Source organism: Mus caroli, chromosome 5, assembly GCF_900094665.2.
Source record: "Mus caroli chromosome 5, CAROLI_EIJ_v1.1, whole genome shotgun sequence".
NCBI lineage: Eukaryota > Metazoa > Chordata > Mammalia > Rodentia > Muridae > Mus > Mus caroli.
In genome coordinates this window covers 121,434,764-121,506,174 of record NC_034574.1, presented here as the reverse complement: position 1 = coordinate 121,506,174, position 71,411 = coordinate 121,434,764, and the positions used below count along the sequence as shown (strand labels likewise).

General features: G+C 49.0%; 1 protein-coding gene and 1 long non-coding RNA gene across 2 annotated transcripts; one reads left to right on the top strand and one right to left on the bottom strand.

Moving 5' to 3' along the window:
• Positions 1–23,309: 23,309 nt before the first annotated feature.
• Fzd10 (frizzled class receptor 10) lies at positions 23,310–26,531 on the bottom strand. The gene has a single exon (XM_021163674.1). It carries the CDS (start codon positions 26,161–26,163, stop codon positions 24,415–24,417), a length of 1,749 nt encoding a protein of 582 aa, XP_021019333.1. The 5' UTR covers positions 26,164–26,531; the 3' UTR covers positions 23,310–24,414.
• A 13,662-nt stretch (positions 26,532–40,193) lies between these two features.
• LOC115031095 lies at positions 40,194–48,402 on the top strand. Its single transcript, XR_003836677.1, has 3 exons — positions 40,194–40,261; positions 42,017–42,152; positions 48,296–48,402. It is a non-coding gene; the product is annotated as an uncharacterized LOC115031095 (long non-coding RNA).
• Positions 48,403–71,411: the final 23,009 nt, after the last annotated feature.

Below are 71,411 nucleotides of genomic sequence, written 5' to 3'. Positions count from 1 at the left end.
GGCCCTGATGCTGAGGTGCATGGAGAAGCTGCTTACAGTGCTCTCTGTCATGAGGACACAGACCAGTCCCTACCCCTGCAAAGAATTCCAAGGGAAAGCATTCTCTACCCTGCAGTATAAACTTAGTGTGCAGTTGTCCGTTGGATGTCGGCATTTGCTGTGATAACTCCTCTTGGATGCTCATATGGAAAAGACTCATTCCATAAAAATAGATTTCTGGCACCTGGGCCCTTCCGGCATCCTAAGCGCGTTATTAGCTGGCTATTAGGTAACACCGCTCTGGTCAGGGAGGAAATTGCTGCTGCAAAAAGCCTGAGACCTAAGCCCCAGGCTCTGCGCTTGGCCTGAAGCTGGAGTCAGGTTCTGGAGTCTTGCTCTCTGCACTTGTAAAAGTCGTCTGAAGGTCAAAGCCCTCAGTGGACGCCTGTTTGGTTGCAATCCACGCTGGCCCTGAGAACGCTCCACCCTCAAATGCCATCCACTCCAGCATAAGGACCACCCCCCACCTACCCATTCCCAAGAGCAGAAGGGCTGCATCCCCTGTCCCACCCACTGCAGCAGAGGGCCTGCCTTCCCAGGAGATAGGCTTGCCTGCATTCTGATGTCTCAAGGACGAGAGATCTTCAACCTGATTTTTATAGAGTCACCTGCATCCCCCAGCTTCACCCGGCTTTCTTTTCCAGCTCCTTCAACTTGACCACCCTCTGCAGAGGCCCAGGAGTACAGACCAGCTATGGGACACGGAAGGACAATGGCAGATGACATAGAGACCTCCCCGTGGTCCCCAGAGGGGCATGTAACCTGTAGGATACCAGTGGTCAGAACCAGTTTGAGCTGACTCAACCATTCCCAGAGTTTCCTAGGGTTCCCAGTGTGACCCTGACATTATTGCTACCAGTCAACTAGGTGTTTGTATTCCTAAGAAAATATCAATCTCCCTTTGGAAGTCATCCTTTATTCTTGCTCTGAGAAAGAGACCATATCTCTAAAGACTGAAGGAAGAACCAGAACTCAGATGAACTGTTGGTGACTGTCGCTCCTCGGAACCTAGGAACAAAAAAAAAAAAAAAAAAAAAAAAAAAAGGAACCACCACAGAGCTTCTGCTAGCCAGTGCCATGCTCTGGCCTCCCATTGGTATCCAGAGCCCACAGAAAAAGCTGGGTGTGCGGCACACCCTTGTAATCTTATAATCCCATTGATGGTAAGATGGCAGGTGGAGATAAGTCATGGCTGGATCCCCACGGCCAGCCAGCCTAGCCTACTTGGCCAAGTTCCAGGCCAATGCAAGACCTTGTCTTAAATAAAAGGTGAAAGGTGCCTGAGGAATGATGTCCAAGGTTGCCCTCCGACCCCCACATTCTGTGTGCAGGACTGTGGATGAGCACAAGCATGCTTGGGTGTGTGCATGCACACCCGAGCAGCACCCCCCCACACCCACACACATATACACACATGCAGGCATTCACACACCTCTGTTGAGGATGTCTGGCCTGCATCTATTGCTTAACACCGTAAAACCTGTCCTATATCCCTGGGTCAGAACTGTGCTCAGAGGGAAGCCCAAGGTATGTAATTATTTCTTTCTTGATGGTTATGGTCAAAAGAGACTTCTAAAGACCCCAGGACAGGTGCTGACATCCTTGTTTCTGACTGACTGGACACTGGACGGTCAGTACCCTCCTGTGCCTTGGCCATGGGTGGTAAAAGGGGTGGAGACTAAAGTTCAGGGGGCTTGATGGCAGCCACATTCCAGAAACAGTTGGCAAACTTTGGAAGTTGCGATTTTGTTACAGGCCAGGAGCAGCTGTTTCAGTCCACCCATCCCCCGCTCCTCTTGCTGGAGTTTAGCGCTGGGAGAAAAGAGGGGTGAGGCTTCAATGGTAGAGTTTAATTGGTTTTCAACTATATATATATATATATATATATATATATATATATATATATATAGAGAGAGAGAGAGAGAGAGAGAGAGAGAGAGTTTTTCTTGTAAGCTTTGAGTGCAGTTCCCTGTAGAAGCTCAGAAATGGTTTCCTTTGGAGCTGGGGTTCCAAGCATTTGTGAGCTGCCCAACATAAGTGCTGGGAACCAAATTTAGGACCTCTGAAAGAGCAGTACCAGCTCTTAACCGCTGAACCATTTCTCCAAGTCCATCCTGTGTCTTTTGTATCTGTTCCTCCCTCATGCCAAGCCCTCTGAGACCCGGCAGCCCGTTTTCCTCTTGGCTTTGCTGATGAAGGTCTGCCTTCATGACTGGCACACTTCTCCTTGTCATCATAGGGCTTTGTGGTCCCTGAACTCATCAGCCAGCTGCCCACATCCAAGGGAAGAAGGGAGGAAAAATGACAACTCACAGGGCCTCCCAGTGTTGGCGTGTGCCTACTGGAGACAAATATAGTCTATTCCCAGACAATACATAACCCCAAGGCTGTGAAGTTCCATTTTGCTTTAGACCTGGTGCCACACTGTCCATCTCAGCTTTTCTAGAACGCATATAAATAGCCACTGAAAATCTAAAAGGACCCCGTTTCCAAACAGCAAAATTTTCATCTATTAGGTTAGGGCAAAGAGTTTGGATGTGTGCCCATTTACTGTGATTTATTCATTAAATTGAGAAAAAGAGAGAGAGAGAGAGAGAGAGAGAGAGAGGAGATAAAGTCAGGGCTCAAGTCTTTGGGGGTGATGAGTTTAAACTTTAACATCATTTAAGAAGAAAGACAGAAAGACAGACAGACAGACAGACAGACAGAAAGAAAGAAAGAAAGAAAGAGGAGAAAGGAGGAAGGTCAAGGCCCTGATTTAGATCAGAACATGGGAGAATTGAAGTTTAGGGTGAAGAGTAAGAAGTCCTGATGATGAAGATATATTCTAGGCTGGCAAGATGACTCACCAGGCAGAGGCACTTGCCACCAAGCCTTACCACCTGACCTCTGACCTCCACATTGTCAATGTGTTGAGTCTGTGTGTGTGTGTGTGTGTGTGTGTGAGAGAGAGAGAGAGAGAGAGAGAGAGAGAGAGAGAGAGAATGCAGAAGCACAGCAAAGAAATAAATGTGATCTTTAAAAGAAATTTAGCCAGGCATACTGGCACATATCTTTCATCCCAGGGTTGGAGGTGGCAGAGGCAAGTAGATCTTTGTGAATTCCAGGCCAGTTTGGTCTATATAATAAGGTTCAGGCCAGGCAGGATCACTCAGTGAGACTCCCTTTCAAAAAAATCTAAATAAATAAATAAATAAATAAATAAATAAATGTATTCCAGGCACAGGAAGAGGAAGAGCTGACGAAGTAGTCCAAAGCTGAGGGGACGGGGAGAATGGGACATGTGAGGTTCACTCTCTTGAGACAAGGAGCCTGCTAGGGCTCGGGGCCCCTGAAAGCAGGCCAGTGTAGAAATGAGATGGTCCACCCCCAAGTGGGCAGGGAGGAGCCACAGAAGCAAAAAACTGTTCAAATGGGTAGAAGCCCACAGCTTCTATCTGTGTGCAGCCGGTCTATCCCAGGGGAGAATGAATTCGTTTCTCCTGCTAGTTCTATTTGGGAAATTCCCTACTTGGAACAATCCATTCTCCACATCAAACGAACCTACCATCCGAGCGGATTAAAGCATCAACCTAGAGAGAACTGGAAACACGTGTCCGCACGCAAACACACACACACAGATGTTACCAGTGGCTCTGCTTCCACAGTCCAAACAGGAAGATGGCTAAATGCCTCTGCGGCTGAGTAGACACAACGGGGTCCCTCTACCCAACGAGTGGGATTTGGCCATAATTAATAAGCAGTGGTGCTCTGACACTTACTGCAGTGTAGATGACTTTTGGAAATGTCGTTTTACACGGACAAAGCCAGCTACAGAGAAACTTCGGCCTAGCAGTGCAGATCCACAAAGATTAGAGGTTAAAGGGGGGGGGGGTACTGGGGTGGTGACATATAAGAAGGGGGACTTAGAAGTCAAGTATGGAAAGCTTTGGGTGGGTGCCTCTGTCTGTCTGTCTTTCTGTCTCTGTCTGTCTCTGTCTCTCTCTTTCTCTCTGTCTCTCACTCACTCTCTGTCTTTATCTCTCTCTCTCTGTCTTTCACTCACTCTCTGGCACTATAAAAGTCTGACAGTGGGTACTTGGAGGATGGCTCAGTGGGTTAAGTGCTTGTTTGAGGACCAGAGTACCACCAAAAAAAAAATCATGTTACAGGGCATGAAGAGATGGCTCAGCAGTTATAAGCGTTTGGTGCTCTTGCAGAGGGCCTGAGGTCAGCTCCCAGCATGCACATCAGGTGGCTCACAACCACCTCTAACTCCAGCTCCAGGGGATCTGATATTCTCTTCTGCCTTCCAAGAGTATTTGCACTCATATGCACATCACCACATACAAACACATACATGTCATTGAAAAATAAATAAAAATAATAAACCTTTAAAAAGCGGTGCATGGTGATATATGTAATCTTCATGCTCAGGAAGCAGATGGGTGGATGGATCCAGGGGACCTTCTGGCCAGTTGGTCTAGCCAAACTGGTGGGCTCCAGGCCGAGTGAGAGAGACTCTGCTTCAGAAAATAAGGTAATACACACCTTTAATCTCAGCACTTGGGAGGCAGAGGCAGAGGCAGGCAGATCTCTGTATATTCAAGACCAGCTTGGTCTACCTAGAAAGTTCCAGGAATGCCAGGACTACAAAGTGCGATCCTGTTTCAGAAAAACAAAAACAAAAACAAAAATCAGGGCGGAGATTGAGGAAGATATTCATGGCTGACTACTCGCACATATGTGGGCATGTGAACACATGTGTCCTTACACAGACACCATACCCTACAGTGGACTGTGGCTACCGTTGCATGATTCTGTGAGTATATCATAAGCCGTCAAACTTCAGTGTGGTCCTGTAACCAGGTAGCCAGGTTAAACATCCTTTCTCCTTATAAGGTCACACCTGGCAGTGCCTGAAATTCCTCCTCACACAAATGAGGTATCCCCAGTGCCCCGGCCCTGGCCCATGAAATACACTCACACCAATACCCCTCAAAGGTTTAAATAGCCTTGGTTACTCCCATTAAACTGAACCAGTTCTCTGAGGCTGTTCCCTGGTGTTTGTGTGTTTTTCACCTGTATTCACTGCTGACCAACATCCTGCCTGCACCCACCTTGCCCAGCTAAGCTTCTCTCCCTCCAGTCCAGCAGGGTGAACAACCAGCCTGGCTACCCTGAGGAGAAGCGGACATGGATGGCATGACTGGGAGGGATAGGGTTGTGTGTGGTGTGTTTGCCCTGGAATACACTCTCCTGTGTCCCACTGCTGAGATCACCCAGAGAGGAAGAGCTCTTGGAGATGGAGTTTGTGGAGCCAGGCTGCTGAAGTAGGGCAGAGGAAGGAAGAGAACGGATCTGAGGATGCACAGGGAAGGAGCTACACAGAGATCCTAAGACCCTCCTGATGTTTAAAGAGGAGTTGTTGATGGTGGAGTATTCCCTTCTTCATGTACTTGCAGCACAACACAGACCAACTGCAAAGGTGGTACTCAGTCACAGGTGGTACTCAGTCACAGGTGATGGTACTCAGTCACAGGTGGTACTTAGTCATAGGTGGTACTCAGTCATAGGTGGTACTCAGTCACAGGGGATACTCAGTCACAGGTGGTACTCAGTCACAGGTGGTACTCAGTCATAGGTGGTACTCAGTCACAGGGGGTACTCAAACACAGGTGGCACTCAGTCACAGGGGTACTCAGTCACAGGAGGTACTCAGTCACAGGAGGTACTCAGTCACAGGAGGTACTCAGTCACAGGGGGTACTCAGTCACAGGGGGTACTTAGTCACAGGGGGTACTCAGTCACAGGAGGTACTCAGTCACAGGTGGTACTCAGCAACTACCATTTTAATCATTGCATTTCAAACTGCACTGGAGCTCCATTTCACTGCCACCCAGTATCTTAGTCAGCAGGCTGCTGCTGTAACACAATACCAGAGGTTGGCCTTCTTACTATGCCATCTCAGGGTTTTGCGAGGTGAAAGAGAAAGAGGGGGCCCATCTTGCTTTGGTGGCAAATCTATTCCTGTGATAACAAACTCCCATTCCCATGAGAGCCACCATCATCCACCCTTAAGAGCAGCTCCCTCAGACCTGGTAGATCACCCCTGACAGCTGAGACCTCTTAGAGAACGTCCCTGACAACAGGGCCCTCCGAGCCTCATCCTTCCTATAGGTCCCAGTTGTCAACAGGGCCCACCCTGTGAGCACCGGCAGACATATTTGGACCACAGCAATGACATTTCTGTGGGCAGAAGCTGGACTGTTATTCCAGGACCCTGAGCATGCCACTCTCTGATCTGCTCCACATGGGAGAACCCAGATGGACAAGGTGTCAACAATTTTTCCTATCCTGTCCCCTGTCCACTCAGGAGGGAAAAGTGGCCTAAGACAGAGCCCGCTGCAGGATGGGGGTGAAGGGTCTCCTGGGGCAGCTGCTGCATTCTTACAGCTCTGCCACCAGCTCAGATCCTGCCACACTTTCTCAGCAACCCCAGGAGCAAGAAAAGCAACATGGATGTCCATGCCCAAGTCTCCGCTATTTCAGCTGCCATCTGTGTTTAATGCTTGTTTCCAGGAGAATCCAGAAAGGGAGTTGGGCTGAGAAGCAGGGAGGGGAGAGGAAGGGAGAGAGGAAGAAATGCAAACAGTGAGAGAAGAGGAAAGGGACGGTGGAGAGAAGGGAGGGGGGAGAGGAAAGGGGGGAAGAAAAGAGAGAGGGTAAAATGAAAGGGAGGGAGGAAGAGAGGAGAGGCAGGGGAAGGGGTGGGGTGAATGGCAATGAGGAAGAGAGGGAGAAGACAGAGGAAGAGAGGGATGGAGGGAAGAAGAGAAGACAGGAGAGAGGGAAGAAGGGAGGATGGTGGAGGAGAAGATGATGGGGAAAGGATGGGGGAGGAAGAGGGAGGGAGAGAAGAAGGGAAGGAGAGGGACGAGGGACAGGGATGGGATTGGATGGGGAGACAAGGAGGAGGAAGGGACAGGGTGTGAAGAAGAGATGGAATAGCACAGAGAAAAAGGAGGGAGGGGAACAGAAAGGAGAAGAAAGATGGAGACGGGGAGGGAAAGCAGGAAGAGGGAGGACAGAAGGAGGAGGTAGGCAGAGTAAGATGTCCTTGGCAGCACCTGGCCCTGGTAAGGGTGGTCCTCACCAAGTCTGGTTTGAAGTCTGCTTCCTTCCCCAATGCTTAGCTTTCTCCCAGTTCCTCGGGCTAAGGAACCCACTTCAGTCCAATGTGGAGCCTGCTGCCTGCTGCCCCCTGCCCCTGACCCCTGTGTCCACCCCTGCCCCAACTCCCTGCCCCCTGGCCCCTGACAACTCTCTGGATGTATAAATCTCCGGGAGCAGGTGAAAGGCAGGCTGCCAGACCCCCTCCACTCAGCTCAGTGCTGGATTTAATGAGCTCTGTACTTCCTGGAGCCTTCATCTATGCCAGAAACATCCGAACACCAGAGAAGCTCTGGTCTTTCTTTGTCATTGCAAATGAAAGCCCAACAGAAAACAAGAGTGTTCCCATTTAGGGCCATCTCCCAGGAAGAAAACAACAATAGCAAAACAAACAAAACAAAACAATCTTTGGGACTTATTAAATTAGAATGAACTAGGACTACAATTTGCCTGTCCCTTATTTAAAAAGCAAATACGTTCCGCAAAAGCCGGAGTTGCTACTGACATAGGACACACAGGTATGACCAATGTGCGGACTCAGTTTTTCAAAGGATTTCAGGCCTGGCTCCCTGCCAAGACGTGTTCTGACAGGATCCCTCCCCAGAAGTGACAGTGTGTAGATCTGCTGGGGAAATTCAATCCTTATGTTCTGGTTCCTCCCGGCTTAACTCGTGCAGGGTTGCCTGGCAAGAGTCATTTGATGTTGGGGCCTCTGAGCCCCTTTTATGAGGCCTTTTAAACCTCCCCCCGCCCTGTGGAAACAGGAAGCCAGGTTCTCCCAGGAATAAACACACTGGGCCACAGAGAGCGCCTCCTTCCATATCTGCTGGCCTAGTGGCCAGACCCTCAGCTCTTCAGTTTTCAGTGGCTGCCAGTGACAGCACACAGGACAGCTTTCCTGGGAAAAGGGTCAGCAACAAGCAGGCTGTCCATTTGGAGGGAAAGCCCAGCATCTTTGCTGAGGGGACTGAGCTGGGACATCGGCCAGGAGAGGAGGAGGTTAGCAGTTTTGTCTCCTCTCTGGAGATGGGACTACCCATCCTGGTCAGCTCTTCTCAGGGAGATCAGTGATGAGCGCCCGGGACAAAAGTGCAGGCCAAGGGAGGCTCAGTCAGTCCTTAAGATAGATGCAAGGAGTCTGTGTAGCCAGGGGCCTGGCCCCCAAGGGTGGCTTTCTGTGGTGAGAGAGAGGGAGAGAGAGGGGAAAGGAAGAGGAAGGGAAAGGGGAGGGGAAGAGAACATGCAGGGGAGAGGGTGAGGGGAAAGGGGAGAGGGACAAGGACAGGGGCAGGGGCAGGGAGAGGCAAAGAGAGAACATACAGAGAATAGTAGATCCTGGGCCACAGCTGTTACCAGGACAGTCAGAAGCAAGTGACAAGGGCAGTTCATGCCAGACCCTGTGAGTCACTAGCTCCTGAACAGATGAAAGGGTCCCTTTTAGAACCCTGGGACAGATCTGCAAGGTGCCCTGAGGAGCTGGCTCCCCAGTTGCTCCTCTCCCCAGGACAGCACAGCACTGGGGACTATGGTCACTCAGCCACGTCATGTCTCCTCCTAGATAGGAATTTAGAGGCCCATCTCAGCAGCTTGCAATGATGTCATCCAAGGCAGTGTTCCTATAAGCACATGGTGTCCCCATGGCTTTGGCTGCAGAACTTCTGAAAGTAAGTGCCAGGCTCCACACACATGTCACGAGCTCTCCCTAAGCAAGGGGACAGACTATGGGCAGTCAACACTGCAGTCCTCGGGACCCCAAAGAAGACTGTGTCACTGCCCACTAGACAGGTCTAGGGTGATACATGGTGGATGGAGGTAGAGGGGACTTCAGCATGCCCTAACCTACAGAGACCCTACACAGCAAGAGCAATGTCACTGGGTCAGCACCCAGCTCTTGTCACAGGGCCAGAGCTGTGTACCACAGGTGCCATTTAACGAACTCCAAAGTTGAGGAGCCTGTAACATAGGGTCTCCTTCCAATTCAGGCAGCCATACATCTGAACTCAAAAATAACTAGAATTCTAAAAGTTGCAAAGACAGATCATGTCTGTTATCGCTGGCTGGAGTGTTTCAAAGAACACACTTGAAAGGGGAAACGTGCCATCGTCCTCCACAGTGAGACTCAAATCCTTTGGTCAAACCTTTCTCAAATGGTAGACAGCAGATACTTGGAAAGTGGGGTACTCCATGGGGGTGTGAGGGACCCAGCAGGGGTCAACACACCCTGTACATCACCATGTTAAGCAAAACAAGCCAGAGTCAAGGGGGTAAGTACCTCCCACATCTTCTCCCTTGCAGAATTCAGATCTAAACCTTTATTCTTTTACTCTCTTTCCGTTTTACTTCCCCTCCCCCCCGCAAAGATTACTAGTATATATTAGTTGTATACAATAACGGTTTTCAGTATGACACTTTCATACACGTATATAATATATTTTGATCAGACTCTCCTTCAAGTACCTTTTCCTACCCCCCTCTTCCTGTGGCTCTCCTTTCTAACAACCCCTCCCCTTTCTGCCAAGGCTACTTCTCTCTCTCTCTCTCTCTCTCTCTCTCCCTGTTTCTCTCTTCCTCCTCCTCCTCCTTCATTCCTTCCCTCTACTCTCTTTCTTTCTTCCTTCTTCCCTTCTCCCCTCCCTCTTCTCTCTCTCTCCCTCCATTCCTTCCCTCCCTCTACTCTCTTTCTTTCTTCCTTCTTCCCTTCTCCCCTTCTCCCCTCCCTCTTCTCTCTCTCTCTCTCCCTCCATTCCTCCCTCCCTCCCTCTACTCTCTCTCTCTCTTTCCGTTTTCTTTCTATCTTCCTTTCATCCTCTCTTCTGTTTCATTTGTAGCTCAGTGAGTTTAATTAGGTTTGCTCACAGGACCATGGTGCGCTGGGGGTGGAGGACTGATGGACGACAGACTCCGGAGGCTCCACCCCTTCCCCAGTATCCACATCTAAGCACAGGCACACACTTGCACACACTCACAGTCGGAGATGAAAGTAGAAAAGGGAACTGGCAGAGAGGAGAGAGGTCTGAGTGAGGGGGAGGGGGACAGAAGAGGTAATGGGAGACATATGGCCCGAAAGCAGAAGGAGTAACTTCCGAGGGAAGGGAGGGGACCAGCGAGGGGTGAGCATGAGAAAGCAGCTGAAGAATGGATAAAAAGCAGAGGACAATAGCAAGTAGGTATGAAGATGCCACATGGGGACTCAAGGCAGCATATGCTAAGTTAAAACTCAGGTATGAGAGAAAAAGAAAGCGAGCAGGGCCCACTGCCTTACTAAACAGGACCGGTCCAGGAGCCAAACAAGAAGCAGCAGAGGAAGTTCAAGGCCAGCTGTGTTCTTGCACCTAGCAAGAGGAGTCAGTCTCTGAGGACAAGATCCCACTGGGCAGTGGGGGAGGGAGATGGAGGTGGCAGAGCGGGCTGGGACTCCTAGCCCAGGCACCCACAAGAAGCTGGGAAACCCTATGCACGTTAAGAGAAACTGCAGCCCTGAAGCAAGATGGCAGGAGGCAGGCCAGGAGACATGGAATACATGTGCTCTGTAGATTCTAGTCACTAGTCTTGCCAAGTCAGATGTAGATAAAGACTAGGAGCCTCCATTTTCAATGGGAAAAGCTGCAGAATAAGGTTCTAAGGATCCTACACTGTGGGACCAGTGGGTCTCCTGACGTACTGCCCCCTTCACTCAGCCGGGTATTTGATTGGCAGAAAGTGAAGTAGGTGATATATGTAATATCTTATTGTTTCTATAGCTGGACATTGCATCAATCAATCCATTGATCACCCATAAATGCATCTATCAATCATCTATGCATCCATCTATTATCTACAAGCTATTTGTCATCTAACTGTTGTCTGTCAATCAAAATATTGCCATTTAATTACTTATTTAAATATCTATTCTCGCTCATCTATCAATTTTCAGCCATCTATCAACCTGTCATCTATCAAATAATAGCAATCAATCATCTATCTATCAATCTACCAATCATCTACATATCTATCTATCTAACTGGTAACTTACCCACCCATCACCTGTCTTAGATCACATATTATCAACTGCCTATATATCTGTGATCTCTATCAATCACCTCTATATGTATCACATCATCTATCACCTCTTGCCTAGTGATCAATCTCCCTTCCTACCCTCTTTCTTCACAATTATTGTCCAAACTTGGAACTGAGAAAATATCCAGCAGCCGTGAATGAGTTCTGTAAACAGCCTCAGTCCCAGGCTATGGCTACATTGTATAAAAACCCAGAGCTAAGCCACACCCTGTCCTGTGTAACTTGCTTTGCTCCCAGAACAGCAGAGGTGATTTTCAGAATGTTTAACCACTGACGAGGCTGGGGCGTGGATCAGGAGAACACACACTCGTAAGCAAGAAGAGCCCACGCTGGTCTGTCTCAGCCAAGGCAGGCATACTCTGCAATGTGGTGTGGCCCATTTACCCAGGTGGTGCCAATATCTTGGATTGCCTTTTGGCCACGTGGCATTTTCTATTCTTAACCTTCACCTCCCCCGACCCCTCACTGATATGACCAGCCTGTGCACATACATCCAGACTGTTCCCAGTTTTTGATGCTGACATTTATTTGATCTTGGGGCAGGGACCTGCATCCTGCCAGGATGTAGTTAACAGACATCTACTGACGCCTCTGCATGGGATGGGTGACTTACGCCTTTACCTGAATGAGATAGGGAACCCATCTCTTGGCACATGAACTGGATCCCGGTGTCACCAGCCTGCAGTCGGCCAAGTGCTGCTGTATTTAGGGAAAAAACACAGGTTCCTTGAGGAATAAGTAAAACTGAGGGTTAGATGTTACACTGACTTACCAGCCCCAGATGTGAAACCAGTTTCCACCTCTAGTTTTCCTTTAGAGGTTTGTCTTTTTAATCTTTTTTTTTCCTTTTGCCTTACAGAATTCTACATTTTTATGTAATCATATGATAATTTTGAAAAAATAGCTTTGGTTCCAATTCTGTAGTACCAACAGTTTCTTGGTAAGCTCCTAAGAATATTGACTGCCAGCTGGGCCTGTCATCACAGCTACCCAAGAGCCTGAGGCAGGGGGATGGCAAGTTCAAGACCTTTCCCTGGCTATGGAGCTCAAGATGCACTTGGGCAACCTGTCTCAAAATAAAGAGAGCCAGCTAGATGGGTCTGCTAAAGGCACCTGCCGCCAAGCCTGGCTAGCTTAGTCCCACCTCTGGAATACACATGGTGGAAGGAGAGAACTGTGCTCATGAGTCGTGGTACATGTGTGTGCACATACATACATTATATGCGTGTGTGTAGAAAGAAAGAGAGGAAGAAAGAAAGAAAAAAAGAAAGAAAGAAAGAAAGAAAGAGAGAGAGAAAGAAGGAAAGAAAGTGATTCAAATACTTCAAAAGCCACCATAGTGCTGGGAACTGAACTCTGGTCACCTGCAAGAGCACCAAGCTCTCTTAACTGTTGAACCTTCTTTCTAGACCTCAGTAGGTCTTATGTGTTACTCCTTTGGTGTCCTATCTTTGTGTGTCTGTGTGTGTGTGTGTGTGGCGCGCACACACGTGCGTGTAGACAAGGTTTCTCTGTGCAGCTCTGACTGCTCTGGAACTCACTCTGGCTGGCCTTGAACTCAGAGATCTGCCTTCCTCTGCCTCCCGAGTGCTGGGATTAAAGGCGTGCACCTCTGCCTCCGACGCTGCTGCCACCACCACCACCAGCCATCTTGATGTCCTGTTTTGATGTTTATCCTGTGACAACTTGATTACTATAGGTGACTACTTGGCATCCTCTCTTGCAGACCCTGTCCTTTCTCATCCTACAGGAATTTTCTATTTTTGGGCTGTTTACTCAAATGGGATGGATTTAATATCAGTCTGTGAACTTTCTAAAGAATTTGTGTTTGTATCTTATTCACATATGCGTGTTCCCGGTGACAGGTGCACAACATGTGTGTGCATGTGTGTAGAGGCCTAAAGTTGAATCAGGTGTCCTCGGTCTCTCTGCCCACTATTTGTCCAGAGGGGTGTATTTCACTGAGCCCAGGGTTTGCTGACTCTGACTGTTCTAGCTAGCCAGCTTGCCCTAGCTTTGGTCTTTGAGTTTTGCACAGGTTCTGAAGATCCAAATCTGATCCCCACACTTAGAGGACAAGTATTTTATCTATTGAGTCTTCACCTTAACCCCAACTCCTTTTTTTTTTTCATTTTTTTCTTTTTTTCTTTTTTCTTTTTTTTTTTTTTTGAGACAGGGTCTTAGGGTCTCTTGTAGCCTAGGCTGGCCTTTATGTAGCTGTGGCTTGACTCTGAACTTCTGATCCTAATCCTCTTACTTCCACTTCCTAGGTGCTGGGATTACAGGTGTGCACCACCACACCCCTATGTGGTCCTGGGGCTGGACCCTAGAGCTTTGTGCCTGCTAAGCAAACACTCCAGCGACTGAGTCACATCTCCCAGGATTCTCTGCTGTTCGTGGCTATTGAGAATTTCATCTTATATTTTCTTTATATTCATCAGGCTCCTGCTGGGGTGAACAGTGACCATTCCCTGTTGAGGGAGCCTGTTTCAGGAATTCTTTCCCTGGAGCAGATGTCAACAGTACCACCCCTATTTTTATAAGGATCCAGTGACAAACCAAACTCTAGTTGCACCGAAGTTCCCCCTAGGGAATCAATGAACATATTGGGCTTTTCTTATAGAGTCTAGGTAAAGGATCCGAAGACAGTCCTCCCCCAGCATGGGTGACGTCATCCCTATGGCCACCCAGGTGGAGCCCCTTCATTTAACTTTCCCCAGCCTGTATACTATATTGCCTTCTGAGACCTGAGACCTGATACAATTAAGGACATAATTGCATACAAATGGCTGAGAGGAGCGTGATGGAGCAGCAGGGATCTTAGGTAAGACTCCTGTGACCTTCTCTGAGGTTACACGAAATTAGGGCAGAATTGCTTACAAATGGGAGGAAGGAGTAGCTAGAACCTCAGGCGAGAGTCCAGCAACTCAACTCTTTCTGAGGGAGAGTCAGTAGTCAACAAGGCCTGACCCTGATGGCTTCTTGCATGTGGGCATGGCTGATCTGATTAAAAAAAAAAAAAAAAAAGGAGGCTGTTTTGCTCAGAGAACTACTTAACAAGCTATCTTCAAGGTATGTGTCTTAGGGTTTTACTGCTGTGAAGAGACACCATGACCAAGGCAACTCTTACAAGGACATTTAATTGGGGCTGGCTTACAGGTTCAGAGGTTCAGTCCATTGTCATCAAGGTAGGAGCATGGCAGCATCCAGGCAGGCATGGAACTGGAGGAGCTGAGAGTTCTACATCTTCATTGAAGGCTGCTAGCAGAAGACTGACTTCCAGGCAGCTAGGATGAGGGTCTTAAAGCCCACGCCCACAGTGAGCTATTTCCCCCATCAAGGCCACACCTACTCCAACAAGGCCACACCTCCTAATAGTGCCACTCCCTGTGCCAAATGTATTCAAACTGCCATATTATGTAAATTGTAAACAACTGGGGGGATGGAGGGATTTTCCACAGTGTGGTTGCCTGGATGTCGCACATTGGGACTTTTCCCTGATTTCCTTGGATCATCTACAATATGGTAGGATTCTTCAGTAGTATAGCCATCCTTAAGTTACACAGATCCCCACTGTCGTTGCCTGGATCTCAGTTGTGTGACTGAGAACCACACACTCACTGGCTCACCAAGCCACACTTGGATGGGGTCCTTGTTTTTGTTAATGTCCCTCTTTTTGTTTCTATCCCATGATGCTCAGTTACTTGGACAACAGGTGTAACAATCAGGAAAGACCCCAAAAGGCTCATTAACACTCAATACCAAATCTGTGTGCAGGTTTTCATACAGAAAGCCAATCAGACCTAGGAGGAGTCATAGACTCAGAACTCACAGGAAATAGCCATGAGGATGCAGGTTGAAAGTGATACAGGGTTTGGGTTCGAATTGGCAGCCAGTAACAATTAAGTAGGAAACTGTCCAGTGACAGAACAACACAGAGAGGGTTGGAATTTCAGGAAGAAATTCAGCTATATTCTCTTTGCTCCAGAGGGGCCAGAATAGCCATAGCTCAGCATCCCTATCTTTCTCCCTCCCCCTCTTTTTTGAGACAGGGTCTCATTTCGTCTAGGCTGGCCTTGTACTCTCTATGTAGCTGTGATTGACACAGAACCTGTGATCCTCCTGCCTCCGTTTACTATCTGGGATTACAGGTGTGCATCACCACACCCCTGTGTGGCCCTGGGGATGGAACCCAGAGCTTTGTGCCTGCTAGCACTCCAGGAACTAAGTCACATCTCCCAGGATTCTTTGCTGCTGTGACTGGAGAGATGGTTCAGCGGTTAAGAGCACTGACTGCTCTTCCAGAGGTCCTGAGTTCAATTCCCAGCAACCACATGGTGGCTCACAACCATCTGTCATGGGATTTGATGCCTTCTTCTGGTGTGTCTGAAGACAGCTACGGGGTACTCCCATACATAAAATAAATAAATAAATCTAAAAAAGAAGTTTGATCTTGAGCTGGGTGGCTCTCAGCTCTGCAGAGGCAGAGGCAGATGGAGCGCTGTGAGTTCAAAGCCAGCCTGGTTTGCAGATAGAGTTCCAGGACAGCTAACACTACAGGGAGAAACCCTGTCTTGAGTAACCTAAATAATGAATCAATTAATTTTTAAAGAGAAGTTTGATCTTATATTTTCTTTTTTTTTTAAGATTTATTTATTATATATAAGTACACTGTAGCTGTCTTCAGACACTCCAGAAGAGGGCGCCAGATCTCGTTGTGGATGGTTGTGAGCCACCATGTGGTTGCTGGGATTTGAACTCTGGACCTTCAGAAGAGCAGTCGGGTGCTCTTACCCACTGAGCCATCTCACCAGCCCCTTATATTTTCTTTACACTCATCAGGCTGCTGCTTGGATGATCAGTGACCATTCGCTGTACAGGGAATGAAGCACCTGCAGGCTTCACGAATTCTAAACCTCATTGCAACCATGCCTCAGGTCCACTAAGAATCAGCACCTGAACTCCAGCAAAAGTTCTGCTTGATTTGTATCCATGATAAACTTTGAGGAGCCCTAAACTGGTTGACTCTACCAGATCTACTTTTCTAAGAGTAGGACACCCAACGTGCTGACATTCAAAAAAACAAAAAAAAAAAAAAAACAAAAAAAAAAAAAAAACAGGCACTTAATTACCTTGCCTAACAAGAAGCCTGGAGGCACAAACGTTTAATGAAGTCATAACAAGGCTGGCTGCTTCTTGATTAGTACCTGTCAGAGTTTTTGGCTTTAATATTGGGCCTATTGCCTCATGGCCACAAAATGATTGCAGCAGCCACGTAGATGACTTTCACATTCTGTGCAGGAAAGACAGGCTTCCTCTCTTCTGTCTTTTCCTAGAGGAATGAAACTAATAGAATGAGTGTGTGTGTGTGTGTGTGTGTGTGTGTGTGTGTGTGTGTGTGTAAGAGGAGTTTATTAGGTTGACTTCCATGATACCATCTGGACAATGCAATGATGGCTACCTTCACACCGGAGAGGCGAGCTGTCAATCAGGCACTGAGGGCATGTAGAATTCCTGGAGAGCCACTGGCTCATCAGTCTGTGTTAAGAAAGCCCAAGAGGCTAGATGTCAGCACAGTTATGTCCACAACATCGAAATGCCAACTGTGTCGTCCGCACTCAGTGAAGTTTTCAGAAAGTGCCACCGGTATTCCAAGCGAGTCTTCTCATTTCAACTAATCAAGAAAATTCCTCCCAGGAATGTCCAATGGCTTGCCTATTGGCCTGATCCAAGATCTAGTAAAGTTGACAACTAAGATAAGTTGACCCCCTCTTGCCATCCAATCGCATCTCCTTTGACCTTGCTAACTTTCGAAATGAAAGTGATAACAGGATTACAATTCTGCATAGCATGATATAGCTGCTCCACCTCTAACTGCAGGTGTACCCCTCAGCATAGGAGGCAAAGTCTCTTGAATGCTTCATCTTTTAGTGTCTTATCACTTAAATATGATAATGTAGATTTACACCACTTTAACCGTGGATACCGTCCCTATCAGTATTCCATCACACAATAAATAAATAAACGCAAAGAAAACATGGTGTTTGGCTTAATATATGTGTATATATGGTTAAGCGTGTTCTGAACAAAATACATCTAAGTCTAAACATGCTTGTAACAAAATAAGACAGAAGCACTTAGGCCAATTACAGCGCTCACTTCTGTAGCAGATCCCTGTGGCCTTGGCTGGTTGCTATGACTACTTTTCTCTACCACCCATCCCATACTTCCTCCACCCACTGCAAGCACCTCAGCAGGTCTCAGCTCTCTCCTATAGGGATCACAGAAATCAATGTCACCATCAAGGACTTGAAAGATACAGAGGTGGTCATTTCTACCGCATCTCCCTTGAACTCTCCTGTATGGCCTGTGAAGAAGACAGATGGCTCGTGGAGAATGACAGTTGGCTGTCACAGAACTGATCAAATAGTGATTCTGATTGCAGCTGCTGTACCAGATGTGGTGTCCTTAGTTGAGCAGATTAACACAACTCCTGGCACATGGTATGTAGCTATTGATCTAGCAAATGCCTTTTTTTTCCCTCAGCCCAAGGACCACCAAAAGCAGTTTGCTTTCAGCTGGCCAGACCAGCTATATGTGTTCGTAGTTTTACCTTAAAAGTATGGTAACACTCCCGCCCTGTGTCATAACTTAGTTTGAAGAGGTCTGACCACCTGCCTCTTCTACTATTATCACATTGATCCACTATATTGGATAGCATTATGCTGACTGGACCAAGTAAACTGGAGGTTGCAACCACTCTGAACTTGGTAACACGTACGTGCATCAAAGGATGGGAATTAAGTCCACCCAAAATGCAAGGGCCTTCTACCTCAGGGAAATGTATAGGAGTTCAGTGACATGAGGCGTGCAGAGATATTCCTTCTAAAGGGAGGGCTAAGTTGTTGTACCTGGTCCCTCCCACCATCAAGAAAGAAGCACAATGCCTAGTGGGCCTATTTGGATTCTGGAGACAGCACATTCCTCACCTGGGTGTGTCGCTTGGGCTGATATCTACGAAGTGACTTGGCAAGCTGCTAGCTTCGAGTGGGACCTGGAACAGGCAAAGGCTCTTCAACAGGTCTAGGCTGCTTTACCACTTGGTCCATATGATCCAGCAAACTCAATGGTTCTTGAGGTGGCAGTGGCAGTCAGAGGTGCTGCTTGGAGCCTGTGGCAAGCCTCTATAGGTGAACCACAAGAGAAACCCTCGAGGAAACCATCATCTGTAGACAACTATTCTCCCTTTGAGAGACAGCTCTTGACCTGCTACTGGGCTGTGGTGGGAACTGAACACTTGACAATAGGCGACCAGGCTTACCATGCAACCTGAATTCCCTATCCTGAGCTTGTGTCATCTGTGTCATCTGAGCCATCAAGCCATAAAGTAGGATATGCACACCAGCAATCTACCATCAAATGGAAGTGATCGATAGATAGATAGATAGATAGATAGATAGATAGATAGATAGATAGATCGGGTCCCAGCAGGTTCTAAAGTTACCCAAAGTTACCCAAATGTCTATTGTCCCTACTCCCTTAAGAATGCCTTCTGTCTCCACGAATGCATGTATTCATGTCTCTCTGCTCTTGACTCTGGGTGTCACATGACTAGCTGCTTTTTGTGCCTGCCTTGATTTCTCTGCAATGATGGACAGTAACCTGGCATTGTGAGCCAAATAAAGCCATCTCCTTTATATTGCTTACGTCAGGACATTTTAACACAGCAACAGGAAACAAAACTAAGACTTCTCCTGTTTTCTCCCAGGTGCACAGCCTCTCTCTTGTGTTCCACAAGGACACATTTCATACCCCAGATGGAAAGATGTGATTTCATTAAGCTATATGGGTATCTTACTCGGGTGTTGGTTTAACACCTAGGATATAGGCAGTATCTTTTCTTTTCTTTGTGTGTGTGTGTGTGTGTGTGTGTGTGTACACTTGTGTATGTATGTGATGCTCATGCTGGTATGAGTACACATGGAAGCCAGAGGTTGACAGAGCATATTCCTCAATTCCATCTTCATGTGGCTTTCTTTTTGAGATAGAGTCTGTCATTGAACCCAGAGATCTCCATTTTGGATAGACTGGCTTCTCAGCGAACCCCAGGATCTTCCTGTCTCCACCTCCTAGAACCAGGATTACAGACAGGCACAGCCACACTTGGGGCAGTACCGGGATCTGAACTCAAGCTCTCTCCTCATACCTACCGAGCAAGCACTTCATCCACTGAGCCATTTCCCCAGCTCCTGGGACATTTTTTCCATTGGAAAAAAAAAAAAAGCCCTCTGAAGGGTAAGTCAGAATAAACAACACATCCCCTTGGTCCCTGTGGGGAATGCCTTCTTTAGTGTCCTCTGCTTAGCTGGGAGATGGGCTAAGGCTAAACATGGAAGAGCTCTGGACTTCACTGATGAAAAACACTCAGCTTTCAGCCACTGTGGGAGAACGGCAAGTTTTCCAGCCCACCCTTCTCCACCCTTTCAACAAACCATTTTATCCATGTAGACATATTTCTCCAAGAGAGAAAAATCTAATGATAGACTCATTGCTCCAGGCCAAACAAAGAAAAGCAAGTAACCTGAATTTTGCCTCTGAGTTTAGTCCAGGCCAGACTTCATGGGACCCTGGTGACAGACGGGACCTTGGCAGATTGATAATAGCCTCAGAAGAGTCATAGAGGGGGCAATGTGGGGTGTGGAGTATGGGGATCTAAGGGTGGCTGGGCAGGCAGGTTGCCAGCGGAGGATGGTGCACATAGCTAACAGTGTGTGTGTTTGGGACTCTGAGGGTAGGGATGGGGCAAATGCAGAGGTTCTCAGGATACCATGAGAGGGTGTTTTCCTTGTTTTGAGTAAGGCTCTCCCTATGTAGCTCAGACTGACTTTGAGCTGGCAACTGACCTACCTCAACTTCACAAACGCTAGAATTTCAGGCATGCACCACCCTGCTTTTACAGGTCCTTATAAAAGGTAAGAATAGCCTTTAAGATATAGTCTAGTGCTCAGGCTGAGAACTCTCCCTCCAAGGCCCCCAGAAGCCACGACCTTCTAGACGGAGGCAGGTGCCAGGCAAAGAATGGCTTTGAATCCTTTCATTGACACTAAAGCCCCTGGAGGAGAGGCTAGGAATCCCCATTTTTTAATTAAAAATGTCTTCTAATAATACGATGCCTTCCGAAGGTTCCCACAGGCTGCCGAGGACCTGCCAGCGCTCCAACCGTGTCATTTTCCTAGGGGTGTCCCCAATTACAACAGCTCACCTACCTGATAGCAACTCATTCTTTTTGGATTTCAAACGCCTTAGTCCCTCCTCCCCCCAGCTTGGCCTTACGCACTCTTAATAAAACATGAAAACCCCCAGCCCCGTGTCATCCCGGGGCTCCCCTGCAGCCTGTCTGCGTTTCTCATCTTCCAGCTGTTGCTGCTGGCCCATCCGTTTGCGTGGGGGAGGAGTCAGCACAGAGCCCTTGTCCCTGGGAGGTGACTGTGATGTGAGGGTGTTCAAAGACACAGAGCTAGGGTCTCCCTCACCGGGGCGAAGCCACTGCGCCGCCTTTTACACTTGCAAGATCAGAGGGTATTCTCTGGAATCCTGTGCCTGGCGTCGGAAAGTGTTCCCGTAAGGAAAGCTCAAAAGCTCGTTCTCTTTGGAGACCATTAGCGAGGCATGTTTGACTCTCCGAGGGGAGGGGCAATGGATGTATAAGTAGACCTGGTTTCTCCATTGTGGCTCTGGACTGTTCAGGGCTTAGTGCTCATCTCATATCCTGGCTTAGTCTAGGAATTATCAAAGGAACCTTGAATTTGAACCCCTAGCTCCCTGTCAACACTGGGGTAAACAGGAGGATTACCAGAGCTTACTGGCCAGTCTAGCCAGGGTGACCTACTAGCTTAGTGAGAGACCCTGAGTTCAAAAAATAAGCTGAGACCTTAGGCTGGGACTCCGGAGCCCTTTGAACCTTGAATTTCCTCGTCAGAGGGCTGGACATACAGACACCTGGTGCTTCTTGGATCTCCCCACCCCCAACGCCATTTACTGAAAAGATCACTTCCTGAACCACTGGTCCAGAGAGGCTCTCATATCTGCCCCATTCTTTCCCTGTGGTCTGTACTGCCTGGACAAGACACTGTGCTTGGGGTGGGGTATATAAGGGGCACCAGCTAGACCCTGCCTATCACTTTCTCAAGGGGGTGTTCTCTTCCCTACCTTAGCCCTTTGCATGACCCCAGCAGCTTCACTTTTCTTGCAGGCACTTGTGCTGGGTCTCCCAACCACAGGGGGGGGGACCCCTGACTCAGGATATCTCCCCAATATTTGGAACTCATGAGACGTGAGCCGCTGTCTCCTCTATGAGGCTATGGTTTCCCTAAGTCAGGGCTCCCTTAACGTGTGAGCAACAGCTGGTGGTAGGAGATCAAGAACTGAGTGCTGTGTGACCTTGACATTCACCTTTTCCGGGGAACTTCTTTTTTGTTTGTTTGGTTGGTTGTTTTTTTGTTTTTGTTTTTTTTTTGTTTTTGTTTTTTTCAAGACATGGTTTCTCTGTATAGCCCTGGCTGTCCTGGAAGTCACTTTGTAGACCAGGCTGGCCTCGAACTCAGACATCTGCCTGTCTCTCCATCAGCATGGCTGTGGTCCTGGAGTGAAGCCTACAGTCTCCAAATTAAGGAAACAGCAGTTTCCTTTCGAGGTCTGGACAGAGCTGAGGGGGCAGGGGATTGGGGGGGGGGTGCCCAAAGATAAGTGGTGTGTTTGTGTGTCTGGGTGTAAGCTTTCTAACTTTTAAGCTTTGATGTTTTTCTTTAAATCTACCATCTGGTTTAGAACTAGAGTTCAACTGCAAGAGACAGACAGATGCAGGTAGAGACAGAGAGACGGATGAAACAAGAGAAGGTGCAGGAAACAAATATGTTAGAAGCTCAGGCTGTTCTCACTGTGACCCAAGGAGCACATGTTAAAAGCACACTTCTCCTGGCCACTTGTTAGTCTCTTGATATTTGTAAACAGGATCCCTGTCACAGTTGGGGATGGGGCTACTGTCAAGCAGGTTCACACCTGAACAAGGCCTTATCCATGTTCTTGACTGAGGCATTCCTCTGTATGAACTTTCAAAACCTTATACAACTAACCACTACAGCTCAGGGGAGCAGATGCGCCTAGGTCTGGCCAGTTGGCACTCCAGTGTGTGATACACACACACACACACACTTTAGTGTCTCTTCTGGTGGTAAGGACAACAATAGTCAATATAGAGGTTTATTTCCATGATTCTGGGTTCTGGGTTTTATGCTCACCGATGGCCCGGCTGCCTAGCACTGATTTCTAGAACGCATTCCCCAGACTACCCAATTCACCTGTCCTTCCTGCTCAAGGACCCATGGCCCTGTGAAACTTCCCCAATACTTGCTTCAGAAAGCCACAATCGAGCTGGTATCTCTGCTTCAGAAGGACTCAAATAGTTTAAAGTGCTTCTGAGCTATGAAGGTCAGAGTTGGGTAGGTCTACACTGACCCCTCCCCCCAACCCTCCCAGTTCCTCAGAGCTGAACTGTGTCCTTGGGTCCTTCTAGCTAGAACTTTAGCTTAGTCAAGCCTCAGTGGATCCTAGGTCTGCTCCAGGGCCTATAGCTTGCCTTAGTGATGAGAAGAAAGGATACCAGGAACTTCAAGGTGGCCAAGCTTCGGAATTTGTTGCTGATGACACCCCCCCCCCCAGCAACTTAGCCCCACTTTCACCTATCCAGCTCTGAAATGTATCCCATGGCCCCAGAGCTGCAGTAGAGTGGTCCACTCAGACTGGTGCACACAGTAGGTCAGGTAAAGACTGCTGCATCCTGGGTGAGTGTGGTCTTGGCATTCCGTGTATCCATGGAGCCTTGGGGGCAGAATCACCGCCAGCTTTTCCCACTGCCGGCACACACGCCTCTGAGCCCCAGGATGTTTTACTTTGCCAGCCTGTCTCCAGGTTCATGGTCCATGTCCAGCCAGCCTCACACACTCAAGAATCTGCTCAGAAATGGAGAACGCTCCCCTCACCAATGTACAGTGACTAGCAGCAAACTAAAGAATGTCTTTTATTTTTAATAAAATAGTGAAGCATGAAAAATATCCTATATTACAGATATACAGAGGCAGGCATGGCCCTCCCTGGCTGGAGACAAAGTTTGTCTTCCCAAGTGCTTCAAGACCACTCATGGAAATCATTTGTTTAACAATTCAGAGAGTCAATAAGCCCTCTGGTGCTCTCCACTGGCTTTCCCCCCTCCCCCTTCCTCTCCACAAATCAGTCCCAGTGTGTAGAACACACTGGCTTGGTTTCCATTAAAAAGCCACAAAATGTATCAGGCTGAAGGCGCCCCCCCCAACCCCCAACCCTGAGGCTTGAGCCTCTAAATTCTTTTGTTAGATGATCTCTTTTGTTGCCTTTTATTTACAACAAAATACTTTTTTTCTCTCTCTCATTTGTTTTGCTAGGGAGAGGGGGAAAATGTAAAAAAAAAAAAAAAAAGTATTGCACACCATTTGAATTCTCCAGTGTTAGATCTGCAGTGGGGTGAGAGGGTAGGGTGGGTTCTGTGTTGGAGAAACAGCTATGAAGGCTGGGGAAGTGACTCTCTTTTAAGGGACCTGCAGGCAGACCTTGGGCTTGGGGGTCACCTCTTTCATCCCCTTTCCTCCTCACCTTCCCTCCCACCCATACAGCAGCCCCGCTGGGGGAGGGAGGGAGGGAGAGCAGGCCCTTGGGTGGCTCACTGGCTGGCCCCTAGGAAAGCTCTTTAGCTTACAAAGGCGCTCTCCAGCCTCAAGTTTATGCACAGGCAGCAAAGCCTTCCGAATACACAGCTGTGTGTTTGAGGCCCAAACAAAAGTTTTCTGGAGGGCGGTTGAATCAACTACTTTACCACAAATTAGTTACACAAGAGGCTCCTTCCTTAATGAGCGACCCTTCAGGGAGGCAACAAACTGAACAGAACCCTTTACATTCAGTTGTTCTGAACCTCAAGGTAGACTTCATATATGTGTAAATATATGCATATATATGCATATACATACACATACATGTATATATATTCTTTTTACTTTGATTTACCAACAACCAGCCAACCAAGAAAAGCTGCCCATTTGGGCTCCGACTGTCCTGTTCTTGCAGCCAGCTCTGCCTTCACACGCAGGCTGAAGGCTGGGCCGGCAGCTCATACTTCCCAAGGTGAGGTTTTTGGGGGTGCTGGGCTTTTTTGTAGATCCCTGCACTGGTGACCACACTGGCTGGTTTCCTCCGGCTTTTTCTCTTTAGCCCCCGGCTGCATACGTGTTGCCAGGACTGCAGGGTCTTGGAAGTCCAGACCCACACCCCACTGGTGATGCCCACCACCAGCAGCATGGACACTTTGACCATGAAGACCTCCACGGCAGGGATGGAGGTGGTCATCAGGCAGTCGGGTGTCTTGGTCTGATTGTTCATCTTACACTTGTGCTGGGTGGCCAGCATCTTCCAGTAGTCCATGTTGAGGCGTTCATAAAAATAGCAAGCAATCACACAGGTGGCCGGCACAGTGTAGAGGAGGGAGAAGACCCCTATGCGTACCATGAGCTTCTCCAGCTTGTCCGTGTTCTCCCCACCCGTTTTCATCACCCTCCGGATGTGGAATAAAGCCACAAAGCCGGACAGGATGAAGGAAGTGCCGATGACTAGGTAGCAAGCCAGCGGGACCAGCACGAAGCCGGTCAGAGCATTGACATCCATGCTGCCCACATAACACACACCAGTGAGCTCATCCCCTGCCACCCTGCGCATCACCAAGATCAAGATAGTCTTCACAGCCGGGATGGCCCAAGCTGCCAGGTGAAAGTAGCTGCTGTTGGCTTCAATGGCCTCATGGCCCCACTTCTTTCCAGCAGCCAGGAACCAAGTGAGGGTGAGGACCACCCACCATAAAGAGCTGGCCATGCCGAAGTAGTAAAGTACCAAGAAGACTAAGGTACAGCCCGTGCTTTCCAGTCCTTCCTGGATAACATACAGCTGCCCGCTGTCCCGGTCACAAGCGATGCTCTCCGCGCCCGCGAAGAGGCGGATGATATAGCCCACCGAATAAACGCAGTAGCACATGGAGAGGAAGATGATAGGACGTTCGGGGTACCTGAAGCGCGATGGGTCGATGAGGAAGGTGAGCACGGTGAAGGCGCTGGAGAAGAAGCACAGCACGGACCAGATGGCCAGCCAGACCACAGCGAAGCGCTTGTCGTCGCGGCTCCAATACACATCCACCCCCGGAGTGCAAAGCGGTGCGCAAGATTCGCTCTTCTCCACGTGGTGGAACTTGCCTGGGTTGTCACAACCTGCGCGCCCCGGAACCCCGTCCTTTAGTGGGTGCTCCTGCGCGCTGTGGGGCCTCTGGGGCCTGAAGAGCGGAGGAAACATGCCAGAGCCCCGGCTGGGCTCATCCGAGCCGTTGTTGGGTGCCTCCATGCACAGGTAGTTGGGATCGTTCTTGTTGGGGAGCTTGCTGCAATCCAGGGAGTCCGGCCACCTGAATTTGAACTGCTCCATGATCGGCGAGCACTTGAGCCGGGCCTGCTCGCACATGACTCGGCAAGCAGGGATGGGTGTGGAGACCTGCTCGGTGCACATGGGCGCGTACAGCGAACACAGGAAGAAGCGGAGGTGGCTGTGGCAGCCGTACTCCACGAGCGGCGCGAACTCGTGCAGTTGGATGGCCGCCTCGCGCTGGTTCTCGTGACCCATCAGGTTGGGCATGCGGGTGGTGTTGTAGCCGATGTCCTTGCACATGGGAATCTCCACCGGCTGGCACTTGCCGTCTCCAGGGCGCTCTAAGTCCATGGAGCTGATGGCCGCGCACGAGCCTATCATCACCTGCAGCACCAGCCACAGGCGCGGGCCCGGGAGTTGCATGGTGGCGCCCGCAATGTCCCAGCGCCGCTCAGGGCCGCCGCTCCCGGGCACGGGCTGTTGCTGCTGCCCGCGGCTCCGCGCCCCGGCTCGGGCCCCCGCGCATGCCCATCCAGTCTGGCGGGAGCGCTCGCGGCGCCCGGGGCCACCGCGGTGGGCGCGCGGCCTCAGCGGAGTCGGGGGGCGGCGGGGGAGGGGAGCGAAGTTTGCAAACAATACGGCGGAGCGAGCGCCGCTCAGCGCGCAAACTTTGGCCTCTTCTTCCGGGCGCGGGCGATCGCGGACCGCAGTAGGGCAGCGCGGGCACACCGTGGCCCCCGGCCCTGGAGCTCCTCCCTCCCGGCGCCCGCAGCTGCTTCCAGCTCGGCGTCCCGGGATGAGAAGACTTGCAAAGAGGCAAAGGGTAGCAAAGAGGGGGAAAAAAAAAGCAAAGCCGATTGGTGACAGGCCCCGCCTCCGCCCGCCGCCCCGCCCCGCTGCTGCTTTGCATCAGAAAGCCTTGCGCCCCGGGCAGCCTCCGCCCTCAGCCCCAGCTCGGGGCTGGACCCCAGCCTCCAGCCTCACCTCCTGCCGGCCTCTCTGCTTGCCCTCCCCGCCCCAGGGGGGGTGTGGGGGTGGGAGGCCTTGAGATTGTCCCCGGTACCCCAAGGACGCCGAGGTTACGGGAAGTTTGGGGACCTGGGTAAGGGTGGTCCTCACCCGGGGTTGGGGGCTGGGGACGCATCTTCTACTTTTACGACGGAGCCTTGGCGGAGGGCACTTTCAAAGAGACACGGGATTTGCGTTTTATGACCGTGCTCATAAAAAAGTGGCCCCTCGGCTTGTAAAGCTGCCCGCATCTTCCCGGGGGTTTGCTGCCCGGGGCGCGGAGCTAGGACTCCGAGGAGGGGCTGCCTTTGAAATTTCAAAAGGGCCGAATGCAGGGGAGGGGGAGGGGACTTGGGAAGCCGGAGTTTAGGGCCTCTTCTGCAAGGTCTACTCAAAGAAAGAAGGGAGGGGGCGGGGAGGAGACTTTCCGGGCCGCTGACACCCCGCATCCCGGGAAGAGGGGCTTGGCTTGAATCGTGGTGACCCTTGCTCCGCCAAAGCCACCATGTTGGGGACCATCGCGCCAAGCCGGCTGGTGGTTTCTCCAAGCGGCTGGATTTATTTATTATAGGAAGTTGTGTATTTATATTATTTGGCGAAAGATGTGCTCGGCCTGCGCCCTCCTGGAAGGCGGAGGCTGAGCCCTGGCCTACACGCGCACAGCTGGTTCCCACGCAGAGTAGTGGGGCCTCTCCGTGCCTTGCTATGCTGACTCCTGCCCCTTGGTTGGTTTTGGGCCAATCTGTGATAAGGACACAGAGCTTCAACCTCCTTCCCCCGCAAAGGGAGTGAGTGCACCATGGGAGCTCACCCACCGCAGTCCTTGGATGTCCAAGGGATCTGGGGTGCGGCACCTGTCGCGGACTCTTGGCTTTGGATAAACAGTCCTCAGGGCGGTGGCCCACTCTCTCCTTAGACCCCACCCCACCCCACCCCCATTCGGGTCTGCGTTTTAAGTGTCTGGGAAACTACTAGGACCTCCAGTGCGGACTCCCCCAACTGCATTGGTGCAGCTAAGTCCCCTGCTCATCTTTCGGACAGTCCTGCGCACCCCAGGGCCGAGTTAGGTGCACAGATGCCTGGAAGCCCTCAGTGGCTCCAGCCAAGCCAGGAGCGAGGCTACCCAGGACCCCTCCTCCCCGCCCTGCCTTGCGCTTCCTGCAGAGGATCGACTTCTAATTAAAACAAGGCTTCAGCGTCCCATCTGCAGGGAGTTCTTCCTCTTTACCCGGGTCCCTTTCATTTGTCAGACATAGCGGACAGACCGGAGGCTGGGACACTCCCAGGACCTGCTGAGTCCTGGGGGTGGGGGGCGCAGGGGTGTGCGCAGGCTCACGCCTCACCTTTAGACCCCCTGGTTCCCCTCTGCCTTTCACGGGGGGAAGTTGGATCCGTGGAAACAGCGGTCCGGAAGGCTGAGGTTAGCACGGTCAGAATCACCACCCACAACCGTGTTAGTGACCCAAGAAAAACCTGCGGTGTCCTGAGCGCTTGCGGCTTGGATAAGGATGGTTTACTTGGATATTTATAGTCTAGCACGCTGTTTTCAAAACCTTTTAAGTTAGGTAAGATTCCTGGGCCATCGCTTCGCTTTAAGACAGACTAGTTTGCAAGGGGTCCTTCCTGACACTTTTGCCTTCCTTCTCTCTCTCTCTCTTCCACNCTCCCCCCCCCCGCCCCGCCCTGGAAGTAACCTGGGTGAGCTCAGCCCCTGAGCAGGGTGTGAGCTATTTGAGACTGCCCCACGTAATTGGTCTTTTATGCTCTGGTTACTTCTACAGCGTTCCGACCTTTTATTTTAGCCATGATCACTTTCACGTTCCTTTCTTCTCTCCACCCCCCCCCACTCCCTTTAAATATATTAAGAGAAGAAAGAGCTAACAGAATTTCTTCCATCTGCTCAACCTAGTATAGAAAAAGAAAGAAAGGAAAGCAACAAATACACGTTAGTATCTAAAAATAAGGGCCCCGAGATATCGAGAGTGGAAGGCAACTCTAATAAATGAAAGGACCCCTTTGATGGCTCCAGCTGAAAAGATATTTTATTTTTCTCTCTCCTGTGTGTGGGATTTGAGACGAGTGACTCCAGAGCAGCCGGGTCCCCTGCTGCTCAGCCCTGGCTCGGAAACCGGCCCCCCTCTGGCAAGCGTTATGGAGAGCTGGGAGGAATTTTATGGCTGTCTCTCTCCCCTCGGCTCTTTTTTTTCTTTTGTCTTCTTTGAAGAACGACTTTAGACATTTTATTTACATATTTAACCAGGGATAAAAGAGGGAAGAGAAAGCTTTGGGGTGGGGTGGGGGGGACTGGCCTGGGAATAGAGCTATGTTTAAATTAATGGAAATCTTATTAGGTTTCTCAAAATTTGAGCAAGGGTTTTTAATGAAACTTGATAATTAAACATGATTTTAAATAACATCCTAGAGCAAAGGGTACTTTGGACCCCAAATCTCCTAATATATCTATCTACGTGAGATTTCAAAATACTGTCTGTAGATATTAGCATAGAGTTCTTGCAAATGTCTACCAAGGAGAGTGCAGGGTATTCTGGAAGGAATACTCTTAAGAGTCAGATGGTGTCCTGAGCTAAATAATTTTGGAGGTGGTGGGGAGTTGAAAGGAAGGCCCTGTTTAATTGGTAAAGTCAGAAGTTAAAAAAAAGAAAAGATTCTCTGCCATGGGTCTCAGTAGTAATCAAAGCTGCCTCCTTCCTCAGTATGGGTGAAGGAACCATAAAGTCTTGAGAGGGTTTCCTGAAATAGGATTAGAGAGAATCCAAATAATCTCTTTAAGATAAAAAAAAAAAAGTACTGCGTCTCCTACAATAAAGAAAAATTAAGCCAGAAGCTTAGCCTGTTACAAGCTAATTGCAAGAGTAAACATGTGGGGTATGGGCAGAGATTATAGAAAGACATGAACATCCTGTCTCCCAGCTTGAAGATGAACCAGGGATCTGGCTCCTTAACGTTTGTCTTGGTAGCTTCAAGGCCATTTCTAGAACTTTCCTATTTGCGGATCCAGTTGGAAAGCTCTTAAGATCTCTGCATTTTCCAAACTGTCCCTTACAGCAAGGAAAGTGGTCTACTTACTGGTAATGGTCTCTTTAAAAGGCACACATTGAGAATTCAGTTTTCCAACCCACTAGGCTTGGTCCCACGACTGTCTCACAATCCCACCCCCCCCCCTCTTCGGAGGAGATATATTAAAGTCATCCAAAGTGATATTTAGTTAACACACACAAACATATGCTCCAAGCATAAAACACACACACCTCATACCACAAAGCAGTGTAGGTTGCCCCAAACTTAAGAACAAGTTTTAATTACACTTCAGCACATGTAAGATACTGGGTGGATGGGGGTGGTGAGGCGCAGAGAGAAAAGGCCCTTGGCCTCTGCGTTATAAAATGCATGAAGGAGTGTCCGGGCCGCGGCAGAACAATTTAGGCCGCTATTTTAAGGCCACTTCCCTTGAAATGTGGATTGAAATATTACCAGAGGTTCGCGGGGCGCTTTCGTGTGAATTGCAAATCAAGCATCGCTTTAATCCTCTTTCAAGGCCGGGCCTTGGATCGCTGGCGTCGCGCGGCTCCCCACTGCTTCTGGCGCAGAAGGGACCATTCAAGGGGGCAGCTCCCCTCCTCTGTTCCCACACTCCAAAAAACAACACCGCAGACAGACACCCTCCAACTAAATTAGATTAAACTCCTACTCTTCCACAGCGCATTAGCCTTTTTACAGCCCAGGCTTCTGCTGATCGCTCCTCCCTGTTTAAAGACACAGCGCAGCTTTTTCGGTCTCTGCCACCTCCACACAAACGTGTCGTGGGTGGGGATGGGGAGGGCAGTGGGGAATAATCTTTAAAAAGGTGTAAAGTGCACCAGGCTAAGTGACTTCGGATTGCAGGAGATACCTCTGTTTAAAACACGGAAGTGTGCCCCCTCCAGGGCTTTCAGGAACCCACCGTGTGTGCAGTATTTAAACCCTAGTATATAGAGTTTAATTAAAAAAAAATAAATGAGTAAATAAATAAATAAATAAACAAACAAACAAGTAAGTAAAATTTACAGAATTACCTCACAAAATGAAGCAGGCAAATGTGATTCTGTTTTGCATTAGTGTCCCAGAGGACACCGGAAGACAGTTTGCTGAAATTAACAGCCACTTCTACAGTTGTTCCATGGGCTCATGCGACTGAGGCCTCTGCCCCTCAGCTGCTAGGCCAGTGCCTTTCTTTGTCCACCACCCCAGTTACCGCTGCTTCTTTCAGCTTTATTCATTTCTTCAGTACCTGGGTTTTCCTAGTCTGGAAACTGGTCCATCATCCTCCCTGCATGGGTGAGGGAGCCCACCAGGATGACACAGTAAACTGGGGGCAACCTTGGACACAAAGCTGGGGCAACCTTAAGCTCTACCTACCATCACCGGGTCTGAAAAATCCCTCTACCACTTTCTAAAGCATTGGTTCTCAACTTGTGGATTGAACCCTCCCCTTAAGGCCCAAGGGTCCTTTCCCAGAGATTGAGTATCAGCTATCCTACATAGAAGATGATGTTACAATTCATAACAGTAACAAAATTACAGTTATGAAGTAGCAACAAAATAATTTTATGGGGCGAAGGTCACCACAGCATGTATTTACAGGATTGCAGCATTAGGAAGGTTGAGAACTGCTGGTCTAGAGCCACCTGACTAGGGCTGAGCTATTCCAGATTCTGGGCTTCGGTTTTCTTACCTGAAAAATAAGATCCAATCTAGTAAGGCCAGGCACAAGACTGTTTCCAAGATGATATAAAATGTCAGTGTATCGTGGGACATGACATTTTTCTTGGCTAGGGCATTGGGAAGGTGACAGTTTGTAAAGCACAGTAAATATAACCCAAGCATCACCCTGGTTGATCGTGATTGTTAATTCTCTAGGCCCCAGGATCATGTAGGAGACGCTCCTCAGGCCGCTGTTGTTGTGAGGGAGTTTCCACATTAGGTTAATGAAGTTGGAAGACTCACCCTAGCTGTGAGCAGCACCATCCATAGGACAGAAGAAAAAGGAGAAAGTGAGCCAAACACCAGCATCCATCTCTCTCTCTCTCTGCTTCCTGACCCGATGCAACTGTGAGCAGCTACCTCACAAACGGTTACTGTGGCTCCCCACCATGAAGGCCTGTGCCCTTAAACCGTGAGCTGAATTAAGCCCTTACATCGTTGCTTCTTGTTGGTTAGTCTGTCACAGCAAACTAATAGTAAGACAGAATCCCAGAAATCGATCATTTAAAAGCCAAGGTGAGTCACTTGGACAACGAGCCTTTGGTACATCCGGCTACTTACTGAGCTCCTGGGATAAACTAAGATACTTGATTGTACAGGAGCTGCTGAAGCAAGATGAGGAAGGAGCCTCTTCATCTCACAGATGGGAAACTGAGTCCCGAGAGTCACGTTATAGCTGTGATCTGAGAAGTCCCATCTGGTTCAGGGGTCCTGGGTGACATCTGCCTCGGAACAGCATGCACCCAGGAAATGTCAGCAACCAGCTGGGGTTTCCAGGAACAGACCCTGTGTAGCTGTCATCGTTCCTCCTGGACGGAGAAGAATCTGTGTTCTAGTCTCTTAAGAGGGCTGTTCAAAGTCAGAGATTGAAGGGGAGAGATGTTTATTTATGACCTCAGCTGTGGGATCTCAGGCTGGTTACTTAACCTCTCTGATCTGATTTCCCTCTGCATTAAAATGAAGGTAATAACATCGATTTTATTTATTTTTCTTAAGATGGAGTGAATATCAGACAGCTACAAGGAAGGATTTAGAAGCAGGCCACTTGGGATTTACTAGCCAGCAGACTCCCTGGCTAGTTGAGTGTGTGAGTGTTTGCCTGTAAGTGTACCTGTACACATGCCTACTTGGTGGCCGAGGAGGCCAGAAGAGGGTGGTCAGATCTCCTGGAACTGGAGTTATAGGCGGTTGTGGGCCACCATTTGGGTCCCGGGAAACTGAACCTGTGTCCTCTGCAAGAGCAGCAAGTGTTCTTAACGGCTGAGCCATTTCTTCGGCCCCCTTTCTTCAACTCTCCATTGTCCTGCTAGAAGGCAGGATGACTTCACCGACAACCTCATGCAGGAGTGGAACCAATCTCCTTCCCCGTGGGTGGCTGGGCATGTAGCTCCCTCTTTCTGTCTTGAGTGTTGCCAAGGAAAAGGGGCTGCAGATCTTCCCTGGATTGCAGAGTGGGAGACAAAGCAAGGGCCCCAGAACAGCTCTCTGGATGCTCCTGGCTACTGAATCAACTGCAGAGCGCCCTCTGTGGCTGGGGTCTGACACTGATACCCCTCCTGGCCTTATGGACACAGATCCAGCTCGGCCTCACAGTGAATTCAATGGTTCCTGAAGCTTGTGCTCTGCCCGCCCATCTTCATCCACAGGACAACTTGAGAGCCAGACTTCTCTCTGTGGTATGAGGTGAGGTAGAGATACCCTCCAAGGCCTGGTCTTGCACCCAAGGCTGCTGGCTTGTCCCTCTATCAGCAGACCCTTGGGACCCACAGCCTCACCCCTGTATTCCTTTGTCACATTCTTGCCATTGGTTTGCTGATGGGTCATTCTCTGTTCTTCTCAGGGATGGGGGTGGGGCGGGCAGGAAGGATCCCGGGAAGATGCTTTAGGAAAGAAAGCTCTGTAGTCTCACACTACGGCCTCCAGAAGGAGGTAGAGGGTGGGCCTAGGCATGTCAGCATGGAGAACAGCCGAGTGGATCTCCCATGCTGGGAGAGTGGGGAAAGTGGAAAGATCCAAGGGGCTAAAGGAGATGGATGGAGGTAGCTGCATCCTAGGCAGGACGGTTAGGAAGAGCATCGGAGCCAAAGGAGCAACTGAGAGAGCATCATGTGAGAGAGAACCACACGGGCTTCGGAAAAAGAATCAGCCTGCTGGTCAGGGCTCTGTCTAGAGCAGCGGTTCTCGACCTTCCAAATGCTGTGGCCCTTTAAAACAGTTTCTTGCAGTGTGACCTCCCCAGACCATAAAATTATCTCATCCTATTTCAGAGCGGTGACTTGGCTACTGTTTTGAATGATAATGGAAACATCTGATGGACAGAGTAGCTGATACAGGACCCCCTGAAGGTGTCACGACCCACAGGTTGAGAATGGCTGGTCTAGAGCCCAGCAGTGTCTGGGTGGTCAAAGAAATCAGACTGGAAACTAATCAAGGAAAGAGTGAATCCCAACAGGCCGCAGAGCAGAGGCCGTTCGGGGGATATTCTGGCTTACTTTGTCATCCGTGGCTGGGATAAACACAGCGACCAAAAGCAACCTGGGGAAGAAAACAGGTTTCTTTCATCTTACAGCCTGTCATGAAGGGAAGGCAGGAACCTGAGGCAGGGGTTGAAACAGAGACCGTGAAGAAATAATGCTTGCTAGCTTGAACCCCACGCCCTGCTCAATTTGCTCTCCACATCCCCCACCCAGACAGGGTTTCTCTATGTAGCCCTGGCTATCCAGGAAGCCTTTGCAGATCAGGCTGGCCTCGAACTCATGGAGATCTGCCTGTCTCTACCTCCCCGAGTGCTGAGACCAAAGGTATGTGCCACCTCGCCCAGCTCTGGCTAGGGATAGCACTGCCTACAATGGGCTGGGCCCTCCCACATCAATCATGAAGAAAACGCTCCCTAGACGACGGTCCAATGTGATGGGGGCATCTTTTCAAGGGAGTGTCACTCTTCCTAGATGACCCTAGCTTGTATCTAATTGACAAAAATCCAAACAGCACAGAAGAGAGACTCTTAGGCCTCATTGGCAGGTTTGGTGGGCCTGTGATGACTTTCTGAGTGAAAGGCAGAGCTCTCTGGGCTCTGGAGTAATGTATACTTCTATCTGGCTCCAGTCTTTCCAAATCAATGGCTGCTAAATCATGCCTGGGTCGGTGTAGGGGTGACAGAGGAAGAGCTCAGCTGAGAATAAGGCTGGGTGAGCTCTGGACCTGAGGTCAAAACATCAACTGTTGTAGGTTGGGCTATTCTGATAGCCAGGAAGTCAGCCTTGCGTATATGGAGATCAGAGGTCTTTGTCTTCCACTTAATATTAGATGGCTTGGGGTAGAATGGGGCGGTCTCTTGTTTTGCCTCTGTGTATGCTAGGCTCACTGCCCCTCGAGCTTCTGGGAATTCTACTTCTGCCTCCTATCTCACTGTGGGACAGCTGGATGGTAGATACTCTACCATGCTCAGCTTAAGTCCTGGGGATTTAAACCCAGGTCCTCGTGCTTGCATAGCAAGCTGTTTTACCCATGGACCCATCTCCCAGACCCCTCTACCTCTCTGCCCCCAATGCTTTTGTTACCCTGTCCCCCAGATCAGATCGGGAAGCTGAAACTCTGGAGCTAAAGGTAGCCCTGCCACACAGATGGCCAACACACTGGGCAGACCTTTGAAGCTGCCTCTCCATTGTAGTTGTTCAGGGCCCAGCACAGAAGCCCAATGGGCACCAGAGCCAAAGGGCAGAGGATGGGGAAGGGCAAGCTCTGTGAAGTCTGCAGCTGCTGTCTTCAGAGTGAGGGAGTCATGCCAGATTCCTCTCCAGCCCAGAGAGGCAGCTGAGTTTGCTGGGACTGAGACAAGTGAGCCAGGACTTGCCTAGCAAGTCTGGGCAGTCAGCTGTCACCTAACACTGGAGATGGGGGCCAAGATGCCTACTTGTCCGGGGAGAAGAACCTCAGGTATGACAGCCAGCTGCACTAGGTATCAGTTGGCTAGCTGTCATCCCCAGTCAGCCAGTCAAGTAAACACCTGGGGCTAGGCTAATGGGCACCGGCCTGCTCATCACCCTTAGGTAGAGGCCACTGTCATAGGCATGGGACCTCAAGCAGTGAGTACTAAGAAGGCCCCATGAGTGGATCTGGGTTTCATGGTGAAAGAGGAAAGTTACTCGGGGATTTTATCCTCCTATGGGGGGGGGGGGGGTTCAACCTCACCCAAGGATCCAGAGACCTGAGATATGGCTTCTCGCCCCACCCACCCACCGGGAGCATGGCAGCCATATTTGTATTTTTGGTGCTGGAAACAGGACCGTGATCATGCTGTTGTTCTAGTTGTGCCACTTGCTCTTCCTGATGCTGCGACAGAACACCCGACTCAAGGAGAAAGGGTTCGTTCTGCCTCACAGCTCTGGGACACCGTCCACTGTGGAGGGAAAGGCACAGCGTCTGGAAGTTGAGGCTGTTGCTCACAGGGTACTCAGACAGGAGACAGAGAGGGAAGGGTGCTGATGCCAGCTGGTGTCCCCCAACCTCCTCCTGGGGACACTGTTCCGAGAGGGCATAGAGTCTTCAGGAGGTGAAACGTCATTGGAGGAACTGAGTCTCATGGGCATGGCCTTAAGGGATACATGGGGTTGAGGAGGGAGGGTTCTGTTTGGCTCCCTGGGGTGGTGGCAGGGGTTAGGAGGTGGGTGGGATGAGGTGGGGAGGGTTAGAGTATGGAGAGGTGGGTGGGGTGGAGTGGGATGGGGAATGGGGAGGTCGGGTGGGGGTGGGGTGTGCTTCGGTTGGCGCTCTACTGTTCCTAAATAAATGTCAGTATGTGAGCACTGTGTGGATCCCACCAACACGATAGCCGGTGTGCTCAGAACCTGAGCCAAGAGAAATCCTACCTCTCTAATTCACTTCTTGTCTGGTTTTCAATCACAGTAATAAGAAATGAAACCCTGCTGCGACAGGGGTGTCAGCAGGTGGCTCTCCGTCGACCATAATAACTTTGTCTGATTATAATAACCTGTCCATCATCCTAGTCGCTATGATAAAACATGGACCAAGACCAAGCTGGGAAGGAAGGGTTCACTCCACTCTACCATATTAACTCACAGCAAACAATCCAATGGGGTTGGGCTTTTTTTGTTTGTTTGTTTGTTTTTATTTTGCTTGGTTTGGGTTGGGTTTTTTTGGTTTTTCAAGACAGGATCTCACTGTGCAATTCTGGCTGTCCTGGAACTAACTCTGTAGACCAGGCTGCCCTCGAACTCACAGAAATCCTCCTGCTTCTGCCTCCCAAGTGCTGGGGTTAAAGGCATGCACCGCCGCCACCACCACCCGGCCTGATGATCTTAACATTAGTGGGAGTCTGGTGCTCTGATCAGCGCCATTCAGAGGCACTAGCTAAGGATCGATTATGGAAGGAGCTGGGTCACTGGCTCATGTTTTCAAAATCCATGGATATCGAGGTGTTCTCCAGGTTTCAGCTATGCTTCCCATATGGACTTTTTGTGCTGCAAAGGTGACACTTCCTGCTGTGTAGATGGTTCAGAGAGAGGCAGGCTGAGTTCAGTCTCTGGACTCCCAATGCCTCATTCATGGCCCTGGTTGCTCACCTCGAATACTTCTTTGCCTCTCTTTCCTCTGCCCCTTTGCTGAAGCAGTCTGGTGTGAGCCTGGGAGGCCGAGGGCTGGAACTCTTCCTGTGTTCATGTTTTCAGAGATCTCTGGGTGGACCTTATCTGTGCCATTGGGTCCAAGCAATTCTTAGACACACTGCATTCAGGAAGATGGGGTGGGGTGAAGATTCTCAAATCCTAGTAGTCTCTAGTGGCGGTGTACAACAGCAGGCAGGTATTAGCTGGAACTGCAAGACCACAGCCAGAAAAGCTTCTGGGCTGAGTTACATGGCAGCTGAAAACATTGTGAAAGATTTGGCTACATTTCTTCTGCTTCGCTGCTATTTTCTGCCTATAAGGCTTAGCCTGGGCTAACTTCCTTTCCTCTTGCCCTCAGGATTGCTGCGGTTGCTCCTGCCATCAAATACACAAACAGTGTCTGTCCATTGGGAATGGAGAGGAGATACAATGACCTTGATGACCAGAAGTAAGAGCACAGAGGCTGTCGTAGACCAGCTGGGATGTGTTCTGGGAGAAGGACAGACACCTGAGTGGAGCTGAGGGACTGGTGGCCAACAGGCATTATAGGGTCCTCTAGGTTTGGTCACCAAGGGCAGATTATGACATTTGAATGGTTCCAAAGAAGGTCTCCTGCACACTATCCCTTTAACAACCACAGAGCTGTTACTGTGGGGTGAGCGTTTGTTGGGGTCAGCTGCTGTGGCAGAGTAATGACTGAGTCCAGGAAGTCATCCATTTCCCCTGTTTGAAGACATGGTTGGACCTCATTGCAGCTCCCTCAGGAGTCATCTGAGGTTTGAAGTAAGGTTTTCTTAGGGTGGGGAGTTGGAGCTTGGTCACTGGTGTCCTACCTAGGGAGGCACCTGTTTCCTTCTAGCCCTGGCAGCCTGTGTGTGTATTCACTGGGCCCAGGGAGTGGCCTAATTACCCACATAATAGCAGGTCACTGATGGCTTCAGGTTTCACAGAGAAGAAATATCCCTGCAAAAGCTTTTGATGTGGTTATTGAAGCCAGGAGGCTGAGGGCACCTCAGATTTTAAGTGCCCAATGGAATGCACGGGAGAAGAAGAAAAAAATGTTCCCAACATGCTTTGCCTGAAGGACAGTGGTGTTCCAGAGTTTAGGTTGGGCTATCTTTCCGGAATATCTGTCTGCTCCTGCTTCTAGGAGAATCACGTCTCTGCCAGCCCACAGGCTGGGCTCTTATGACATCAGTGTGTGCACAGTTTCCCCAGAAAGAAACAGCAGGACCACTTCCTAGTTTTGTAATTACAGTGTCTGTCATCTAGGGTCCTCACTGCTGAGCTCCGAGTGCTCTCTCCCAGTCCTCCGTCTCCTACAATGCTTCCTACCTATTCTTTCATGGTGTCCCCTGAGCCATGAGGGAGGGTGATATGGAATCCCTAGTGAGTCTCTTCATTAACTGCTGCCCACTGTAATAAGAAACTTCTCTGTGGGAGCGGCACAAATCTATGGGTATAAAAATAACCACTACCTTCTAAAGGTAGTTTGAGGACGTGAAAGTTTAGAAAATCATTATCAATGTCTCTCCTTAGGGCCTAGGACTTCCCTGGCCATGTCTTTTGACCATGTTTACAGTGACAGACATGAATTACCTCCTGTGGAGAAGGCCTCAACCCAGTCAAGAGAGAGGTTGGTTACTTCATAAACAGTCTTGTCATTATTGCACCAATGGGTTTATCTTGCCTAGACCCAAGGCTACGTTAAACCTTTGATGATTTTCCCACACAGCCTGTATAGTACCTTCTGTGAAAAGTAGCTATCAAAGTTGAAGGTGCTATGAAAACTAGCTAGCTGGGCAACCATTTTCTGGTCACTTCAAGGTTGATTTCTCTGTACCTGGTAACCAATGTGTGTGGTGTCTGTAGCAGTAGGATCTTCTTCTTCTTCTTCTTCTTCTTCTTCTTCTTCTTCTTCTTCTTCTTCTTCTTCTTCTTCTTCTTCTTCTTCTTCTTCTTCTTCTTCTTCTTCTTCTTCTTCTTCTTCTTCTTCTTCTTCTTCTTTTTCTCTTCCTCCTCCTCCTCCTCTTCCTCCTCCTCCTCCTTTCTACTTTAAAAAAAATATGTATTTATTTATTTTATGTATGTGAGTACACTATAGCTGTTCTTCAGACACACCTGAAGAGGGCATCAGATCCCATTACAGATGGTTGAGAGCCACAGTGTGGTTGCTGAGAATTGAACTCAGGACCTCTGGGAGAACAGTCAGAGCTCTTAACCACTGAACCATCTCTTCAGCCTGGCAATAGGGTCTTAACATGTAGTTAGGATAGGCGATCAGGGCCAATGGGGATAACCTTTCTTGTTTGTGGACTTCTTGGCTGATAACTTTAGCTTTATGGTCTGAACCCACGCATCCAGAGCTCATGGACCAAGCAATGGATTTGTTTCCTTGAATCTTGATTTCCTTTAGAGCAAACCAAGAATGGCAACAGGCACCATTGCCAGGGCTCCCACCAGACAGACCTCAAAGGGAGCTCAAAATGTGCAGGCTGGGGCAGGAAAGGGAATTTCCCCTCTGAGGCTTATGCAGCAAACCTGTGCTGCAGAGTTAGGAACGTCCTGGGGCTGGGGGAGGTGATCTGGCTTGGTTTGGGGGTATAGGAGAGATATCTGGGGAGAACCTATACAAGGCTCAAACAGAGCATTGGAAAGGTAATGGGAGCCCCTCTGACTGAGCAAAAATGTGGGATGCAGGATGTATGAAGATCCTGTCACTCAAAGCTCTGTTGCCACCAAGAGAACTTTACTGAGCACAGGTGACTCTCTGTGTTGAGGTGTTGAGATCACATGTTGGGGGGAGGCTGCAGGAGTTGATTCTCGGAACCCTGGAGGGAGAGGGCTGAGAGGCAGAGCCAAAGTGGGGGTGGCCAGCTGGTATGATCTTGATGAAGAATGTGATAACAAAGCAAAAGGGTCTGGGGTGGGTGGGTGCTGGGATTGGCCTCTGGCAGTTTGGTGAGACAGGCAGAAAGCACACTTTCTGGCCTGAGCACTGATTCTCAGGGCCTCCAATATCCTGACTGGACCTATGGTTCCAGGTCTTCCAGAATGAGCCCAGTGTGGACGGGGAAACGTTGGATACAGGGCACCCAAGAATGGACAGACACCAAGGGATGTATCACGTATGTATCGAGCACCCAGGAGAACAGGTCTTTAGCCATTTCCTCTAAATAGACATTTAAGTAATATTTTGGTTTATTGGGTTAAATAGTATTGTTTTACATGCTTCTCTTGACTTTGTTTTTTTTTTATTTGTTTGCTTGTGGGATTTTTCATGTAGCCCAGGCTGGTTTCAAAATCACTATATAGCCAAGGATGACTGAATTCCTGATCCTCCTGCCTCCACCTCCCCTGTGCTGAGATGACAGGCCCCCCCACTACAACTTCCAGTTTATTTTTTAGAGATTCATTTTATTATATCTATGTGTATGCAGACCTGTCTGCGTGGGGGTATATGCACATAAGTGTAGTGCCCAGGTAGAAGAGGGCATCAGATCCCCCTGAAACTGGAGTGGTTGGGACCTGCCCAAGATAGGTGCTGGGAACCAAACTCAGGGCCTCTGCAAGAACACCACATGCTCTTGACCCCTGAGCCATCTGTCCAGCCTCAACTCCCAGTTTATGTGGTAATGAAGATTTAACCCAGGGTTCCATGTATGCTAGGCAAGCATCTACCATCTAAGCTACACCCTTAGTCCATCACTTTGCTCTTTAAACAGTAGCTATAACAGCACTATTGCATTCGGGTGTATATACACACACACACACACACAGTTACACTCATATGCACATTCACACACACACTCAAATACACACTCACACATGCATACCACACCCTTGCACATGTGCGGGCACACACACAGGTAAATTAAATGTAATTTTAAAAAGATAGCTACTAGAATACTTCTAACCCTGACGTTAGCTTGACATCCCTCAGCCCTGGATTGTTTCTTTTTCTTTTATTTTTTTTTCTTCCGTTGTTGTTGTTGTTGTTTTGGGACAGGGTTTCTTTGTGTAGCCCTGACTGTCCTGGTACTAGCTCTGTAGACCAGGTTGGCCTCGAATTCACCGAGATCTGCCTGCCTCTGCCTCCTGATTAAAGGCGTGCAGTACCTTTCTTAAAGGCCCAGTGCACCCTACCTCTCTCCTTTGTTCTATACAGAGTTTTAAAGAAATGTGAATTTGTTCATGACCTCTAGTGACCTTCAAAGCATCCACTATTTACATAAAAACCAGAGCTTCTGTTTCAGCTTGTCCAAAGTTCTCACTATCCGGTGGAGGCCCAGGTCTAACTACAGGATGGAGCTGCTGTGCTCAGTAGATGAGATTCAGCTATCAAGCCCTGGGACTCCACTCGGCCCTCTTCATGCCTGCAGGGCCTCTGTGCAGACAACAGATGACATCCATTCTAGTCACCAGGGATGTGGGAACTCCCTGGGTCAACTGGGGTGACCCTGCACCCAGTCAGACAGTGAGATAAGATTGCCTGGACCATGCCCCAGTTGCAACAGAGAAGGCTCGGGCCTCTGCCTCTGTTTCCCTGTGTGGGCAGCAGTGTAATTATATGTATAGGGCAGAGTTGGGAAGCCTAATTACTGTGTGGGAGGCAAGGTTCTTCCCACCTCAGCGAAGACGGTGGTCTCCCTGGCCCCTCAGCCTGTGGGAGGCCCAGACTGCATGGATGCCAGGGAGGGATGAGCATGCTCCCTTTAGGATGCTGGCCTGGGCAAATGCCAGAATCTATAGTGGCCTCCTTAACCCAGTGCTTTGGAGGGTAGCATCTGAAATTGCCAAGCACGTATTTCCACCCTGACATTAGGTTCACCCCTGGCAGAATCAACACTCTTAACTTCTATGCCCTCTTCTCTCTCTTCCAGGCCCCAGTATCCTGAGTTCTTCCAGGAGAAAGAAGATGGCATAGAAGAAGTGAGGGAGAGAGCAAACGTCTGACTCTGGGGTGCTTATCTGTGTGGAAGAGACCGGTTCTTCCTGACTGGCTTCATGTCCCTCAAGGTCAGGCTAGTGCTGGCATGGGGACCTGAGTGACTGAGGGCAAAACAGGTCTCTGGGCTTCTGTTTGTTTGTTTTGTTTTTAAATTAACTAATTTCTATTTCATGTGCATTGATGTTTTGCCTACATGTATATCTATATGAGGGCATCAGGTCCCCCAGAATTGGAGTTACAGACGGTTGTGAGCTGCCATGTGGGTGTTGGGGATTGAGTCTGTCTCCTGGAAGAGTGATCAGTGCTCCTAACCTCTGAGCCATCTCTTGAGATGCACCCCCCACCTCCAGGTCTCTGTTTTGATACTGAAGGCAAGACTGGACTTTGGTAGAGATAGGAAGCACCTGTGAGTGTTCATAGAACTTGGGTCAACCCAGAGGGGTCTTCTGGACACCCTCTGCTGGCTCCCCTAGTCAATATTAAAATTGAAATCAGAAGAAAGGCACCGAGGATCTCTGATGGGCCCAGTCACTGCAGGTGATCATTTGCTCTCCTGAGGAGTTGCAAAATAAGAATGTGTTTGACGGGCTGGTGAGATGGCTCAGTGGGTAAGAGCACCCCACTGCTCTTCTGAAGGTCCAGAGTTCAAATCCCAGCAACCACATGGTGGCTCACAACCATCCGTAACGAAATCTGACTCCGTCTTCTGGTGTGTCTGAAGACAGCTACAGTGTACTTATATAAAGGCATAACACTCATACACACCAAACAAAAATAAATAAATCTATAAAAAAAAAAGAATGTGTTTGACAAAGCAATATTGATATTGATAGAGGTGTGTGTTGGTGGATAAGGAGGTGTCTGGGGGGGCAGATGATGAGATTCCAGCTCAGCCTTTTCCCCAGGTTCTTTTTAGCTCCCCCCCCCCCGTCTATGTCACCTACCGTCTGAGCTCTTGACCTGGTCCTCATGCTCACACCGATTAACTCTCGAGGGTATTGCCTCCTTGATGCATGGCTCCCATTCGAATTTATTCCATAAGCAATGGGTATCTCTGTGCTTTCCAGGCCAGGACTGGAAGGTCACAGACTCTTAGACAGACAGGCAAAAGAATGCTATGTGTAGGAGTCTGACAAGCTCTTGCTTTGCGTTGTCTTTGTTCCTGAGAGACCAGTTCCAACCCAGTGTCATTTTGAACTCTGTGTCCCTTCACCCCACAGATCCCAAGAAGGCTATGGCCATTTCAAAGCCAGAGAATAGGGGCAGAGAATAGGGGCAGAGACTCAGCAGCCTGCTCCTGGGTGCAAAGAGACAAGGCCAGGTGCAGCCTATGCTCACAACCCTGGAAGCTTGGTGGTGGTGGAGGTATGTGGGGATCAGGGTAAGGAAAAGTCAGGCAGGGTCTAGGGAGTTTGGCTTGGGGTTCTTGTATTATAGAAAAGGGCAACCTACAGCTGGGGCCACAGAAGCCAGGACCTCTCTGAACTCTTGCATGACACCTCAGTAGGTTCTCCCTGTGAGGAATGATCTGTCCATCATTGAAGATGTCCAGTATGGAACCCTAGGACAAGCTGGGGCTCCCATGATACATGGAGGAAGCAGACTGATGGTGGCATGTACTGGACTCCAGTAAGGCTATGGATGTTATTGTCTTCTATAAGGCTATGGATGTTATCACAGACCTGTCACCAACTATACTAATGTTTGCACTCGAGTGAGGCCTTGACTTGGTCCCCATTTCTCTTTGTCAATATGTTCCTGGATCCTCACCACCAATAAGAGCCAGCAGAGACACCAAACATACTTGCTCTGCCGTTCACATACAGCCATCACAGAAGACATAGGCAAGATGGTTTATCTTCATTTGCACCTTGGCAGGACTTAGAATCACAACAGCAACATTGCTGGGTGTGTCTATGCCGGTTTTTAAAGACCTGGTTAACTGAAGAAAGAAGATGTACCATGAATGTGGTTGCTACTGTCCTATGAGCTGGGGGACCTGAACTAAATAAAAAGATGACAGTGAGCTGAGCACCAGCATCCATCTCCCTTTGCTTCCTGACTGTGGATACAATGTGACCAGCTGCCTCAGGCTCCTGCCGCCATGCCTTCTCTGCTATGATGGACTGTATTCTCAACCTATGAGTCTAGATAAGCCCTTCCTCCAGTTCCTTTTGTCACAGTGATTAGAAAGATGACTAAAACTGTAAAATACAAATTTCAGGCAGAGACATGACAGTCACTGGATCCTGATATAGGGACTTCTCACATCTCTGCTCACACTTCATTCTGAAATATAGAGTTGTAGGGAGTCAGGCTTATACAAAACAGGCAGGGCGGATCTCACTGTCTCACTGTGTGAACCCTGTCAAAATCTTGTGTTCTTGTGTCTCCTGAAATCTCCCCCCATCATGAAAAAAAATTATATATTTTATATATATATATATATATATATATTTTTTTTTTACAAAGGTCATAAACTTTTCCGCTGCCCCCAGTTTTTTTGGGTCCCCTACGACTGGACACTTCCGTTACTTCTGACTATCCCTCTCTTTTTCTCCCCAACCCCACTTTCTGTGAGCCTGTGTATGCATATATCTATCTGTGCATGTGTATGGAGGCCAGAGGACAACCTTGACTGTCGTTCACAAAGTGCATTTTGTTGTGCTGGAACTTCTCCTAAGAAGTGGGTTAAACTGGCCAGTAAGCCTCAGGAGTGCTTCCGTCTCCACCTTCTCAGTGCTGAGATTACAAACTGGAGCCTTGTGTCTGGTCTTCAACGTGGATTCTGAGGATCCAAGGATCCAACATTGGGTTCTCATGCTAACAAGGCAAAGGCTTTGCTGACAGAGCCTTCTCCTCAGCCCTCGGTGTCACTCACTTGCTATCTACCGTGTCCTATAGCATATGCTCTAAAAAGCAAGCCTGGCTTTGGTTTCATTCTCCGAACTTGTGCAGCCTCTGCAGTCCCCAGGCACAGAACAAACAGATTGACTTTTGGTTTCTGCTTGTCACTCACCCAAAACAAACTGTTCAAGGCTCAGCTCTGAGTGCTGAGTGCAAGCCAGCCAGCTGTTCATCAGTGTGGGGATTGGGATCAGAGTGTGGGATGGATGGACTTTGTCACCACAGCCCCCTGTCTAGACAGGTTCCCAGAGGTTTGGTGAAGCAGACAGAGGAGGTGATACTTCCCAAGGGCGTGCAGAGAGGATCCTGACGCGTCTTCCCTTCTTCTTCAGGCCTTTGGCTGGGACACACTTCCCTTGGGCCCCTTTAAAAGTCCCCCAGAGTGGGCTAGCAAGATGACTCTGTGGGTAAAGGCACTTGCTGCCAGCCAAGCCTGATTGATGGCTTGAGTTCAACCTCTGGAACCCACATGATGGAAGGAGAGAGCTGATTCCCCCAAGTTGTCGTCTGACTTTCACATGCGGTGCCTGTGCGCGCGAACACACTGCACACATACATGTACACACGCACACACATTTTTTTATTGCCCTAGGGAGGGAACAGGCTCTGTGTCTAGCATGTCCAGTGGTATCTTTCATAGACCGCCACCTCCCGGGGTTTGGGGATGAACACACGGATGAAAAGACTCCTTCCCTGTCCACAAAGCCAGGGGCAAGCTTTATAAAACAATACCAGGAGCTACCAAGGGCACACAGCAGGAGGCCTGGGAAAGCAGAGGGACAAAGGCCCTCCTCTAGGGTTGACTCAGAACACAGCCCTGCCTGTAGCCAGTCAGTTGGTGCCTCTGGCTTTTTAAGGGGCTCCTTGAGAGGAGCCCAGGATCATAAGGCTGTTTCGTGGAAGGCTACTCCTCCAGCGGATTCCCATTAGTGGAGGCTCGGGGTGGGTGGGTGGGCTGAGGAGTGGGGTTGGAAAAGCACTCTGGGTGGTCTGAAAGCAGGCATGGGGCTGGGGACCGGGAGGCGCCAGCCAGTCATCCTTCCAAGAGACTTAGAGAAATGCAGGCTCCACTGTGAGGCTGGGTGGTGGCTGTGGTGGCTGAGAGTCTTACTCAGGGTTGTGTGTGTGTGTCATCTTTGAGCTCAAATGCTCTTTGCTGGTTTACAGAAAGTACGTGGGGCGTGGCGGGGGGGGGGTGGTGGTGAGCACTAGAGCCTGGCCTCTGTTTCTCTGCTGCGGAACTCAACTCCAAGCAGAGTATATACAATGGCCCCTCAGAGCCTCTGTTTTACCACTCAGTGTCCTGCACCCCAGCAAGAGAGAGAGCATCGCCCTACCTACTCCAGTTCTCCTCTTAGCTAGCTGGTGAGAAGGCAGCTAACAGGTGACATGTGGGTGAGCTTTCAAAGCCAGACAGAGAAAGGCCTGAGAGTGGAGGAGGGATAGGGCTAGGAAGGAGTAACCTCACCCCAGCTTTCAGCCTATAACTGTGCTACAGAAGTGAGTCACTGTGGCCTTGAGGTGGGGAGTCAGCTCGGTGGAACAAGTGAGATTCCATCTCTGTGTAGCAGCTGGCTACCTGAATGGTTCTCAACCTGTGGGTCGCGACCCCCACTGGGGTGGGGATTTTACATATCAGCTCTCCTGCCTGTCAGCTATTCACACTGTGATTCGCGGCAGTAGCGAAGTTACAGTTATGAAGTAGCAATGAAAGTAGTGTTATATTTGGGGACCAGCACACCACGAGGAACTGTGTTAAAGCAGTCAGAGCATTAGGAAGGGTGAGAACCACTACTTCATCTATGCCCTATCTACCTGTCATCAATTCATCATTTATCAATCACCTGTCTATATATTAATTATCTGTTATCCATCCATCTGTTCATCTGTCTAAAATCTGTAATTTATCAACTATCCATCCAGCAATAATCTATGAATCTATCATCTACATATCTTTCTATAGAAATCATCAGCTCTCCATGCTTCTGTCTAGATGTTCTGCCACCATCCCCTGCATCTCTGTCCATCCCTACAGCATCTTCTCTGTTCAGCTCCTGGTAGCTGACAGCCCTGCCTCCTCTGCAGCCAATCGTCATTCTCTCTACTTGAGCACCTAGCTCTGTACCTGCACAGGGGGACTTTGGTAGAGAACAGGCAGGTTACTGCAGGCCCAGGGTGCTCTCTGTATGTAAATGGCTCACACAGGTGTGGGCTTGGTGTGCGAGTCCTTAGAGGTTGAGCAACGCATCTGTTCCCCTTGACCCTCTGTTGGGCCACCCTGATCCTCTGCCCTGTGCCAGCTGGATGCCCATTAAGATCTACTGGAGCCTACTCATCCTTCCCTAAGAACCCTGTCCCTAGGCAGAGGGTGGGGACTGGGAAAGCGAGAGGGAAGACCTTCTTGACTTCAGACCAGGTCAACCCAAGAAGCACAAGGCTGTCAGAAACCTTGAGGACCAAGGAGTAAGAAACCGTCTTGAATAGTGGTTAGCACAGAGACGCAATGGCAGGGCCAGGAGCCTCAGAATAGAAAACACTTGTTTTTCCACTTTCTCCTTTAAAAGCCTCATTGGATTGTGAAGTTGAGCCCTTGAGGGCTGACAGGAAAGTTTGACAAGGTGCCTGTTCACCTGGTAGGGTCATGAGGGCCTGCCACTGGCTGTCTCAGCTTTTGCACCCCCCCCACTCCCTCTGCTCCTCCCCCATCCCCCACCCCCCTCTGGTCAAAAGCCACTTCCTGCCTTCCTTCCCTCCTACCCTGGGATGGTAGCAATGCAAAGCTCACTCCTCCCAAGTCTTCCCTGTGTGGTTCGTGGCTAGCCGCCTCTCCTCACCACTCTCTCTACACCCTGGAGCTGTGTGCCCCTCTTACTGGGGGCGGGGGGTACTCTCCTCCTCTCCAGACAGACACCTGGAGCAGAGAACCCTGGTCTGTCCATCCTGACAGTCAAGCTTTCAGGACCTGGTCCTGGAGCCAGCTTGCTATTTTCCCCTCTGTCTCGGAGTGACTCATGGTTACTGGAATCACCACTATCAACAGCTCACACCTCCTACCTGGGGTCGGCTGACGCACCCCAGGCTGGCCCCTGGCCAGCTTGGGTTGTTTTCTACACAGGGTGTGCCAAGTGGTTCGTAGGAGTGGCTTAGGGTAGAGCCAGCAAACTGTTTTCTTTTCTTTTTCTTTTAGGCGGAGACTTCTGTTTAGGTACTGGGCAGCCCCTGTTTGCATAATTGTCACCAGTCAGCCTTTGACCTACTGGGAGGTCAGCATGGTTCTCCTGACCCCCTGGTGTCTCCCTTGCAGGTGTTCTCCTAGCTGCTCAAGTATTTACCCGTCTGTGTGTGACTCATATCCAGGAACCCAAGCGGCTTTCCTCAATAGATTGCTCCTTCAGAAGATGAGCCTCCCCTGCTGCTCCACAAGGCTCAAGTGCTTCAATGAAATAAAAGAGAACTGAAATAAAAGAGAAATAAAAGAGTCTGGCAAGTCTGTCCTTCCAGACGTGTGTGTTGTCCCTCCAGCCCTAACCAGTCTTTAAGCCAAGTGGAGCATCTTCCTTGTGGTTACCTACCAAGCATGCTGATATCCATGGGCCATGGAAGCAGGGGAGTATGGAGTAAGCAAACAACATCAGCCCATAGGACAGACAGCTGGACTGGCCCTGAAGGTTCTGGAAAGCTTCCCCTTTGCCTCTCGTCCTGTTTGCTGGTTAAGACACCCCCGACTTGTGGTTCTTCAAGCCCCTCTGTTTCATCTTTAAGAGGCCTCTTCCTCAAGTGTCTCCGTGTACCAACTCTTCTTATGGGCAGTGCCTGCTCACCTAAATGTCCTTAGTTCCAAAGAGTCACATCCAGTGGTCTAATTAAGGATTCAGTTTTATCTGCTGGGATCGCTCCTCCATTCTTACTGCTGTCCGTGGTTTTGAGACTGGATCTCACTGAGTTGCCCAGGCTAGTCTCGAACTCACTCTGTAAGTGGCCATAGACTTAATGGTTCTTTTGCCTCAGCCTCCCCCAGAGCGGCTAGGATGGCAGGCTTGTGACACTAGGCCACACTAATGTCACTCTTACTGGAATTACTTGTTTCCTTAGTCAACTGTCAAACCAGACAAAGGTTACAGACACGGACAGCAAGAAAGGGGACACCTGAGTGTGGCATCTCAGGCCCTGATGCTCAGGAGCATAAGAAGGGGAGGCCAAGAGCCAGGACTAAGGCAGGCTGGTTTCTTGCATTCTGCCCTGTGAAGGAGGCACAAGTAGAAGCTGTTATCCTCCTCCTGTCTTCACCAGGACACATTTTAGGAAAATAAACAACGGCTGAGGTGTTGTGTTGCTGCTCGTATCCGGACAGATCACACCAGGCTAGCCCAGCTCCGTGGGAAAAGTTTACTGGGGGAGAAGGAAGGAAGAGAAGAGGATAAAGTGTGGGGGGGCGATGAAGAAGAAGAATGGGCGAGGGGCTAGGGGTCTCTGCCTTTTATTTGGGCTGTGACTAACCACATGCACTATGTCGCACAGGTAAAGCAACATGCAGGTGAACGCTGGGGAAATGTATGGCGGTTGCCATGGCAACAGACAGCGCGTGCGTCCGTGCCTGCGTGCGTGCGTGCGTGCGTGGTGCGTGCATGCGTGCGTGCGTGGTGCGTGTGTGCATGGTGCGTGTGTGCGTGCGTGTGTGTGTGTGTGTGTGTGTGTGTGTGTGTGCTGTTTGTGTGTGTGTGTGCTGTGTGTGTGTCCTTGTTGCTTAGGGTGATGCTCGATTCAGAGGCTGTAGGCTACTTCTGATGCCAACCTCAACCTGTGGGTCGCACCCCCCCCCCCGCTGGGGGTCAAACAGTTCTTTCACTGGGGTCACGCATCAGATATCCTGCATATCCTATATCACATCATGATTCATAACAGTACCAAAATTACAGTTATGGAGTAGCAACAAAAATAGTTTTCTGATTGGGGGTCACTACAGCACGAGGAACTAACGGTATTGAAGGGTACTAACAGTATTGAAGGGTACTAACGGTATTGAAGGGTCACAGGGTTAGGAGGTTGAGAAGCACTCAGCTACTTCTTGTCAATGGCTGCCTGGAGCTCAGAAGTCAGTAGGTCAGAGCCTGGCCTTCTTCCTCAAGGCCAGGCTGGGATGGAACCAACTCAGCTTGTATGTTTGGATGACAACATGAGACTTATTAACAATGGGCATCTTGGGGACTTGGGAGCTTATGTCACCTGTCCTGGTGGGCATAGTCCTCAGTGAAATCTCTGAGTTCAGTCCCAGTCACTCTTGCTAAAGTTTTCCATGTATTAGCCATGTGACTCCTCTTAAGGTTTTATGATGTCATTTATTAGGTCCATTTTACAGATGGGGAAATGGAGGCACAGCGGTGGCCAGCTGTCTGTGGCAGAATAGATGAGAATCACAGCTTCACATGGTTTAACAATACTTTTGACAATACTTGGGATAGAATCTGGGGCCTTGTGCTCGTGAGGAGAGCTTGCTCCCACTGAACTCACTCTTGGAGATTAAATGAAATAACACAGCAATCCCACATACTGTTAACTACTGTCCTTCGTGATATCCTTGGGGAAGCAGTTTCACAGCATTGTGACCAGATATTGGACAGATCTGAATTCTTACCCAAATACACACAAGCTGATACACACTGTTTTAACTTGAATCTGGTGTCAGTGTTTCTAGTTATAATGATGTCTATTGTGTACAAGGTTACCCAAGAAAACCTCCAAAGAAATGGGCATGGTGTCCTCAGAGATGCTTAGGGGGTCTAATATCCTACCTGGGCTCCATCACATAGTAGCTAGAATGGCACCCTCCATCATTGTGAGCAAGGCTGCAACCCCTCTCCCGATCAAGAAGAGAATTGTGTAATGGGATTCTTGTGGGCTTGTGATAACAGATGAAGGGTCCTAATGAACACGAGAATAAGTCAAGAACGCAAGCATTCTCAGGCTTCTTCTGAGGGAGCTGCCATGCTGTGAGGAAACCCTTGCTCACTCTGTGGAGACACTCCATGGAGGGACCACAAGAGGTTGCTATGACCCCAATCTGTAGAAAGCCACTAGTGATGGGGACATGCCAACTTCCAGCTGTGACAAGAGAGACAAGGACAATGACCCATTCTGTTGGATCCTCACCCCACAGGAAAGCCAAGGAAGTGATGGTGTGGTGTTTATATCCTTAGGCTGTTTATGTAGTTCTGGGAACTATGACCCGGTCCTGCAATTGTTTCCTGGGTAACCACTATGCACATTTTCACCTTGCAGTGTGCTCAGTATGGAGGATGCCATGGAAGACCCAGGCTGGGTCACGGTGGCCTTGGGTACCTCCATCCCAGCAAGCCCAGAAGGTGAAAGTGGCCTGTAGCTTTCTCCTCTGCCAGGGGTTGTTTATGTTGCTGTTTTATTCTGTTTTTAAATGAGAAGGAAACTTGGCCTGGATCCTCAAAGGGCTTTGAAGCTCCTGCCAGACGACTCAGCCAGGAGCTCTTGGGTCTGGCGGTGCCACTTCAGCCAGCCTGAGCAGAATTAGCTATGAGCCACTTTCTGTGGCCTTGCGGAGGTCTTTGTTCGACCTTCAGCTTCTAACTTGGGGTGGGGTGGGGGTTCAGAGGCATGTGAGGAAGTGGAGCGCTTGGGCCCCGGCTCTGCATCCCTTAAGGTGACCACTTTTGAAGCTGCTTAGAGAGGTCCATCTTGGGCTTCTTGGAGGTTCCTCCTCACAGTCTTCTAAGGAAGAAGCAGGGGTCGGGAGAGATGGAAAAAGCCAGTTATTTCCCATGGGTAAGGCCACGGCTCAAGTTTGCAGAGTCTACAAAAACAAGTCCTTAGAGCAAGTGTTTCCAGTTCATCGGGGAGGGTGGGCAGGAGGAATTCCAAAGGACAGCTGCAGGGTGGAAACTGCTCATGGAGAAGCCAGGGGACAAGAGTGTGACCTGGGGTTGGGTGCTGTGGCCCAGACCCTTGGTTGACTTTCCCGTGGGAACTAGGGACTGTTACAGAGGGCTGTGGCTCACACTGGCACAGTGACTGGAACATGCCTTCAGAGCATCTTTTTAGCAAAAGGTGTCCTAGCGTGTGTCACAGGCCCTGGTCCCTCACCGTTGATGGCACCAGAGTAGGTGGCTTTCAGCCCAGGCCCCAGGATCCCACAGTGGACTTGAAACCCCCAGCCTCTGTCCCCTCATCTTATATCACAGGAGCCTATGCTTTCTTGAGAACACTTACATCACATTCTTCTCATACTCTCTTACTGCCTGCAAGGGTGGCCGACCACACCACCGTATCTCTTGGCCATTGCTGATTGGTTCACAGGCAGGTACCCGACCAGATTCTGGCCAATAATAGCCATGAACTTGGTTCATACCTATGAGGAGAAGGAAGGTCACTTTCTATGGAGCATCCAGCAGAGATGCAGAGCTGAGACCCTTACCTGGGGGGACATCATGGGGATGGCACACACTGGAGAAAGTGGGGTCCACTGAGGAGAGATGATAACATTTGCACCCAGCCCCACCCAGCGCTTCACCCTCCATTTAGGGAAGTGTCTTAATTACTTTTCTTATTACTATAACAAAATGCCTTAAGGAGCAACTTAAGGAAAGAGCTTTCATTTGGGTCTACAGTTCCAGAAAGTCATGGTGAGGAAGGGAGGGTGGACTTCATAGTAGTAGAGTATGATGTCTCTCATACCTCGGCAGATCAGGAAACAGAAAGCCAGGTAAAAAGCCCCAAGTTAGAGCCAGGCCATTGTTCTCCAAGACCCCACACTCAGTGACCCATCTCTATCATCTGTTTCTGCTGACTCAAAGTTCCCACAAACTACCAAAACAGCACTACCAGCTGATACCAAGTGTTCAAACCCCTGATCAGAGGGGAACATGCCCCATCCCAACCACAATACAGCAAGACAACCTTTGCATGTTTATTTTATTATGATTTATTTTTTTATTTGTGGTATGTGTGTGTGTATGTGTGTGTGTGAGATGTGAGTGCAGGTGCTGATGGTAGCCAGAAGGGGGCAGTAGATCCTCCTAGAGCTGGAATGATATGTGCTTGTGTGTAAGACTCCCAATATAGATATTAGGGCCAAAAAACCCCTCAGATCCTCTACAAGAATAGAAAGAGCTCTTAACTACTGAGCTACCTCTCCAGCTTCCTTCTCTTTTCTTTATTTTCTTTCATGTGTGTGCGTGCGCATGCGTGCGTGTGTGTCTGTGTGTCTGTGTTTGCATGCAGCATGGAGGGGCATGTGGAGATGAAAGGATAACCTGCAGGAGTTGTTTCTCTCCTTCCACTGTGTTGGTCCTGGGGAGGGAACTCAGCTCACCAGGCTTGGTGGCAAGCAGCCTTATCCATAAGCCATCTAATTGACCCTCTGTTCCTCTTCTAGTCTTTGGACCTCTGAGTTGGATCCTAGGGACTGGTGGCTGACAAGCCCCAGCTGGAATGATCCTATCTTATGAGGTACAAACCCTGTGCCCTCCAGTAGTGCAAAGACTGGGTCACAGGACAGGGCTTGTTGGCCACCGTAACAAATCCCAGCAGGCTTATGGCTGCTCTCTGATGGGTCTGGAGGTCTAGAGTCCCGTGTGCATGAGTCGGCTTTGCAGAGGTGCAAGAGGCTCCCGCTTTCAGGCTCCAGTAGCAACCAGTCCTTAATCCCTTTCCCTTGTCTTCAGAATTACCAGCATGTCATATCTCTATCCCCAGCTCCATGTGGACACAGCTGGGAGGGGTTTGCCAAGTTTAAATACAGATGTAAGTGGTCAGGCCAGAATCCCTTGGGTCCTTTGGTCTCCCATGGCTCTTTTCCCTATAGGGTTCTCAATTTTTCTCAGCAAAATGCCAAGGGAGGGGACATAGACACAGTCATAAGGGCTGAAGGCACTGATGAGGATGGCAATGCTCTGCCTGACAGTCACACAATTAGCAAGCACTCATTATGCACCTATGGTATACCATAAGAGTTGTTTAGGGATTAAGGAAGCTTTTTTTTTTAATTTAAAAACATACACCAAAGACTGTTCAAAGTGTTTGCAAAATGTCACAAACCTCAAGGGCCAGGAAATGGCTCAGTAGGTAAAGTATTGCCTTGCAACCACAGGTATGTGAATCCAGTCCCTAATGCCCGTGTTATTAAAAAGCAAAACAAAACAAAACAAAAAACAAAACAGGGTGGTGGTTCACACTTATAATTCCAGTACTAGGGAGGTAGAGACAGGAGGATTCCTGGGACTCACTGGCCAGCCGGCCTGCCTAGTTGGTATGCTCCAGGCCAGTGAGAGTCTCTACCTCTCTGCACAAGCTAAACAGCTTTATTGTGGTAAACACCACCATGACATCATCTTGGGAAGGAAAGGATTTATTTCGTCTTACAGCTGACGGTGTATCATGAAGAAAAGTCCAGCACTACAGGCAGAAACCTGGAAGCAGGAACTAAACCCGGGGGCCTAGAGGAATGCAGCTTATTGGTTGCTCCCTATGGCTTGCTCAGCCATACCTGATTTCTTTTTTTTTTTTTTAAAGATTTATTTATTTATTATATGTAAGTACACTGTAGCTGTCTTCAGACAGCACCAGAAGAGGGCATCAGATCTCATTACGGGTGGTTGTGAGCCACCATGTGGTTGCTGGGATTTGAACTTCGGACCTTTGGAAGAGCAGTCGGGTGCTCTTACCCAGTGAGCCATCTCACCAGCCCCCCATACCTGATTTCTTAAGGTGCCTAGGAATGACACCGCCCACAGTGAGCTCAGTCTTCTATCAAGAAAATGTGCCACAGGCTTGCGCACGGGCTGGTCTGGTGGGGGAATTTTCTCAACGGAGGTTCTCTCCTCTCAGTTGACTCTGGTTTGTGCTACATTGGCATAAAGCCTATCAGCATGGTACCTTAGGGAGGACAAGGGAGACTGCCTTCTGGTGCAAGTCTCTCTCTCTGTCAGACACACACACACACACAGATACACACACACATACACACACAGAGACACATACACACACACACACACACACAGACACACACACCATGTAACTGAAAGTTCAGTGGTTTCAAATTCCTGGGGGGTGACAGAATAGCTCCTCTGGGCTCTTGTTAACAGCCTAAGCAAGCCAGAGTCAGTCTTCCTCGTCTTTGATTTATACAAAAGACCAGCACACAATGTCTCAAAGAAACAAAGAGACAAAGAAATCCTTGCCAGTTGAGAGAGTATGTATGGGGGTCGGTGGGGTTGTCCTGGATGCAGACTGAGACTGGGTACCATACCTGTCTTCACTACACTCAGTTTCCTTCTCTTGGGAAGCACGGGTCCTCTGTGGGTGTGTGACCAGGGCAGACAAGCCCAAGAAGAAACTGTGGGTCTGGGGAGGAGCTTAGAAGGACGTGCGTGCATAGACAAGTTCAGCAATTCCTGCTGTGAGGAGCAGAAAGCACTTTTCTGCACCCAGCCCCACAGCTACCTACTTACCTCTGTGAGCCTTAGTTTCCTCTGGCCATGGCCATGAGTGCGTTTCTAGATTGGTTCCATCGATCTAGGAAAACTCACTCTGGATATTGGCAGCACTATTATTCCGTGGTCTGGAGACAGTGATCTGAATATCATCCCTCCTTCCTGACTGTGGATACAATGTAACCAGCTGCCTCAGGCTCCCTGCCGCCATGTCTTCCCCCTCTTGTATCCCTAAACCAAGCCACAACAAACCTGTCCATCCTTAAGTTGCTTTGATGGGTTATTTTGTCACAGCAACGCGGAAGTAACTAAGAGACCCACCGAAGCGCCCCTAGAATTGAAAAGCTCCTTTTGTTAATTGAACTTGGGTCCCTAGAAGGCCATTTCCAGGTTGTTCTTCCAGCCTGAGGCAGACTGTCTGCAGAGATGTTCCCTCGTTCATGCTAACTGCAGCAGTATTGACAGTGTTCACGAGACTCAGCTGGACGCCCTCCAGCAGATGAAGGAATAAAGGAATGTAGTATGCACACACAGTAGGGTATTAGTCATGAAGAAATTACATCATCGCAAGGAAATGAATGGAGCTGGAGACCACTGAGTCAAGCAAAATCAAGGCTCAAGAAGGCACAGATCCTCCTCATATGAGGAACGTAGATGATATATTATATTATATTATATTATATTATATTATATTATATTATATATATGGCATGAAGAGAGTGGTGTGCTTCAAGTATAAGATACACTTGAATAAAAAGTCACAGCGATTAAATTCATCATTGTGTACAATAAACATATGCTGATATTTTTCTATAACATGAATAAAAACATCAACCCTCATTTTTTGCAGATGCAGAGAGGAGGGGAGGTGGAGGAGATGGAGCAAAGAAGGATCCACCCATTAACGCTGTCTGTGTCTGTGATGGCCACTGCATCAAACCCAGACTGGGCAACTTGCAGTCAGTAGACGGTCACTTGCAGCTCCAGAGGCAGCTCTATGTCTCCCAGTTTCAGACATGGCATCTTCTCTGTGTCCTTATTGCTAGGAGGGATGTGGGGCTCTCTTATGTTGGCTTGTCCCATGCTGTGACAAAACAATATAAGCATTTATTCTGCCTTACAGCTTGAGTGGATCTAGTCACAGGAGCATGAGGTGGCTGTCACATCACCTCCGCAGGCAGGAAGCAGAGGGACGTGGACCCTAGTACTCCGCTCTCTTTTTAATTTACCCTGGGACCTTAGTTAGGGTCTGTCCTTCCTCTTCAGTTTGACTTCTCCATAAACTTCCTCCTAGACTTACCCAGCGCTATGTCGTCTAGGTGATTTGGCATCTTGCCAAGTTGCTGTCAATAGTAACCATCACATCATCTCTGCCTTGGAAGGGAAGGGAAAGAGGAAGAGAGAGAAAGGAAGAGAGTGGGGTTGGGGAGGATTCGGTGTCCCTGAAGCACTCAAACTCAGCTAAACTATGTCTTCCCCACCCTTGCCCCATTAGGCTCTCAGGGCAGAGGAGGCCCTAAGCCACAGCTGTCATTTGACCTCCATACCTAGATAGACAGCAGTATCTCCTGGCAGACAGATGTGACCACATAGCAGCGCATCACTGTATATATACTGCTGTGTGGCCAGCTGTCCCTACGAGGAAGAAGGAGGCTGTCTCCACTGCTGGGGACCTGCATGGGGATGATTCAAGGGGAGGGAACACGATTGTGACACATAGTGACCACCATGGGCCAGCACCTCACTCCCTCCTCTGACTTGCAAGGTAGCCACTGTGTTTCTGCCCCGCCCACATCTGCAGCAGAGGGAGCTGGGACCTTGCCTGACCAACCACATGGATACTGCTGGGCGGGGCTCCTGGGGGGCAGCGATCAGAGGAAGGTGATCAGTTTCTCAAAAGATTAAGCTTAGAAGGCCTGAGAGCAGAGCTGACCCCAGGCCTGGGAGAGCCTCCCAAGGGTGCGACCCTGAGCTTCTCCGGTGAGGGAAAGACTCTGGGCACTGACCCAGCTCAGGATCCCCCCAGTCACTAGGGCCACAAGTCCTGTCTTGTGTTTCTATCTGAACCTGAGACTCAGAACTTCCCAGTGGCCTGGAATGTGTTTCATCCCTTTGCCTCCTTCTTAATTGTGCGGGGGAGGGGGGAGTTTTATTACTCCTTTGAGAATCTTGAAGGAGACGATTCTCTAGTTGCTTCCATCCAGCTCAGGAAGGGGATGCAAGCTTTTTGCCAAAACTTGTGCGAGCTGTTGAGAAACCTGTTCTGAAGAACTTTTTTTTTGGGGGGGGGGGAGGCAATCAAAGGAAAGTTTACGGAGATAGGACTAGGGGACTTTCCTGTGGTTTCTCCCTCTGAGCTACAGACATCTCTGTCATCTTCTAGATTGTTCTGCTGGGGGTTGGGAGATGGAGCTGCGGGGCTGAGAGAATGAATTCTGTACCCATCGGTCAGGTGAGAGGCAAGCAGAGGCAGCTCTGTTGGCTGCCAGCATGTTGAGGGGAGAATGTCTGAGGTAGCCTGGGACTGGAGCATGGTTGCGTATGTGGTCCAGATACTGTATCAACTGTTTAATCTACCCCCATGCCTAGCCCTGACCAGCTCAGCCATCAGGGGCAAGAGAGGAGTAACAACTTTCATCCTCTTCCTATTGGCTGGGGTAATCTTTAGGCTCCTCCCCCATCCCACCGACCTCCTGCTTCCTGTTCTTGGAATCTCACCAGGATCTTGACATTTTTCTGGGATATCTCCCTTCTCAACCTACTCCCTTCTCGACTACTCAGTCAGTCGAGCTCCTCCTGTAACATAAGGCCACACGTTCATGGTTCCCAGGACCGGGATGTGGACACCTTCGGACCTTCTGCAGATGAGAGCAGTGGGTCCTTTCTGCACTCTCCTACCCATACGTTGTTGGTCCCAGACCGAGGGCAATGAAATGAGCCGATTGCTGCTTAATGTAGCCCCAGGGGGTTTCCCGATGGCAGTGGTGAGAGGCTCAGCCTTACTGGAGCAGCCCGCAAAATTATCTGAAGTTATCTGCAGGAGAAAGAAACAAAGGAAACACATCCACCTACAATACCACCACAGGAAGCTGACAGAGAATAAAAGTATCCTCCCCGGTTCCCTCAGAGCCCCCAACCCCAGCCCTAACTCTGCAGCCTAGTTCCCTCCTATCGAAGACGTTTCTTCAGATTCCTCCTCCCTTGTGGTGTTTAGCCAATCCCAAGAGACCTCCCAGCAGCCGATCCCACCCAGCTCTGTCTAGGTCAAGTGTTACCTCAGACCTCTGAAATATTCTCCTATGGTGGATACTCTGGCTCCTTGGCTTGGTGGGTTTTGAATCCTCTCTTTCCTGTCTTTTGTCTTCCCTACTCTCTACCCTCCCACGATACCACCATTGGTCCCAAAGGACCAGTCCGTGAAGCCTCTAGCCTCAAATTGATCTTTCTTTCTTTCTTTCTTTCTTTCTTTCTTTCTTTCTTTCTTTCTTTCTTTCTTTCTTTTTCTCTCTCTTTCTTTCTTTCTTTCTTTCTTTCTTTCTTTTATATGTATTTTATATGTATGAATGTTTTACTTGCATGTATATATTTATACCACATGCATGCCTGGTAGGTCAGAAAAGGGCATCAGATCCCCTGGATCTGGAGTTTCAGATGACCGTGAGTTGCCATGTGGGTGCTGGGGACCGAACCCAAGTCCTCTTTGAGAGCAACCAATGCTCTTAACAGCTCCAGCCTCTCAATTTTTGTTTTTGTTTTTGTTTTTTTTTGTTTTGTTTTGTTTTGTTTTTGGTTTTTCGAGACAGGGTTTCTCTGTGTAGCCCTGGCTGTCCTGGAACTCACTTTGTAGACCAGGCTGGCCTCGACCTCAGAAATCCGCCTGCCTCTGCCTCCCGAGTGCTGGGATTAAAGGCGTGTGCCACCACGCCCGGCTTCAGCCTCTCGCCTCCCAATTTATTTTCAGTTATGGGTAGGCATGTGATTCTCTGGGTGGGTATATTCATGTGAGTACAAGTTCCCAGAAAGCCCAGAAGAGGGCGCTGGATCCCCAGGAGCTGGAGTTACAGGAGGTTTTTTGGATACCATGTGGTTGCTGGGACTTGAACTCCCCGTCCTCTGCAAAAGCATTCATTGAGCGCTCAACCACTGAACCTGTGCTTAACCACTGAACCATCTCTCCAGCCCTTTGATTCTTAAAATAAATCTCCCTCTGTCTTAACACCACTGCAGTCACCTGGGGTGGGCCTGGTGGTGGGATTAAAAGCAACAGAAGCTAAATTCCCAGCAGCCAGTAGCTGTCATCCCCGACACACTTTTCCCAAGGAAGTTCTCAAGTTCCCAACATACCAACCTGCTTTCCTCCCTTCGCTCCCCTCAGTAAGAGTTGTGAGAAATAAAATGTCACCATTTCATTCCGGGTCACTTGTCGTCTTTTAAAATCTTTGTGACACTTGAGAGCATGAAGGGCTCTGGCTTCTGTGACTTCCAAGAAGCCCCAAACAGAAAAAGCACAATGGCCCAAGGACCTCCGGGTGAGGCCTCCTGGGGCCTCCGCCTCGGGGTCAGCTGCCTCCAGGAGCTGGAAGTCGGCCCTGTAGCCCATAGAGCAGCAGGCAAGCTGACACTCTCCCTGCCTCTCTGGGGGAGTTGCAGAGAGACTGAGAACAGACAACCCTGCTGTTGTTCTTTGAAGCTGTGGCTTGTCATCCCCCCCCCCCTGCCTCACCCCTGCTGCTACTGAGAAAGGATGGGCAGGGTCAGCAAGGGCCCAGCCTGGATGATGGGAATGGAGCTTGGCCACAGCTAGCTCAGCTCAGCTGCTGTTTGCAGCAAGGCCACTGGCCCAAGGCACTGCCCCCCTGGCCAGGATGGCAGAAGGTGCTGGAGCCTCTTAGAAATGGTTGGCCAGCAGGTATCTGCCAGGCTCACCCAATGCAGGGTGTGTGTGTGTGTGTGTGAAACTCAGGCTCTGATGTCAGTCAGCTGCTTCAGGTTCTCAGCGCGCATGCTCTCTCTTGTGTGTGTGTGTGTGTGTGTGTGTCCTCTGGAATCACAGCCCATGAGAGCTGTGCCCATGGCCATAAAGACTGTGTTGAACCTCCAGAAGCACTGCCGTCTCCCCATCAATCTTGATCATCCTCAGGAATCTTGGATTGGAGTCTTGCTGGTACAGATGTTCATTCCTTACCCTCTCCTTGGGTGGGGCCAGGCCTGGCTCAGGCTACAGAGCATAGATCCAACACCCCCACTCCCCCCCACACACACACCTCCTGACTCAGTCTCTAGCTAGACCTGCGCAGTTCTTGTTCCTCAGTGCTGTGGATTGAATTCAGGGCTGCAACGCCTGGCAAAACACTGTATCACTTAGCCATATCTCTAGCCCATCTGCAGAACACTCTATAATCCTCCAATCAGCACCCAATACACTGTCTAAGATGTGGGGAGAGCTGATACTGGGAACGGCTAGATTCCTGAAGGTCATAGAATCTACTAGAAAATGGAAAGCGTCCTCTGCGTCTCTGAAATCACCAAGGAAGGACTGGTTTTGAGAGCATTCTAGCTGAGCTAGAGGTTGGCCTCTCCTGCAGACAGCATGTGGCTTCCTGGGGACACAGAGGTGACAGGTGAATCTGAATGTGAAGGCTGGGGAGGTGCTGAATGATAGCCAGCAGGGACTGCTCTTAGGTTGCCAACTGCCTCAGACACTGACCCAGAGAGGTGAAGACACTCATGATGAGAGGCAAGAGTCCAACCCCTCCTGAGCATCATGTTAAGATTCTCCTCAGAAATTACTACAAAATACAAAATTCACTGAATGCCAAAACCTACTGAGCCTCCCTCTTTGCCTTCTCCTCCCCTTCCCAACCCATTCCTTCCCCTTCCCCCACCCCCTTCCCTCTCCTCCCCTCCCTCTCAACCTTCTCACTCCATCACCCCCATCTCTCTTCTCCTCCTTTTCCTTTCCCAGATCAACCCCATCCAGGTCTCAACATCAGGGCCTTGAGGGTCCCTGTCAAGGAACCTGCAGCTGCTGCCACTGCCCAACCCAACCCAACCCAAGCCAACTCAGCCCAACCCAAGCCAACAGAGCCTTGTATCTATTGAAAGGCTGATAGTCCTAGGAAGGAACCATTCCAAAAATTAACATTCTGACTTCAACTGAGGGCATGCTGCTTTCATGCCAGAAGTCAGAGAGTCCTGTGTGGAGACAATGAAAAATTTGAGATTACCTACCATCTATTTGTCTGTCATATATCTGTCTGTCTGTCTTTTGTCTATCTATCATCTATTATCTATCTGCATACTATCAATCCTCTTTCCACCATATATCTGTCTGCCTGTCTGTCTGTCTTTTGTTTATCATCTATCTATTATTTATCTGTATATTATCAATTATCTGTCTACCATCTATCATCTATCTATCTATCTATCTATCTATCTATCTATCTATCTATCTCTATCTAGTATCTGTCTACCATCTATCTATCTTTCTGTCTTTTGTCTATCATCTGTCTATCATCTATCTGCAAACTATAAATCATCTTTCTACCATCTATGTATCATCTGTCTGTCTGTCTGTCTGTCTCTATCTGTCTATCTTTTGTCTATCTATCATCTGTCTATTATCTTTCTGCGAACTATCTACCAATCATCTTTCTCCCATCTACGTATCATCTGTCTGTCTGTCTACCCATCACCCTCTACCACAGTTCACTGCTTTCCTATGTGAAATCATCTGGTTTTAGTGAACCTCTGGGTCAGGCAATCACCATCATTTTCCAACACTAAAACATTTCCATCCCCCCAAGAAGACATGCATGCCCTGGCTATTAGCAGCCACTTCCCAACATTTCCCGCACGACCCCTAGAAACTACAAATGTGCATTTCCTCTCTGTGGACCTGTCAGCTCTGGCCTCTTTATATGTACGAGACTTTAACGCCTCACTTTCTTTACTAGGGAGATGTAGTAGAAACCACTAGTTCGTCCATTTTCATTGCTGATTGTTACTCCCCTCCCCAACCCCCACCCCGGCCCATTCCACTCATCCAGTGTCTTAGTTAGGGTTTTACTGCTATGAACAGACACCAGACACCATGACCAAGGCAAGTCTTATAAAGGACAACATTTAATTGGGGTTGGCTTACAGGTTCAGTGGTTCAGTCCATTATCATCATCAAGGTGGGAGCAGGGCAGTGTCTAGGCCGGCATGGTGCAGGAGGAGCTGAGAGTTCTACATCTTCATCTGAAGGCTGCTGGTGGAAGACTGACTTCCTGGCAGCTAGGGTGAGGATCTTATAGGCCACACCCACAGTGATACACCTACTGCAACAAAGTCACGCCTTCTAATAGTGCCACTCCTTGGGCTGAGCATATACAAACACACCCAGTCAAATCCAGAAACTTGTCTCAAAAAAAAAAAAATGTGGACAGAGTCCTGAGGAGTAACACTACAGAGGTTGGCCTCTGGCCTTCAACTGCATGGAGACACAGGTGCTCACATATGACCAAGTGCACAGGCACACAGAGAAGTGGGCACTGACTGAATGGGCCAACAGGCCAGCTTCTTGCCTCTCTACACTGAGAAACTGGAGCTGCTGGACATGCAAGAAGCAGAGAAAGTCCCTTTCTAGAAATATCTAGCGGTCGTCTGGTCTCTTCCCTGACACTTTCTTCAGTTGTGAATGAAGAAAACCACAGCCCCTGCCCTGGATGCCATAGTCTATGGAGACAAGATCCCCTCAGTGTATTGTTTTGTACCTTGGATGTCACAGGATGGCAGCTGTGTGACTTGTTTCCTTCCAAAGCCTATTGACAGGATTCATTGCTTATGAAAGCTCAGCCTAGAGCCTGTGGACACTGAGGAAGCCCAGCCGCTCTGGGTGGTGTTCACAGTGCTTGGCCAGCCTTACAACATGGAGGGGAAGCTGTTCCTCATCTGCCTAAAAGAGCTGGGGTAAGGACTGAGTATCCAAAGTGTGGGGAAAGGTCATTGGCACCGAGTCTGGGCTTGAGCTTGAGCCTTTAGAACTGTGGTTCATCTCTTTCTCTCTCCAGTCTTTCTAGACATGGGACCTATTGCTGTGTCGGTTCCCTGGAAATTACAGGTGCCAGGAGGGAAAGGAAGAAAGGAAGGAAGGAAGAAAGAAAGAAAGAAAGAAAGAAAGAAAGAAAGAAAGAAAGAAAGGAAGGAAGGAAGGAAGGAAGGAAGAGACAGAGAAAGGAAGAAAGAAAGGAAGGAAGGAAGAGACAGAGAAAGGAAGAAAGAAAGGAAGGAAGAGAAAGAGAATGGAAGAAAGAGAAAAAAGAAAAAAGGAAGGAAGAAAGAAAGAAAGGAAGGAAGGAAGATAGATAATGATAGATAGATACATACATACATACATACATACATATATACATATATACTTATGTACATACATAGATAGTTGCTGAGCCTGAAGCAGAGAGAGCTACACACAATCAATCCTCTGCAGATGTGGGAAGCAGTTTCCGCTGTGCCTGCGTGGCCTAATTGGTAAACAAGCAATGTGCGCATGTGTAAGAGTGTTTTCGTGCCAAGTCACGGCCCATCCTGGGGCGTGGTGATGAGGCTCTGGGAGAGCAGCCAATCAGGTGTGGACACACCACACTAAGGTGTATATAAGCAGCGCCTTTTTGGTGCTTGGGGTCTTCCTCTTCATGTTGAAACTGGTGTAATAAAGTTGCTGCAGAAGGATCTGGTTTCTCATGCGTGTGTTCTTGCTGGCGAGACAATAGCGTGTGAGATGCAGACACCAGATGAAACCCAGAGAAAGGACAGGACCATTATGCATTTTTTCCCCCAGCATCCATTTGCTGTTGACAATCTGAGAACTAATGAAGGCTCTTCTTGGAGACCAATAGGAGAAGGACTAGAATCGTTGGTTGGTGCGGGACATGGCAGGCTTCTGAAATACAAGTTAATTTTCACAGATCAAATTTGCTCCTGAATGCCATCCACTGGTAAGAAGTCAAAACCAGGGTGTTTTCTATAGTTTTACTGTGTGTACATGGAATAGATGTTAGTTGAAAAGCAGTGTATTCCTGGAAAGATCATGCCGAGCCAGCACAATTCCCAAGAGAGAGAGAGAGAGGTCCTTTATTTAAAGGGGGGAAGAAGTGAGGAAGAGAAAGACAGAGATGGGTCGGAGTCTTTGTCTTTCATCAATGGTGTGATGTAAGTAACCCAGGTGATGATATGCACAGGTGACTCAGGGAGTGTGCGCCGGTTGCCATGGCAACAGATGCAGGAGCGTCCTAGTCACCTAGAAATGATGTCATCACTGGATTCAGAGGCTGGCTGTAAACAGCTTCTGATGCTAATAGTGAGTACTTAGAGATGGAATGGAGACAGCCATCTTGTCAGGGATGTTGCTTGCAATGTTTCTTGTTTGTCTTGTTTTGTGATGGGATTTCTTTGTATAGCATGGGTGGAATTCAAATTCATGATCCTCCTGCATAAACCTTACCCATGCTGAGGACACTGGCACAGTCCCTGAACTCACAATCCCCCTGCCTCAGCTTCTCCAGCGCTACACATGTGAGGTGCATAGACACCCATGGAGGTAAAGCACTCATACAAGTAGAATAAAATAAAATATTTCAACAAACAGAAACACAGGATGGATGGATGACTCTTAGGAAATAACACCCAAGGTTGTCTACACACACACACACACACACACACACACACACACACACATGCAGGCGCCAACACCTCACCCCCAAGAAGCCATTCACAGCTTATATCAGTACAAGTAGAGACTCACATACAGACCCAGGAGGAAAGGTGCACTGGGCCATGGAACTGTGCCAACCTAGGCCCGGTCCTATGAGCCCCTCTGCTGTATGTCCATGGCTGCCATCCTCATTGCTCAGACCTGGCCCTTATCCCTCTTCTAGTCACATAAACATAGAGTGGATCATGTGGCTATTTGCACATGGAAACTACAGCCTCTTAGGTTTCCATTCCTAGGGAGGAGTCTTAATGGGATGATGCCTACTTACCAGTCAGCTGCTGCCTGGATGGCACCCGCAATATCCCAACACTACTCCTGGTGGCCCCTTGATACCACCCTGTGAGCATGTTTCAGGGAAGGAGGCTGCATGGATGTCCCTATTGCTGAGGCTCTCTGAAATTATCTTCTCTGTCCTCCTCATCTCATGGGTTTAGATGATAGCGTCTGCCTGGGAGGCTGCACTACAGCAGATGTTCAAACCTAGAGACATCTCCTTGTCCCTAGACTCTTGATTCCTGTTCTTGGTAGAACACCTCAGGGAAGTTGATTCCTGGACAGAGATGGTTGCAGTCATTTAAGAACTCCAAAACTTTGTGGCACAAAGTAGCAACCATCATATGCTTTGTTGATATGCCTGTCTATCCCTGGGACTTGGCAGGGCTGGCTCCTTAGCTCTGTGCAGGGCTAGCTAGAAGACTCACTGCCCATGGCTCCCTCACAGCTGGAAGTGGCAACAGGGTAGATGCTCAGTGTTCAGAGTGGTTCAAAGGTCTCTTTGGTTCTACTCAGGCCTATGCCTTTCACAGCATGATTGTCTCAGGAGAGACACAGCACAGGTACTAGCTTGTCTCTGTTGTGTTCCCAGGAGCCAGAGTCACAGCTGCGAACTTCTTAGCATGAAATCCAGAATGCACAGAGTGTCTCCTCTTCTTTGCTCTGTCAAGCCATTGTAAAAGTAAAATTTACTCACCAGGTATAATTGTTGTCTCAGAAGCTTACTGTTGAGTAGGCTCAAACACACACTTTCTGGCTTTTTCTGAACTCTGGCTGGCTGGTTTAACTCAGCTGTTCTGGCTCAAAAGTCTTCACCAAGTTGACTGACTCAAACTGGCTTCTTTCTGCTTCTCAGTGAATTGCTCTGCTTGGAAGAACTGCCTCTGAACTCCCCAGTGAACTGAACTGCACTGCACTGACTGCACTGACTGTATAGACTCAACTGAACTCAGCTGTATTCAACTGAATTCCACTGAACTGCAGTGAACTCAACTGAACTCCATGGCATTGCCTAAACTCAACTAAATGGCACTCACTGAACTGTTCTCTACTCCTAACTCACTCTGCACCGCTCTTATGTAGTCTCTCTTTCCTGTCTGTTCTCATGAGAGTTGTGAGTATCCTATCCGTGACTCATTCTGTCAAATCTTTCTTTGGTTCATCGCTTTGTCTGCCCCTCAATTAGACACCACTTTCAAAAATGGCTTCTTCCTTCTACAAACTAACTTTACTTTCATTGTTTGGGATTGAAGGTGTATACTAAAGGCATGTCTGTATTCCTGTCAGAGGGATTAAAGGTGTCTATGTGATCCCTTGCCTGAGCAACCAGGTTGCTGGATAAAAATTCCTCAACAGTCTGTCACCATAGTTAGCTCATTTCCAATGGAATCAATCACCCACCCTGCTCCTCAACCTGGACAGGGTTTCTCTGTGTAGCCCTGGCTGTGCTGGAACTCAATCTGTAGATCAGGCTGGCCTTGAACTCACAGAGATCCACCTGCCTCTACCTCTTGAGTGCTGGGGTGAGAGGCATGTGCCACCACCTACCAGCCAGTCATCTTTTATATATCAACTATGGTGCATAACACTAGGCTACAGAGTTGTTGTATTGGAGACTTTTGTTGAAGTCGCCTTGTTCAAAACTTGCATCTTTTGTGCATAAATGCAAACATCAATTCTTTTCTTGTAATGCTCAGGGAGTCAGAGAGATACTGCAGAGTTACCTGTAAGATCTTCTGCCACTTAGTCGGGAGACAGTGGCCAGTCTGAATAGGAACACAAAGCACCAGGCAGGATTTGTGGTATGGAGTATACTAGGAACAGAGCAGATGTGCTTCTGTGGGTATCTGAGTGCTCCACTGGCTCATGCTGCTGAGGGAGGGGTGTATCGAGAGTCTGCAACAGATCACTTGAAGCAAGACCACCAAAGGATGTATATGGAGAGGGGTCTCTTTCTTCTTACCCTAGCTCCAACACTAGCCATAAGCCCCACCTCAGAGGCGACTGGGTGCTCCCTCATTTACTATTCTGCAAAGCTATTTTAAGCCTATACACGAATACAAGGCAGGTGGGTATCAAGCATTTGCCTATGGAGACACACATGAGAAAGATAGATGTGCAGTAAATATAAATATAAATATATGTGGTTTCTTCTTTCAAAACATATAGGTAAGGATCTGTGTTAGGGGTCTCCAAAGAAATGGAACCAATAACACACACACACACACACACACACACACACACACACACTAGCTCAGCAGGCAATGCTTGTGTCTGCCTGCCCAGGAGGACCTTATTATTAGAGATCTTGTTCTTGAAGGCAACCTCTATCCAATACCGAGATAGCTCTGGAAAGCTGATGTCTATCTCCTTGGTACTTCTTGTCTTGATCCCCCCTCAGCAGCAGTCAGGATAACAAGTGTCTTAGTAGCACTTGCACGTCAACATGCACGATTTGTGGCTTTTCTCGTGCCACTGTTGAACTGCCCTGAGGAGAAGTGGCTAATGTTTCTGCCACTAAAATTTTATTTCTTACTTGCAAATGAGATACAATAATGTCTAGAATGTCTTCCACATACACTAGGGTTGAAAGGGTGAGCAGGAGAGAAGACAGCAGAGGCTGGTCCAGCATCCCAAAGCTGTGAGAATTATTGCATATAGGAGGATACATTTGTTCAAGTTCTGATTCTGTTGCTGTGATAAAGTGCTCTCAGAAAAGGTTGGTGAAAGGGGTCATCTCAGCTCATATTACCAGATGCAGTGTGTGCTGGCTCGTTTTGTGTCTCAATTTGACATAAGCTAGAGTCATCACAAAGAAAGGAGCCTATGTTGAGGAAATGCCTCTCTGAGATCCATCTCAATTAGTGATCAATGGGGGAGGGCCCAGCCCATGATAGGTGCTGTCATCCTTGGCCTGATAGTCCTGAGTTCTATAAGAAGGCTGACTGAGCAAGGCATGGGAAGCAAGCTAGTAAGCAGCATCCCTCCATGGCTCCTGCCTCCCGGTTCCAGCCCTGCTTGAGTTCCTACCCTGACTTCCTTTGGTGATGAACAGCAATGTGGAAGTATAAGCCGAATAAACCCTTCCCCTTCCCTCCCCAACTTGCTTTTAGGTTGTGGTATTTCATCCCAGCAATAGAAACCATAAGACACAGTCCATCCTATTGGGAAGTCAAGACTAGTCACATCATATCCACCGTCAAGAGCAGAGAGAAATCGCTTGCTTGTGGTCAGCTGATTTCCCCACTCTTATACAGTTCAGGATCCTTTGCCTAGGGATTGGTGTCACCCATAGTGGACTGATACTTTCACATTCATTAATTTAAGGTAATTCCCCACAGACATGTCTGAAGGCCAAACATATCTAGACAATTCCTCACTGAAACCCCCTTCTCAAGAGACTCTAGCTTGTGCCAATTGACAATTACCATTAACCATCACACTCAGTATTTTACACACTCAGATGTATTCACTGTACCCAAGAGGGAACACTGCATTCTCTCCATCAAGATGTCTGGGTAAGATACAGAGACAGGAAAGGTTCCTGGTACCTACATCCATTTTACAAAATCATTTCTGCAGCATCCAGGAGGCAGCCAGAATTCAACAGAGGTGAGCGCTTCCTCTACTGGCAACAGCTTCTATTAACTTGTAGAACGACCCAATCCCCTCTTTCATCCCTTAAAGACAAAAATCCATCAAAACCATCCTGACAGCAGCCAGATGCCATGAATTGGCTGTAAAAGATTTCAAGGTCTCTGAGCAATTGAATGCCCTATGAAAGTAAAATAAGTTGTCTACAAATAATTCAGTCTGCTTGGGGAACTGTGTAGGGGTGGGTGCTAAGCCGTGTTGCAGATGGTACCTCCGGGCGGTTTATTAAAGCCACTTTCATAATTTAACAAAAATCATCCTGGCATCCCGCACAAAGGCCTCCCTGTTTGATCCCCTAACAACACCGCTTAGCACTTTCTGAGGAACTGGGCTTTGGAGCCTGAGCTGTTTCCAGCATTAGATAATCAATCATCAAAAGATACTTTCCACACAGGCGGCTGACTCAGAGTCCTGGCTTGACCTCCGTGCTTGGACGTGTAGTAAGGGATTTTCCAAGGTCAGTGTTGAGTGTAGGGGGTTGAGGGACAGGTCACTGCTGGGGTCTTGACTGAAAGTGGTTTGCTTCTAACCATTGCTAACTACTTTGCGTTAACCACAGGGTTTATCTAGATAAACCCAGGAGCTGACAGCCTCTTGCCCACCTCAGGACTCAATTCTGAGTCACCGCTGTGTTTATCAAAGCTCAGGTGTGAGGTTGGTGTAGCTGACTCATCCTGCTTCTGAGAATGGACCATGTTTATTCTGTCTCCCCCAAAGCAGAGAGAGCTCCATCCCTGTCTGTTTATTGGCTTCATTTCCCTCTATTTTTTGGTGTTGTCTGTGTGTGGCATTATATGTTTTAAAGTTAGAAGTAATACAGGCTCGTTGGACCCTCCAGGAAGGATTCAAGGAGAGAGATGCTGAAGGGACATATTGTGATCCCTTGAGTGGATCGAGGTGTCTATTCTGACACCTCAACTGTCACTACTACCGTCATGTAGTCTCTGGTATCTGTCCCCAAACGCAGCCTGACTGTGAGGGAAACCGGATGAGGTGAGCAGCCTTCTGTAAGTCTCCTCTCCCGTATGCACTGAGGCTCTTATCTGAGGTCACAAAGCAAGGGACAGATGAAGAGAGACATAGCCCAGATTGGGAGAGGTAGAGGGCTGCATACAGCTGGGAGCTCCTCAAAGGGGCCCTGGAGCAGAAAAGACCCTATGGTAAAACAGGTCTGGATGGAGTGGGGAGTGGGATAGTATGGCCTTGTCAACCTCAGCAGTAAACACACAGGGAGCTAGAAACTGATGAGGGCCAGCAGCTATCCCAGTGATAGCTGTCACAGCATCTATGCCAGAGTGTCCATCTGGCACGAAAACCCCACAATCGCATCCATAAAGGATAAAGGCAAGGATGTGTGCTCAGCCATAAGTGTCAGAGTGACAGACATTATTCTGCCACTGAACAGAAGATTTGTATGGGACTGTCCTATGTCACCTTCCTCAGCTCTCTAAACTTCCCATGAGCTTCCGCCTCCACGAAAGTGCACCGTTAACCCAACAAGCAGCTGAAAGAGTCAGATGCAGATATGTGCACCCAACCAATGGACAGAAGCAGCTGACCCCTGTTGTTGAATTAGGGAAGGCCGAAAGAAGCTGAGAAGGGTGACCCTGTAGGAAGACCAGCAGTCTTAATCTGGACCCCTGAGATCTTTCAAACACTGGTCCACCAGACAGCATACACCAGCTGACATGAAATGCCCCCCCCCCAACACACATACAGTAGAGGACTTCTGGGTCTGTGTTCATTCAGAGATGATGCACCTAACCCTCAAGAGACTGGAGGCCCCAGGGAGTTTAGAGGTCAGGTGGGGTGGGTGTGGGTGGGAGCATCCACATGGAGATGGGGTGGGTTGGGGAGGAGGTGTGGGATGTGGAGAAGCCTGAGGGTAGATAGGGGGCACGGGGAATGGAATAGGGAATGTAAAAAATGAATTAAAAATAAAATAAAATTAAAAAAGAATATGCATGGTTAACTTTAGCAATAGATAAATATAAATATAAAAACTAGTTAAATATTAGCACTCATTATAGTCTTTCTCTCACCCCTCCCCTCTGACAGTAAATAGACATATTTTCCTTATGATTATATATTCATAGCAAAATGTCTCTGAGGGTGTAGCTCATATACACACAAAGCCAAAGTTCACCAGTTCAAAGGGGCTAAAGGCACTGTGGTGATACTGGGCACTTCAAATATCTTGACTCGACAGAGATGGGAGTGGTCAACTGTAGCCGGTTCCAAGGAAGGCTGTGAATTGAATTCCTTCGTTCCCAGTGGGATGG

What these genes read in the sequence shown, in the direction of transcription:
- Fzd10 (XM_021163674.1), bottom strand. Translation starts at nt 26,163, where the DNA reads ATGCAACTCCCGGGCCCGCGCCTGTGGCTGGTGCTGCAGGTGATGATA.